Source organism: Cynocephalus volans, chromosome 4 (genome assembly GCF_027409185.1).
Source record: "Cynocephalus volans isolate mCynVol1 chromosome 4, mCynVol1.pri, whole genome shotgun sequence".
Classification (NCBI taxonomy): Eukaryota; Metazoa; Chordata; class Mammalia; order Dermoptera; family Cynocephalidae; genus Cynocephalus; species Cynocephalus volans.
The window spans coordinates 168,361,182-168,422,129 of record NC_084463.1 but is presented as its reverse complement, the minus strand read 5'-3'; the positions used below and the strand labels follow the sequence as shown (position 1 = coordinate 168,422,129).

Genomic DNA, 60,948 nt, shown 5'->3' with positions numbered 1-60,948 from the left:
GACCCCTTTGGCCGTGTCCCCGCGGGGCGGCCCCTCACCTGCGCTTGCCCACCAGGCTCTGGAGCAGCCGCTGCAGCTGCGCGGCCTCCCGCAGGCGACTGAGCTCGCTCGTGAACGTCCCGTCCGAGTGTCGCCGGGCCCTGGGGAGGGGGTGGCGGGGCCGGGGGTCAGGGCCACGCGGGGGAGCAGGTGGGCGCGGGCGCGGGGCGGCGGCTCACCTGCGGGGTGCGGAGCGCGCGGCGGAGCCCCCGAGCAGCAGCAGCAGCAGCAGCAGCAGCAGGGGCCGCGGGGCCATGGCCGGGCCGGGGCGGTGCTGAGCGCTCGCAGCCGCCGCCCGACACCCGCGCGGCCCCTTTATAGCGGCGCCCGGCGGGGGCTCGGCACCGCCCCGGCTCCGCGCAGCCCCGGCCGCGCCCCGGCTCGGGAAGGTCAGGGCCGCCCCCCCAGCTGTCGCCCGGCCCGGCCTCCCGCCCCCACCGCCGCGGTGGCGCCCCTCGGCGGGCTGGGGCGACGCCCGGGGAGGGCTCTGGGGGCGAAGAGGGACGTCCCAGCTCGACGGCGGCCGCGAGCAGGCGGCGGGGACAGGAGCGGCACGGGTGCCTGGGAAGGAGGAGGTGACCCGAGCCCCAGGCGACCCTCGAGAGGCGTGGCTGTGGGACCTGGGTGGCTTACGGCGGCTGCCGCTGCACGAGCCGCGGGGACCACCCTGATCCAGGAGCTGTGCTGTGTCCCGTGTGTCGCCGTGTGTCCCCGTGTGCGCGTGTTCACCGTTTAAGTCACACTGCTGCGCAGCCGTCACCGCCACCCACCTCCGGAGCCTTTCCACCTCCCGCACAGGAGCTCTGTCCCCACGACACGCCAAGTCCCCATTTGCCGGAGGCCAGCTCCGGTCGACTCGGGGGTCCTTGAAAGAGGGGTGAGCAGCCGGCGGAAAGAGCGAGCACAGCCGGAGACCCCGGTCCCGCGAAGCACGTTCTCACCCGCGGGCTGTCACCACTGTCGCACTGTCGCACTGTCGCAGCCGAAGCAGCCTCCAGACTGAAAACAGCACGTTCATTTGTTACGCAACACGGGGGGATCAATGTGGGCATTTTAACTACATAAACCTTTAAAATGATTAAACCAATAGTTAAACGGAAACTTTTCTTAAAATCACGTCAGTTCTCGTAAAATTAATAACCACAGCGTTCAATACACCTCGGGGGTCCGCGGGTCGTTCTGGCCATTGTCTCTGCCGAGGCCGATGAGCCCGCGGCCCGCCGTGCTTGACGTTTCCCACCGTCGCAAGTTTCTCTTCTTCTCGCCCTGTACTAACCTTGACCTTGCTACCACCAGCAAGCCTCCGTTGGTTCAACAGACCTTATATGTACTTTTAACTTTTAAGTACTACAGGAGAGAATTCTAACAATTATATTTAAAACTTATAAATCTAACAATTAAACTTATAATCAACTAAAAATTTAATGATTCTTATATTTCTAGAAGCATGAACCTATTGTTTATTTGGAAAAGGAATAAAGGATATTTGTGGGGTTTTTTTCTTTCTAGGATCCGAACCCGTGGCCTTGGTGTTATCAGCACCGCACTCTCCCGAGTGAGCCACGGGCCGGCCCACAATAAAGGATATTTGAACAGCTGTATCATGCGTGTACTTAATAGAGCGGCCGTGTGGCCCAGTGTAAAGTGTCAAAGTGCACAGCACCGTCCCTCACAAAACCAGGGGCATTCAAAATTCCATCTATGATCTTTATCTTTAGGAGGGAAAGTTGTGCATCGTATGTTTTTGTCCCAATATCTTACTAAGATGTTTTTATTTAACTTAGGACACCAATGAGTAACAGGGTTTCTACGCATTCTTTCTCATAAAGTTAATTCTTCCTATAATATCTTTTTCTATTAATTCCAACCATTCTGTTACCATTAATGTAATCCCCTGTAAACGACGTTTGCCAACTTAAGTCATATTTAGGATGTCCCCTAGGAGGGCACCAAACTTTTCCTTTTCCCATTTTATAATCCATATAACCATTTACCCAGATGGTGGGAAGAGGATGGGGATTTCTATTGTTTATTAATTTCTGCAGTAAAAACAATTGCTCGTGGCTATTCATAAGGTGTTTTTAAAACATCCGTTGGTGTAATAAATTGACTCAAAAGGGACAATTTGGAATTGTTCCATCTTCCCGGATCTTTTGTGAGATAATCTAATTTTATCAGCACCACACTCTCCTGAGTGAACCACGGGCAGGCCCCGATAATCTAATTTTATGACAACAATTGTTTGTGTGTCATTTTTTGCATCTTTTGGAAACTCAGGAAACTGCCATGCTGACCAAAACATCAAAAGAGAGGGCCGGCCCGTGGCTCACTCGGGAGAGTGAGGTGCTGATAACACCAAGGCCCCGGGTTCGGATCCCATATACGGATGGCCGGTTCGCTCACTGGCTGAGTGTGGTGCTGACAACACCAAGTCAAGGGTTAAGATCCCCTTACCGGTCATCTTTAAAAAAAAAAAAAAAAAAAAAAAAAAAACATCAAAAGAGAAAGGAAAAGCAGCCCCACTATGCGGAGGCAGAGATCCTTACAGTGAAAGCAAGTGCTGGTAGCCGGGGCCTTGCCAACTTGGACAGGGCAGCCCAAGCTATTCTTTTCAAGACCCCGCCATGGCGTGGACTGAGCCACCCATTCCCTGCCGGTCCCCCCAGCCCTGGCACCCACTTCCCATCTCCCCGAATCTGACTCCTCTGGGTAGGTTTCCCGTCACGTACAGGGAACCAGGCAGTATCTGCCCTCCGTTACCTGGCTTATCTCACCATGTCCTCAAGGTTCATCCTGGCCGTGGCCTGGGTCAGAATTTCCATTCTTTTAATTGCTGGATTATGTCCCGTTGTATGGCTAGACCACATTTGTCTGTAAATTCGTCCTTTGATGACACGTGGGTGGCTTCCACCTTTTGGCTACTGTGAGTGATGCTGCTGTGAACAGGAGTGTGTAAGTGGCTCCTTGAGACCCCGTTCTCATTCTTTTGGGGGTACAGTCAGGAGTGGAATTGCTGGTCATATAGTAATTCTGCTTTTGATACTTGGAGGAAACACCACACTTCTCCATGGCAGCTGTGGTTCTCCCCCAGCAGCGCTGCAGAGATGAGGGTTCTGATTTGCCAACGTCCTCGCCAGCACTTGTTATGTTCTGTCCACGTCCTTTGCCCATTTTCAAGCTGAGGTGTCTTTTTTGTTGTTGAGTTGTAGGAGCTCTTTACATATTCTGGATGTTACACCTTTCTCAGTCATGTCATTTATAAGTATTTTCCCCCATTCAATGGGTTTTTTTTTTTCTCACTTTCTTGGTATTGTCCTTTGATGCACAAAAGACTTGAATTTTTATCAACTCCAATGTCTGTTTTTGGTTGTCACTGTTGCTTGTGCTTTTTGTGTTATTTAAGAAACCACTGGCAAATTCAAGGTTATGAAGATTTGCCCTTAAATTTTCTTCTAAGAATTTTACAGTTTTAGGTTTTATATTTACATTTTTGATCCATGTTGAGTTAATTTTGTATATGGTGTGAGGTAGGGGTCCAATGTTATTCTTTTACCTGTGAATATCCAGCTGTCCCAGAACCATTTGTTGAGGAGACGCTTTTATCCCATTGAACAGTCTTGGAACCTTGCTGAAGATCACTTGGTCACAGTTGTACAGGTTTATATCGGGACTCTCAGTTCTATCCCATTGAGCTATATGTCTGTCCTCATGCCAGTACCACACTGTTTTGATTCCTGAAGCTTTATCATAAGTTTTTAAATTTTGAAATACTTTTGTGGGGTTTTTTGGGGGGAGTTGTGGGTTTTCTTTTCTTTTTTTTCTTTTTTAAGATTGTTTTGGTTATTTGAGGTCCTTTACAATTTCCCATAAATGTTAGAATTGGTCTTTCCATTTATGCAAAAAAAATAAATAAAAGCTGTTGGGATTTTGACAAGATTGTACCAAATTTATAGATCAATTTACCTTTACCAATTTCCCACTAAGCCCTCCATGCCATCTTCAAAAAATTAAGTCTTCCAGCCCACGAACAGTGGATCTACTTATTTAAGTCTTTAATTTCTTTCAGCAATGTTTTGTGCTTTTCAGTGTATAAGTCTTTCACTTTCTTGGTTACATTTATTTCTGCGTATCTTATTCTTTTTGATGCTATTACAAATGGAATAATTTCTTGATTTTTTTTTCAGATTGTTGTGAGTATATAGAAATGTAACTGGGGCCGAGCCCGTGGCGCACTTGGTAGAGTGCTGCGCTGGGAGCGCGGCGACGCTCCCGCCGCGGGTTCGGATCCCATATAGGACTGACCGGTGAACTCACTGGCTGAGTGCCGGTCACGAAAAAACGACAAAAAAAAAAAAAAAAAAAAAAAAAAAAAAAAAAAGAAATGTAACTGATTTTAATATGTTAATCTTATATCCTGCAACTTTGCTGAATTTGATTGTTAGGGTCTGACAGACTTTTCTTTTTTGGTAAGATTTTCTATGCATAAGATTATGTCATCTACAAATAGAAATAGTTTTACTTTTTCCTTTCTAGTTTTGGATGCCTTTTATTTCTTTTTCTTGCCTCCTTGCTTTGGCTAGAACTTCCAGAACAATATTGACTGAAAGCAGCGAAAGTGGGCATGCTTGTCTTGTTCCTGATCTTGGGGGGCAAGTGTCCAGTTTTTGCCCTTGGCTATGATGCTAGCTGTTTGTTTTTCATGCATGGTCTTTATCATGTTGAGGAAGGTTCTTTCTATTCCTAGTTTTTTGACTCTTTTCATTGGTAAAGGGGGTTTGATTTTGTCAAATGCTTTTTCTGCATTGGTCGAGAGATCATGTGGTTTTTTCCCCTCATTCTATTAATGTGGTTGGTGTATTACGTTGATTGAGATTCATCTCTTGAATCACCCTTGCATTCCTGGGATAAATCCCACTGGGTCAGGGTTTATAATCTTTTTAAAATTGATGCTGGATTCTGTTTGCTCGTATTGTGTTCAGAATTTTTGCGTCTATATTTATAAGGGATATTTGTGTGCAGTTTTCTTTCTTGTGATATTATTATTACTGAGTTTTGAGAGTTCTTTATATATTTTGTATACTAGCCATTTGCTGGATATATGACTGGCTAATACTCTTCCATCCCGTTGCAGGAAAGTTTCAGTTTTGATGAAGTCCAGCTTCTTTGATTTTTCATTGGTAGATACTGCTCTTGGTGTCATGTCCAAAAGCTCTTTGCCTAATCCCAGGTTGTAAATATTTTCTCCCATATTTTCTTCCAAAATTTTTATAGCTTTAGGTTTTACATTTAAATCTGTGTTATTTCGAGTTAGTGTTTATATAAAATGTGAGGTTTAGATCAAGGTTTTTGTCTTTTGGAGTTTTGCATGTGAATGTTCAACTATCTCAGCACTCTTTGCTGCAAAGACTGTCTTTTCTCCTTTCCACACCTTTCGCATGGTTGTGAAAAATCAGGTGGTGTGGATCTGTTTCTGGATTCTGTTCTGTTCCTCAGCTCTATGCTGTATCCCTCCATCAGTACCACACTGTCTTGATTACTCTAACTATACAGTGATTCTTAAAATCAGTTATGATTTCTCCAACTTTATTCTTTCTCAAAATTGTTTCAGCTATCCTATTTCTCTTTCCTTTTCACATAAGCTTTAAAATCAACTTGTTTATATCTATGAGAAATCCTGCTGGAATTTTGACTGTAATTACATTAAACAGTTTGGGGAGAATTGACATCTTTACTATATGGAGTCTTCCAATTCATAAACAAGGTATGCCTAACCATTTATTTAGGCTTTCTTTGGTTTATTTCATCAGTGTTTTGTAGTTTTCAGTGTAGATCTTGTACATTTTTTTGTTAGATTGATACCTAATTTTTTCACATATTTTTTTAGCAATTATAAATGGTATCGTGTTTGTAATTTTGGCTCCCAGTTGTTCATTGCTGGCATATAGAAATACAACTGGTTTTTGTGCATTGACCTTGTACCCTGCAAGCTCACTAAACTTACTTGTTAGTTCTAGGAGGTTTTTGTAGATTGCTTTGGGTTTTATGGGGACAATCATGTCATCTGTGATTAAGGACAGTTGTGCTTCTTGCTTTGTAATCTGGATGTCTTTTATTTAGGTATTTTTATTGCCTGTTTGCACTAGCTACAATGGCAATACAATGTTGAATAAAAGTTGTGAGAGCGGACATATTTGCCTTGTTTTTGATTTCAGGGATTCAGTCTCTCATCATTAAATGTGATGTTAGGTATAGGATTTTTGTTTTGTTTTGTTAATATCATGTTTAATGGACACTTAATAGTTGCATATACTTATAGGGCACAATGTGATATTTCAATACATGTATACAATGAGTAATGATCAAATCAGTGCAATTAGCATATTCATGACCTCAATCCTTTGTGCTGAAAACATTCAAAATCCTCGATAGAACATGGTGTTGGTAAAGGGTCAAGGTCAAGGGTTTGTATCCCCATACCAGCCAACAGTAAAATGATTTTTAAAAACTAAAATGCAAACAAAAAAATTCAAAATCCTCTTTACAATAAATTATTGTTAACTACAGTCACCCTGCAGTGAGCTTTATCAGGTTGAGGGAGTTCCCTTCCATTCCTAGATGCTAAAAGCTTTATCTTTTTTTCTTCTTTAAATTGTTAATATGGAGGGCTGGCTGGGTAGCCTCAGTCGGTGAGAGCATGATGCTGATAACGCCAAGGTTTCAGAGTTCGATTCCTGTGTGAGCCAGCCACCAAAAATAAATAAATAAATAGTTAATATAATGTTTTACATTGATTTAAGAATTTTCTTATTTTCAAATTAAGCAGTTAATGCTATGAATTTATAGCATTAGGTGCTTATGTTAGAAAACTAGAACGATCCCAAATAAATGGCCTTTAGAAACCAGGAAAAGAAGCACAAATTAAGCACAAAGCGAGAAGAAGAGAGGAAACAATGAAACTGAAAAAAAAAAAAAAAAAGAAAGAAAACTATACAAAAATTAATGAAACCAAAAGCTGGTTATTTGAGAAGATCAGTAAAATTAATAAACCTCTGACAAGACTGACCAAGAAAAAAAGAAAAACACAATTTACCAATATAAGGACTGAAAGAGGTGTTATCACCACAGACCTTTCAGGTATAAAAAGGATAATAAGAGAACATTATAAACAACTCCATGCCCATAAATTTGGAAACTAACATAAAACAGATGAATTCTTTGGAAGATAAACTACCAAGTTCACTCAATAGGAAGCAGATAACCTGACCGGTCCTGCATGGATTGAAGAAATTGACTTCATAGTTAAAATCTGTCCAATAGAGAAAACTCCAGGCCCAGATGTCTTCACTGGCAAATTATCCCAACACTTTAGGAAGAATTAATACCAATTCCGCACAGTCTATTCCAGAAAATGGAAGAGAAGGGAACACATCCCAACTCACCTCACAAAACAAGCACCATCCTGGTGTCAAAACCAGACAGAAACAGCATAAGAAAATAAAGACCGGTGTCTGTCACGAATACAAACACAAAAATTCTCAGCAAGTATCACCGCACTGAATCTAGCCATACGTAAAAAAGTGAGTTTAGCAGTACCTAATGATATAATGTCCACACATGAAAATTGCATTTCCACATGCTGGCAATTAACAATGGGAAACCAAAAGCATTTAAAGCTCCATTTACAACAGCACCAGAAAACACGTAATACTCAGGCATATCTTGCAAAATACGTGCAGGATCTGTGTGTTGGGAACCACAAAACACTGATGAAAACCATCAAAGAAGATCTAAAGAAGTGGAGAGATGTACATGTTCATGGATTGGAAGACTCAATATTGTTAAGATGTCAGTTTTCCCCAAATAGTTGTATAGTTTTAACACAATCCCAATCAAATTCTCAGCCGGACTTTTTTTTGTAGATGTAGATAAGCTGATTCTAAAATTTGTACACAAAGACAAAGGAACTAGAGTAGCCAGAATAATTTTGTAAAAGAACAAAGTTAGAGAACTCATACTACCGGATTTCATGACTTACTCTAAAGCTGCAGTGATCAGGACAGTGTGTTACTGCTGAAAGAGCTGAAAGAAAGTCACATAGATACTGGAACAGAACAGAGTCAAGAAATAATCCCACACAAACACGATCAATCGATTATTTATTTGTTCGTTTGTTTTTAAAGATGACCGGTAGGGGGATCTTAACCCTTGACTTGGTGTTGCCAGCGCCACACTTTCCCAAGTGAGCCACGGGCGGGCCCCAGATTAGTTGATTTTTGACAAAAGTTCAAAAGTGATTCAATGGAAAAAGCATAGTCTTTTCAAAAACAACAACAACAAAAGGACCTCCACACATACCTTATACATTAAAAAATCAACTCAACTATACTGTTAGGAGAATGAAAAGACAAGCCACAGAATGGGAACGAATATTTGCAAATCATGTGTCCGGCAACGTTTTTCCATTTCAGTGTGCAGTGGCATGTCACTGTGATTTTTCTTGTCACTTCCCTGATAGCTAATGCTGTCAAGGACCTTTCTTGTAGGCAAATTTATCATCAGGATGCCCCCTTTTGTAAGTTGCCTGTTTAAGACCTTTGCCTTGGTTAGAATTGGGTTGTCTGTCTTTTCTTGTTGATCTGACAGAGCTCTTTATATATTCTAGGTCTGCATCCTTCATCAGAGATTTACACTGATACTCGCTTTCGCGATCTGGCTTGCCTTTCCACCGTCTTAATGGCGGCCGACATCTGGGTGGCCCGAAGGGGCTCCAGCAGATTGGAGGCTGGGCTGGACTCTCCACTGGGTGCCCAGCCTAAGGTCCCAAGGCCATCCCTGCCCTGGACTTCTGCCTCATGAGAGAAGAAACTTCCTCTGCCCCAGTCACTTATGTTGTGAGTTCTCTTGCTCAAGGCTCTGAGGGAGGAAAGACCTGCCTGTCCTTACAGATCTGCACGAGAGGGATTCAGGTGCGGGTGCAACTTGTGCCTGGGGCCTCTCTGCACCTCCCTCTTGCACACACCTTCCCTTACTGCCTTGTGTGACTTTGTTCTCATGGGTGTCACTGTGATGTCTGTCTGTGTCTTCTCAGAGTCCTTGTCTTCTGTCTAATTCTCACACTGTCAACCAGGCAAGCTGGCCTCTATGTCCCCTGAGGTCTTTGAAATCAGGGTCCTTGGTTCCTGGCAACAACCCTATGCTCTGAGCCCATCCTGAATTTCCCTGCCCTCCCTGGGTGGGGGTGCCGGAAGTGAGAATGATGCCCAGGCTGCGTCCGCAGAGGGTCCTTGATGACGGCTACAGAAACTCTCAGGCCACGTGTCACCTGATTTTATTGCCCATAAAGAAAATCCTAATACTTTCTCCGTGTACTTCACGCACTTTTATAACCTGCCGGGGACTGTCCTCTCTGCCTTCTCTGGCCACCTCTTAATGTTTGGCGTGAGTCTCCATGGCAGTCTCCCCTGCGTGGCTCTGGGACCCTCCCGCCCCCGCCGCCTCCGGTGCGCCCGCGATCCTGTGTTGGCAGCTGGGGCTGTGGGCCCAGGGTGGCCCCAGACTCGGCCTGGGGAAGAAGGGAGCGCTTGGAAGGGGGCGTTCTTATCACTTTCCTCGTGTACATTTCGTGTAAGACTCGGTGAGGTCCCCACTATTTCACGGGCGAGGAATCCGAGGCTCGGAGGCGGTGGAGGGGGACGGGGGGCAGGGAGGAAGGCCCGGCCCAGCTCGAGGGGCCGCCACGCGGGTGACCCCCCACAGCGGGCCAGGCCGAGGTGGTCGCGGGGACCGAGGCCCAGAGCCTGCCGTGCGGGTGGGTGGGGTGTCGCAGGGCGTCAGGGCGACTGTGGGGCGCGCGCGATGCTGGGTCGCAGGGTGGGCCCAGGTGGGTCCGGGAGCGTCCTGGGACAAGGGACGCTCAGCGGGACGCTCAGTGGGGCGCACGCGGGGCCCGAGCGCCTCCGGGCCGGGAGCGCCAGCGCCAGTGTCTGTGCTCGCACGCCTCGCGCTCAGGTCTGGCGACCCCTCTTCCCCCGGTGGCTTCTCGGGGTGCTGACCCGCGCGTGCCCCCCGACCCTGCGCCGCGCGGAGCGATGACAGTCACGGAGCTTAATTCCCATCTGTCTGGGCCGAGCTCAAAAGTCCAAGACTGGTGGGGGAGAGGGGAGCTGGGGGAGGGGCTGCCGGGTCTGCGGGGCGGGGCTGCCGGTCTAGGGGCGGGGCTGCGGACCTGGGGGCGGGGCTGCGGGCGGGGCTGTTGGGTAGGGGCGTGTCTGCGGGCCTGTGGGCGGGGCTGCAGGTCTAGGGGCGGGGCTGCGGGGCTGTGGGCGGGGTTTCGGGCGGGGCTGTTGGGTTGGGGGCGTGTCTGCGGGCCTGGGGGCGGGGCTGCCGGCGCTGGGGGCTGTGGGGCGCGCGGCCGGCGCTGTCCGCGGTGCTCGGCGCCGGCCGGGGCCCGTGGGGCCGGTGCGCCATGGGGAACCGCAGTGCCGCGGACGCGGGCGGGCTGCTGGCTGGGCGCGGGCCGGGCGCGGCGGACCCGGGGCCGGCTGCGGGGCTGTCGGGGCCGGGCGCGGCGGCGCTGGTGGGGGGCGTGCTGCTCATCGGAGCGGTGCTCGCGGGGAACTCGCTCGTGTGCGTGAGCGTGGCCTCGGAGCGCGCCCTGCAGACGCCCACCAACTACTTCATCGTGAGCCTGGCGGCCGCCGACCTCCTGCTCGCCCTGCTCGTGCTCCCGCTGTTCGTCTACTCCGAGGTGAGCCCGCGTCCGGACCGCACGCGCACCCCTCACCTGCTCCTTCGTCCCCGGGCCCCGTCCCCGTCCCCGCCGACGACCCTTCTCCAAGCCTCCAGCCCGGGCGCGTGCAGGGGCCCCGCGCTGCTCCCCTCGGCCCGGCTCTCTCCCGCCACCTCACATCCTCCCCCTCCCGCTCTTTCCCTCCTCCCCTCCCCCTCTCCGGCTGTTTTGACATCTACTGCCCAAGAGATGCCTCTGTCCTTAGAGCCAGGGATCTCAGGAACAGGCGACTTTGCCAGCCCAGCCCAGCCCAGCCAGTCCCCAGCTAGATGCCACCCCTCAGAGGAGCCAGCTGGACAGACAGGCAGATGTAGGCTCAGCCCCTGGCTACCCCCGGGGCACAGACACGCGCATCACTGCAGCGGCCACAGCCACGCGCGACCATGCACACGCCGGTCCACAGGGCAGCGCACCCCACGGAAGGGGCCGGCAGCTGCAGCCGCTCAGCCGCCGGGAGCTGCGCGCAGGAAGCGCGGGTGGAGGGACGGGACGCCTGGGCGGGACAGCGGAGGGGCGCGGCGGGGCGGGGGCCAGAGTCCCCGCAGAGAGCCCCGGGCCCTGGAACCTCCACCCAGACCCGGTCTGGCCCTGAGTGGGTCAACCTCACTGCTCCGAGGTTTGGCCAGAGAAAAGCGGCTTAGGGCTGGGCTGGAGACACCGTTGTGTCCCGGACGGTGGGGGAAGGGTTTCTAAGGTAAACACGGTGAGTCCTGGCCGGGAGGGGCAGAGGTCAGCCGCGCAAGGACGCGCGTGGCCTCCGGTCCTCCCCAGCCGCAGGCAGACGTCACAGTGATGACTCTTAAGCTCCTAATCGTCCCGATCAGCGGGAAGGGATTTACAGTGCGGGTGGCTGTCTGCTCCTTTGTCCTTGAGAAGGGACACCCCCATGCGGGACCCTACGGGAGCACCGTGCCGAGGCCTTTATAGCTTTAAAACTCACGCGTCCTCAGGACAGTTATGATGTGGATACTTCACCACCTCATCGCACAGATGAGGAAGCAAGTGAAGTGCAACTTGTCCAAAGTCCTGCGACAGTGACAGAGTTTAACGAGACAGGCCACCTCAGCCTTGGGGCTGGGGTTCCCCGGAATCTGATGACATCGGACCTCCCCCCACACACCCCTGGGGCTGAGGACAGCGGGACGGTGGGTCGGGGCAGGGCGCGCCCAGCTGCCTCTGGCTCACGTCCGACTCCATTCCCCGCTGACACTCAGCCCCGTCCCGAGAACGTGGGGTCAGAAAGCCAGACGCCGGTGGCCGCGAGGGCTGGGGGAACCTCAGCGGGTCTTGTGTCTCTCCCTCGGGGTGGCACCCAGGTCCAGGGCGGCGTGTGGCTGCTGAGCCCCGGCCTCTGCGACGCGCTCATGGCCATGGACGTCATGCTGTGCACCGCCTCCATCTTCAACCTGTGCGCCATCAGCGTGGACAGGTGGGCCCCGCGCGACCGCGGCCGCTCTCACCGTCCCCCGCGCCCGCCGTCACCGCCCCCCGCGTCCCCGCCACCGTCCCCCGCGCCCCCGTCACCGTCCCCCGCGCCCCCGTCACCGTCTCCCGCGCCCCCCGTCACCGCCCCCCGCGCCCCCGTCACCGCCCCCCGCGTCCCCGCCACCGTCCCCCGCGCCCCCGTCACCGTCCCCCGCGCCCGCCTTCACCGCCCCCCGCGCCCCCGTCACCGCCCCCCGCGCCCCCCGTCACCGCCCCCCGCGCCCGCCTTCACCGCCCCCGCGCCCCCCGTCACCGCCCCCCGCGCCCGCCTTCACCGCCCCCGCGCCCCCCGTCACCGTCCCCCGCGCCCCCGTCACCGTCCCCCGCGCCCCCGTCACCGCCCCCCGCGCCCCCCGTCACCGCCCCCCGCGCCCGCCTTCACCGCCCCCGCGCCCGCCTTCACCGCCCCCGCGCCCCCCGTCACCGCCCCCCGCGCCCCCCGTCACCGCCCCCCGCGCCCGCCTTCACCGCCCCCGCGCCCGCCTTCACCGCCCCCGCGCCCCCGTCACCGTCCCCCGCGCCCCCGTCACCGCCCCCCGCGCCCGCCTTCACCGCCCCCCGCGCCCCCCGTCACCGTCCCCCGCGCCCGCCTTCACCGCCCCCCGCGCCCCCCGTCACCGTCCCCCGCGCCCCCGTCACCGCCCCCCGCGCCCCCGTCACCGCCCCCGCGCCCCCCGTCGCCGCCCCCCGCGCCCCCCGTCACCGTCCCCCGCGCCCGCCTTCACCGCCCCCCGCGCCCCCCGTCACCGTCCCCCGCGCCCCCGTCACCGTCCCCCGCGCCCCCGTCACCGTCCCCCGCGCCCGCCTTCACCGCCCCCGCGCCCCCGTCACCGTCCCCCGCGCCCCCGTCACCGCCCCCCGCGTCCCCGCAGGTTCGTGGCCGTGGCCGTGCCGCTGCGCTACAACCGCCAGGGCGGGGGCCATCGCCAGCTGCTGCTCATCGGCGCCACGTGGCTGCTGTCGGCGGCGGTGGCGGCGCCGGTGCTGTGCGGCCTCAACGACGTGCGCGGCCGCGACCCGGCCGTGTGCCGCCTGGAGGACCGCGACTACGTGGTCTACTCGTCCGTGTGCTCCTTCTTCCTGCCCTGCCCGCTCATGCTGCTGCTCTACTGGGCCACGTTCCGCGGCCTGCGGCGCTGGGAGACGGCCCGGCGCGCCAAGCTGCACGGCCCGGCGCCCCGTCGGCCCAGCGGCCCCGGCCCGCCGCCCCCCGACGCCGTCCAGCCCCCGGCCCCGCCGCCCCCCGACGCCGTCCAGCCCCCGGCCCCGCCGCAGGCCCGCAGGAGGAGGCGCGCCAAGATCACCGGCCGTGAGCGCAAGGCCATGAGGGTCCTGCCGGTGGTGGTCGGTGCGTCCCTGTCCCCGCGCGGACGCGGGCGGGCGGGGGCTCCCCGCGGGCAGGGCTGGGGCCTCGCGGGGCGGCCCGGCTCGGCTCACGGCGCCCGCGCCCGCGCCCGCAGGGGCCTTCCTGGTGTGCTGGACGCCCTTCTTCGTGGTGCACATCACGCGGGCGCTGTGTCCCGCCTGCTTCGTGCCCGCGCGGCTGGTCAGCGCCGTCACCTGGCTGGGCTACGTCAACAGCGCCCTCAACCCCGTCATCTACACGGTCTTCAACGCCGAGTTCCGCAGCGTCTTCCGCAAGGCCCTGCGCCCCTGCTGCTGACCCGGCCGGGGGCCGCCTGCCGCCTGCCTCGGAGCGAGGGGACCCCAGCCAGGGGAGGCGGCGGCTTCGGTTCCTCGCACGCGTGTAATTAAGCAAATTCCTTTCTCAACGCCCGCTGTGAAGGGTGCTGGGGTGGGGGGGGGAGAGGAGGGGCTTCTGCCCAGGAGGGAGCCCAGGACCCCCACGGATGCCCCTCCAGCCGCTTAACCCCTGCCTTCCCTCTGAGGAACCCAGACAGCAGACCCCTCCAGGCCGGCTGCCGGCTGCCGGAGCAGGGCGAGCGGGAGAAGCTCTGCGGAGGTCTCATCAGCTCCGTCCAGGGAGCGTCCAGAACCACAGCAGCCCTGGGCTCAGTGTCTCCTCCCCAGGAAGCAAGAGTGTGGACGACTGTCCTGCAGGGAGAGGAGACTCGCTTGCCCTGGAGGTGGGCGTGGGGGCAGTTTCCTGGGGCTGCCCAGGCCCCAATGGGAAGACAACCATGTGGGCCAGTCAGCGGCCAGGCCAGCTCCTGCCCGTCCAGGCTGTGCTGTCCCTGCAAAACCCAGCTGAGCACCCCACCACCACCATCTTGGAAGCTGGCTTGGGGTCAGAGAACAGCTTACTGCCAGCCCCTGGCCAGAAGACACCCAAAGCCCCTTGGGGAAGGGCTCGGGCGGTAGGTGGGGCAGAAGGCAGCTCCCTAAGGGAGCTCAGGTCCACAGGGCGCTTAGCCAACCTCTGGCCAGGTTTGCCCGAGTGGCCAGGCCCAGGGGTTGGGAGCAGGAAGGAGGTGCCCAGGTCCAAAGCCAGACAGAGTGACCCAAGCTGCCCCTGTGCTGGGGCTGCTCAGCTGCCCAACCCCAGCACAGCCCCCTGACCTTGGGAGAGGAGGGGGCGTCTCTTGAGCCCCTCCATCCCAGGATAGCACCCTGGACAGCAGCGCCAGGTCACAGGAGAAATGCAGGGCCTTGCGCCCTACAGTCCTGCTGGCAAGAGCTTTCCTGTGTCAGCTGCGCAAGGTGCCAAGCCCTCTTCTGCACAGAGGAATGATAGGCTGTGAGTTCTATGGTTATTCCATGCAGAAAGGGGGCTGCCCCCAGCGCCACCAAGCTGCTGTTACCCCTCCCCTGTCTGGGTGCTCATGCCCTCCTCCTCATGGCCTCAGCCACCACCTCCTACAGGAAGCCTCCCCTGACCACCTCCCGGGACCAGCCTGAGCCCTGTCACCTCCTCAAGGAGAGTCTTACCCACAGGGAACCACCCGAGTCATAGTGGGTTCCTGTCTGTCTTCCCACTGGACTGGGACTGGACAAGGGACACAAGTCCCCAGGCCCACACAGGGTCTGACACCCTATGAGAGTTGGAGTAGGGGCTCCCCTGAGCTTTGCCCTGGGTGACTGGAGGCACCCCAAATGTGCCGGGCCCTTGCTGAGCACCGTGGAAAAGCTCCACAGACCCAGATGAGCCGCACAAGCCCTTGGAGATGGGACTCACACTGGGGGGCTCCGGAGACTGCCACAAACCCTTGGGGCCCATGAGTCCCGCCATCTGGAAATGACCCAAGCAAACCTGCAGTCCTCAGGCTTCATTTTAAAGAAGAGGAGAAAAGTAAGTTGTCCCCACAATTCCAAGAAACACCCCCACCCCATTCCTGCAGAGCTTGGTCCTGGGAGGCCGGATGGTGTCCACTGCTCTTGGGTTGGGGTGGTCATGGTGACTCTCGCTACGGCGTGGGCACTCTGGCCTCTCCCTGCAGGCTGTACTGCCATCAGCAGCAACCTTGGCATTTTCAGGGCTGGGCAATTCTCTTTGAGGTGCAGGTCCCTTTGCCAGCCCCCCTTTGGTCCTTACTTTCCTGCCACCTTTATGCTGGCAGATCCCAGGGCGGCAGGCCCAGCCCTGCTGCAGCCAGAACAGTGCCCCAGGAACCTCACCGAGTCCTCTCCATGGCCCAGCTGTCTGGATAGGGCTGAGCACTGAGCAAGTCCCCACAGAAGCAGAAGCCTCCTCTGCCACCGCCATGTGCACCCTGTCTCAGAGGAAGGACGATGCATGGTGAGGGACAGCGTCTAGCAGGTACGTGGTCTTCTCTGGCCTCTGTTTTTCTGTGAAGCGGCACCAGCATCATCAGGCTCACCAGCCAGACGGGAAGATGAAACAGGCGTTTGTGAAATGCCAGCAGGACGGTGTGGCCCTGGGAGGGCAGGGACTTTACAAATCCTTGTTGAACTAAGTAAAAGAGAGCCAGTTCAAACCAGCTGAGGCACAGTGGGACTTGGGCAGAAATAAACCAGGTCCCCACAGAACCGGGGGCACCTCCTGGGCTCCCCAGCTCACGCCCTCTTCCCATCAGGGATTTTGGTCGCCCCTGAAGCTCGTCTGCCTTCTGGAGCAGGAGAGGGTGCAGGGCGAGGGGAATTTTCTCACACCCAGTGGTGTGAACTTGGCAGACACTCTCACCTCACAGAAACAGTGCTTTAGGAGCGAGCGTCTGAATCACTTAAAGTTTGTAAATTCGTCCTGACACTTGGCGGGCGCTGCCAAGCTCACTCCAGCGCCCACGGCGTGTCCCGCCTGTGTCCGACATCGCTGAACCTGCGCCTTCTCCCCCTGGTGCAGAGGAGCCTCTGAACCTCCTGACAGCAGGAACACACTGACCCTCCTCCATCCTACTCCTGGGGGACAGCAGCCGGCAGGGCCCAGGCAATGAGAAAGGACTGAGTGGACAGAAATGAAGAGACCATGCGGACTCTGCCTTGTGGAAGCCCTGGGTACCGGCCACCCGAGCACAAGATGAGCTGCCTCTGGGGCCTCCCAGCCCACTCACTGGGGACAGTCTGGGCACAGGAAGGGCCTGTGAGCTCAGCAGAGAACGTCGGAAGGGGCTGCGGAGGCCTAGCCTCACCTCTGAGTGCCTCAAAGTTCTCCTGAGAACTGTTCCTTTTGGGGTTACAAATAGGCTCTCATCACATGCTGGCCAGAAATGGCAGCAGCAGATGCCCTGAGGCTCTCACGCCTGGGGCAGCTGCAGCTCCTGGCATGGCAGAAAGCCCTCCTGCCTGCACCATGAGGATAAAACAGAATGCCCCGCGAAGACTTGTCTGAGAACCACTTGGGCGCTTTGGGATGTTGAAGCTGGAATTGCCATCCAGGTGCGGACAGAGAGACTATTTACAACTTTACTGACAGACACGACATGTATGTACAGGCGTCAGACATAACACGTATGTACATGTGTCACTGCACAGGGCGCACCTGTGGGCAAGACTGGATGCTCATGATCCAAGGGATAGAAAAGAGCACCGAGAGGGCGGGCGGCCCCGGCTGGCGTCTCTCTGGCCGGCATCTCCCTGGCCGCTGCAGGGCGGCCCGTCCTTACGAGGCCACTAGCCTTGCTCTGGGTTTCCAGGGGGGAGGAGTCCATGTCCAAGGGCACAGTTCAGGAGTTTGTTAGTAATGTAGCCGGCAAGTCTCTCCACCTTCCCGCAATGCCACTTCTCCTCCATGTCCCCCCACAAAGTGTCCAAGGGGGTCTTCGACCTGCAACAGCCTCAGGGCAGTGCAGAGGCCTGGCTCCCACTGTGGCCGGCGCGGCCCCTCACACAGTGACTTTCTCTATCACGCTGTCAGCAACGTGCACTTCGTCCGCCTGGACGGTGACAGCTGCTGACTGGCCACACATGTGCTGGTGGTCTTTCCAATCCTGAAATGAAAGACACACCCGTGTTAGCAGGAGGGCTGGCAGGGATGCTGCCACCTCATTACACAGCAAGGAGCACCCACAGCAGGGCCTGGGTGGGATCCCCAAGGCAGTCCCTGGGGTCCTGCACCCCACGAGGCTGCAGCCCTGTGTGAGCTGCAAGTGGTGGGTGCTGCAAGAGTGTTCCCGCCTCCTGGTGGTTTCTGCTCCTAATCCAGCACACACTGCCTCCGGCCCCCCGACATTCAGGGTTAAGGGATTAAATCAAAAAGCAGAGGACAAACCAGCATGAGCATAAAAACAGACTCCAGAATATGTTTGTACTACCTGACGCAGTTGTTTTGCTGTTAGGAATTTTAAAAAAGTAATAATCACACATGCAGAAAAACATTTGCATACAATTTTGGTGTCCTCAGTGTTATTGTGACTGCAAAGATGAGAAAGCAAAACTGGATGCAGCCCGTGTCTGTGCGGGGGCTTGGTGGCTGTGGCGCAAGAGGGAGACTCCAGCCCTGTCCCCACCCTCCACACCCCAGTGTGAGGGCAGCTGCTGCCGCTGGCTTTACAGAGGAGAACACGGGGCCAACACCAGGGTGGGCCTGACTCCACGTGAGGCTGAGCCACCTCCTGGCACAAAACAGGGCTCTGGAGGAGGCTGAATGGGGTAGGAATACAGGATGACGTCACTGTTAGATGTAACCCTGTACACATGGGGTTTGGTAAAGATGATATAACACATATGTGCACACACACACAAAGGAACAGGAACAGATATGTCCAAACGGTAATGGCTTATTCCCTGGATGACAGAACTCCAGCTGATAATCGTCAAGCTGTCCTAGGTTTTCCTTCCTAAATCTTCTGTGACAAGCATGCCTTATTTTTCTAATAAAAATGAAAAATTGAAATCATAATTATATCAAAAGAATAAAATTTTAATCTGAAGACAGACTATAACTCTACAGTTCTGAAGTGCGCATCAGCAAACTGCCGATGGGGTGAGGGTCAAGTGCAGGTGCCGCCCTCCCGTCACCTCCACAGCCTCCACGCTGGGCTGTGCTCGGCCCATGGGTGACCAGTCGCAGCCTCTGCCCAGACTCTGGCAGGAGCTGCCCCCACTCAGCTGCTGCTCTGGACGCCTCTCCCCGGACACGAGTGCGCCCCTGCAGGGGGTTCTCACAGACGGAGGGAGAAGGCCAAGCCAGGACCAACTCAGCAAGAGAGAAGCTTCTGTCAAGTTCTTTGAGCAAAACGGCAAATGCCTGAGGTCGACTTTCACAGTCTTTCTTTGTTCGGGTGCCGGGCGGTCTGGGGGTCTGCACCCTCGACTTTGGTGTTACAAGGCGTGCTCTAAACAACTGAGCCAACTGGCCAGCCCAACTTTTACAATCTTAAATTCTGAGTTTTATAAAAATGCTTACATCATCATTAACTGAAAAACCAGAATTAAAAATTAGTCTTTTAGTTTTTGAAAAATGGAAGGAAACTAGCTAAATTCATAGAAAACTAACAGTGAAAACACCAGAAACAGCCATGACAAAACCCAGTATCACACATTTAAAAACAGTGACTAAGAACTCCAGGGGAGAAACGGTCCAAATCTGACTTAAAATGCCACAGGACTCATAGGTGAAAAGCATGACATCTGGGGCTTGCTTTAAAATAGCCTCAACCCAAAGTCACAAGAGAGTGAACCAGGGCGGGTGCTGAACACAGCCAGCCCTGGACGAGGGGCGGGGACTTTCTCAGACTATCTTAGTTCTGTGCACTTTCGAATTTTCCATAGCTAAAGGTTAGGAGAAAGACCTGGCGCCACGGTGGGAAAGTAGACGCGGCCCAGGCAGTCCTGGGAGCAGATGTCCATCAGCTGACGAATGGGTAAACACACCGGGTCCATCGCACAGAGGAACCTTGACAGCCATGAAGAGGAATGAAGCTCTGATACATGCCGCAATGTGGAGGGACCTTGAACATGTGGCAAGTGAAAGCCGCCAGCCACGAGAGACCATGTCCTGGAAGTTCATGATACGTGAAAAGTCCAGAAAAGGCAAATCTAGGAGACAGCAAGCAGATGCGTGGTGGCCAGAGGCTTGGGGTGGGGGATGGGAGTTACTGTAAAGGGGCACAGGAATTTTTTGGGGTGACGGAAAATTCTAAAACTGAATCGTGATGTCTGCACGACACTGTAAGTTTACCAAAAATCATACCTCAACAAAGATGTAAAGTGCACACACACCCTCCTCACATGGGCTTGGAAAGAAAACATGCTCTGTGCAAGTCAGAAGCAGAAACAGGTCAGAGCTGTGTGCGACCTGTGAGGTCAGTGGTGTCAACTGCCTTTCCCAGGGCTTTCAGTAGCACAGAGGATGGTTAGGGATGTCGGACGGGACCACAAGACGTAGGTCAGCACTTACCGTTCACCCTGCGCAGCCTGGGCTGTCTTTTTAGACCTGTCTAGTGCTCATTCTACTGCAATATGAGAAACACAGTTTTGAACCTGACTTTATGTCAATTTAAACAGAACTAGAGTGTTCGTCTTCATCCACACTGCACGTCAGCAGACAAACTTCACACGATCAACGTAAGAAACAGAGTCTTTGCCAACGAGATTATACCTGGCGGTTACCCTGCCTGAGCCCTAAGTGAGGTGCGAGCCCGTAGATCACGTTCAGAAGAGACGCTCCCGGGCTGAAAGGACTCTACCAAGACACAAGCCCACGGACCCTTCCTGTGAAGGTTCACGCTCCAGTGCCCGCCTCCAGATCGACAGCCAGCCCACGGCAGCTCGCCTCCCTGGGGAGTACACGCTTTCAGCTCTTCGTCCAGCAGCCCTCGGCACATGTCGCAGCGTCCCAAAGTGGAGAGAAACAACCCCGGATGCTCTTTTCTCAGGGCAAAAGCTTGTTAATGAAACTTCTGGGGAAAAACACATTTCTGCTTCTATTTCCTCAGTCTCGAGTACCCTGGGGAGGAGCTGGAGCTTCGGGGAACGTGGTCTTGCTTCTCCAGGATGCACTTGCGGGGACAGGACAGTGCCGGGGGCCCTGTAGCGTGAGGACATTTCTTTTCCTCGTTGTCTTGTCTCCTCCCCGTGTCTCTGTGAGACCCTCTCTGAGGCGTGTGCAGACCCTGGTGGGGCATGCACCCACACCCCACATAGACTGGGCCTTCATGACCGCCCACCCCATCTCCTTCAGACACGTGGACTTCTCGTAAGGACTTCTGTTAAGAATGGAGCAGTGCTTCAGAATGCCACCAAGGCACAAGCCCCCTGCCCGGGGGAGGTCTATCCCCAGCTACAGCTGAGCCCTGTAGAGGAAGCCAGGGCCTGTTCATGGCCAGACTTGCCTTCTTATTCATCCTCCCAAGACAGTGTGGAGAGCTTCAAATATGCACACAGTAGAGACAATAACATGGCGGGACATGAGTCCCACTGTCAGCACTGCCACAGCAGACCGACCACACTCCTGGCCACCAAGGAACAGACTGTCCCTGAGAAGTCGCCCTTCAGGTTTCCTGTCTAGTGGTTAGAACTTGCATGGGGAGGAAGCTGAGGGAGGGGCCGAATCGATCCGCGGCCACGACTCAGCAGCCGTCCGCCGCTCTCAGACAGGCTGCCGAGGGATCCCTGCCTCCCGCCCTCTGTGACACCAGACCTCTCAAAGCAAAGAGCACGCTGGATGAAAAAAGGATAGGGTAAGTCGTTATCTTTTAAAACATGTGTCCTTTGGAAAAATACTATGTAAATAACAGGAGACACTGCTATGGGTGTCTGTGGATAAGTCACAAGACCAAGGTCTGAAATCCCTCCTGCAAGCCCCAGTCCACAGAAGTCGGTCCAGTGTCTGCCACATGAAGACTTCCCTCAGCACAGACACACAGGACTGACAGACACGGCCTCTGCTCTCAGGACATGCTGTTCTTACAGCTCTAAAAGTAACTGGTGGGGAAAGATGTCTAGCATCCTGCAGAAAGAGTCACCCGATCCAGGATGCTGAGGGACAGAAACAGCACGTCAAGAGCAATCCCTGGGGTGAGTGGCCCCCGCAGCCCAGGACGGGCACCTCACAGGGACACCGCCTCGGGATGCTCCCTAGGATACTGGGGACTGACAGCTTCACAGGAAGATTTGTCCTTGTTAACTAAAAGTAATAAGACAACTAAGTGTCCAAAGTACCCTGAGTGAGGGTAGAAAAAGTTGTGGAAACCTCAAGCAGCATCTGCTGGTCTAGAAGACACTCTCTTTCATTTCCTCAGAACCAGTGGCTGAAAAATGGAAACAGAAACTGAAAACAGTCCTCTCCCAAAGCTCTGTGATGAGGAGTCCTGGCTGGGACACACTGACTGTGGCAAGGTCAAAGGTCACCGTCCCCTCAGAACACCCAGCTGCTGCCCACGGGGCCTCACACAGGAGCATGACCTGGCCACGGCACACACACACACACACACACACACACACACACACGCACGTGTGACTTCTTCAGTGTCCTAAAGGAGCCGGCACGGAGCTTGCGACATGAGGAGGCCACCCCTGCCCCGACCCCCTGGAGGAGCAGGATGAATGGGGGAGCGAGGAACGTGGGGGAAGGAGGCCTCAGCTTCTGCACAGCCCAGGGGCGGAGCACACCCGGCAGCAGGGAGGGGATGGCAGAGGGCACCCGGGGACCCACAGCTGAGGGATGCTACCTTGCGCTGGCAGAACGTGGAGCAGTAGTTGACCTTGTGGCAGCCTGTGCACTCGCTCATGGCCTCCCGGCCGCAGTTGATGCAGGACTGCTGCAAGAGGGACACAAGACACTGGTCAGTGGCACAGAAGGTGCCAACTCCGAGAAACAGCCACCCTGAGACTCGAGGGGACAGAGAAATGCAGGTGCACATGGGATACAGCGGTCTCCCACTGGATACTAAAGCTTACTCCCCACATCCCCAGCACGGCCCAGAACATGTGTCCCCGTCACATCCAGAACCAGCTCCTCCCCCTGGTCTCAATGTGGTCTGTCCTACACTCCAGACTCCACAGAATTTCATCTCAGCTGAGTCAGTTCAGAAAACCAAACTTAGGAGTGACGTGATCCTCAGTACTCGGTAACGCTGGCCTTCCAGACCTGGGGCACGCAGGCCGGTCAGAGCAGGCTCAGCTGTGCCACCCGGAGCCACGGCGCAGTGATGGTCAGCGAGTCCGTAACTGCCCCTGCGGCCCCCCATCCTACACTCGTACCCACCTTTCTGAGCTAGTTTATGTGGTCTATTGAAGTGATACGACACACCAGTCATTTTGTGTACTTCTCCCTTAAACTGCGTTATTGGTTTTTCTTTTTAAACAACTGAGGTACTGCACATAGATAAACTTGTCAGTGATTAGTTTTTGTGGCATGAGTAATTAAGGTGTTTGACGATCGTGAGCTCCACTGTCCATAAACATCCCCGAGGTGGAGATGATCACCAGGTCCAGACAGGGCTGCAGCAGGCTGGGGGGCCTCAGAGCCCATGACCCCCGTGCCGCCAAGAACATCCCCTTCACGGACCACGGGGTATGGGGGGTTCTGCTAGCAGCACAGTGGGCAGAGTCTGCTGTGACCAGCACACAAAATGCGTCAAACACTCCTGTTTATAATACTATTTAATCCCAACTTCAACACTGTTTTTCTTGTATGTGCAAAACACAGCAAACTACCTCCAGGTCTCTGTTCTGAATTCCAACTCGCTTCCTTGCAGAATGCCGTCTTTACTACGACTAACATTAAAAAAAAAAAAGTACCACGCAGAGAATCTCCTCCAGGGACAGCAAAGACTTTGCAGCTCTCACCCTGTCCAGAGTAGACAAGGTCGTGCAGCAAGCGGCTCCTCGCATGGCCCTGCCTGGTGGGACTCAGCTCAGCCAGACCCCAGTCCAGCCCAGTTGGACCTTCTGGATGGCCCCAGCCCCAGCCCTGCAGACTAGAGGCCGCAGTGGGAACGGCAGCTGAACACGCCGAGCCCACTCGCCTCATGAGCCAAGTCACCATCCTGGGGAGCGGCCCCACCCCTGACAGTCCCTGCAGACCACACTCCCCAGAAAGGACCTCCACTATCCGCGCTCCCGGCCCAGTTCTGGAATGCAGCAAGCATTCGATCTGCGCCCCTGAAGTGCACGGACAGCTGGCCACGAGGAAGGCACGGCAAGACGCAGGACCTCGTGGCTCGGGCCCTCCTGCTGCAGCAAGCACGCCACCACTGGGCTGTCCTCAGTGAGCCCTTCTTTCCACATTTACATCCACATTTACTCCTGTATTCACATATATATTATTTTGTTCATTGAAACATAATTGATTATAAATATTTGTGGGGTACAGAGCTGACTATCAGTACTTGTGTACAATATGTGATGGCAAATCTCAGTGTACTCTTGGAAAAATTATTTTTTTAATTAAAGATAACCTTTTAGGAAGGCCAGAAGGGGCCTGTGGTACTGAATTAGAGTCAGACACATTAGCATAAACTTGTGTTTACTTAATGCCTAGATACAGACAGACAGAGGCAGCCATAGATCTGTCTGAACATAAGCATCCATAACCTGAGCCTAGAGGCCTCAACGCCCCAACCGTCATGAGCACACCCAGTGTGGATCTTGGTCTCTAAGACCATTCTCCAGTGCAGGACCCAGGGCTGACTCCAGGGCTGGGGCAGGGAACATACAGGCGAGCCTGGAGGGTCCTGTCATGCCAGGAAGTCAGGAAGCGCCCAGACGTACATGCGCAAGGCTGGGGGAAGGTCAGCAGGACCCGGGAGCCAGCTGGACAGAGTGACAGTCTGCACACAAAACAGCAGTGCTGGATCATGGCCCAGAGCACAGAACACAAATGAGCCGTCCTGATACGAACAAGCCATTGGATAAATAAATGGGGGGCAGGAGACAAATCTCCCATAAGATTTCCAAAACTTTACCTAGATCCTCCCCTGTCCAAGAGGACCCTCCGTCACCATGGATGCACTCAGAAACTAACTCTCTTGACCCAGGTGAGGAAGGTCCAGGTTACCTGTGATGTCATCTGGGTGTGAGGGACCCCACCAGGATGTGGTGAGGTAGGATACGGTCCTCCTCCCAAAAGCTGCCATCCTGTCTCACCACGAGAGAACATCATACCAGCCCAGGTTGGAGCATCTGACACACTACCCGGACAGTCCCCAGAACTGCAGGTCACGGGAAACAAGGAGAGGCTGAGCAACCGTCACTGGCAGAGGGCACTGGGGAGACACCACTCAGACGCCACACGGTGCCCTGGACAGGGTCCTGGAGCAGGAAGAGGACACCGACAACAAAACCACAATGAGGTCTGGGTTTGCAGGGAGGCCCGGTGGTGGCTCCTCAGGCGTGGCAATTGTGCCCTGGCGTGAGGGGCAGAGGAGAACCTCTGTACTGACTTTGCAACTTTCTGTAAACCCAACATTATCCCAAAATAGGTTTATTTTAAAAACCACCTTTCATCATCCCAGGAGAGTTTGTGTTTACTGCAGAAGGTTAGCCTAAAATGCCATGTCTATGCTGCAGGGAAGGCCTCTACAGGCCTGTTTGTGCTTTCCAGAAACCTACGGAAGATCACAGGACTAAAGCAAAGCAGTTTTTCACAGATGGGCCTCAGATGACACATGACAGACTGTCACGGCAGCACCTCAGTGGAGGGAACACATGCTGGCCCCATGGGGCGTGGGGTCAGCGCAGGAGCAGGGACGTGAGGCCCCACGCAGCTGGCTGCTGAGCAATTCGGAACACTGGCATGTTCAGTCTCTGGACAGCAGGTGGGCAAGGGCAGGAGGACCACCAGCCGACACCCTGTCTGGGATCCCAGCTTGCAAGCCGGCCACCCCCGCAGGCAGCAGAAACCAGAGGGGACTGTCCACGTGCACAGCACATAGCATAGTACACGTCACGACAGCCATGCAACAGCTGTATGCCTGGAACCACCTGGGAGAAGAGCCTGAGGCATCACACGCGCTGTTCTCATTGTTATTGTTTTAAAATTACACAAACTGTGTATTACATACAGGTAACAACAAAGCGGCTGCTCCAGAAAGAACCAGCCAAGAATAATAAGACCACAGAAGCACCTATAAAATGCCCCTTAATTCTTTCACTATCAAGGAGTAAATTTAATATCATGTTTGTTTTCCTGTCTACAAATAAACCAAAGTCTGACTTGAAAACGTAGGCACGCACGGGTGGGCACCAGGCTGTGGTGGGAGGCAGCTCAGCTGCCAAGAAAACCAACCGTCTTGAAAAGGAATCTGACCCTCTGGTCTCTGACTTCCATGCTTTGCAACAGCTGAGTGATGTCTTGGAGGACCACCCAGCACTCACCAGTCTGCAAGAACTGCCTGAAGCCCATCTGGCCTTCTGTCCTCTGGAGTGCGTGTGGTGGCCCTGCTTCTGTCTGGAATCCCTCTGAGGCTTCTGGTCACTGCACAACCTGCATCCTGGCCTCTACCCACCCCTGCGTGACCTGCCACAGGGCAGGGGCTGCTGCCCCACAGGACGACGGGAAGCAGAGGCCCCAAAGGAAAGCAGGGCACCATCTGCGTCCAAGAGAATCTCCTCCTGGAAGACAACTCCCAGGAACGTGAATGTGTTGAATGCATGCTGAGTCTGGTCAACGTTGGTATTTCGAAAGCATGCTTTCTTTCTTTGTGCGGTCTGGTGAAGTGGACAGAGAGTCACGAAACAAACACCACAGCCTGAGCTTTGGGTGAGGCTCAGGCCAAACCAGCTCCAGCATCTAACAGCTGTGAGGCCTCAGGCAAGGCCCCGAGACCTTGAGCCCCAGTTTTCCCATCTGTTAAGAGCATTTAGGGTGTCCATAAGTGTGTGTATGTGTGTGCCTGTATCTGTGCATGTGTGTCTGTGTGTGCCCATGTCTGCTCATGTATGTCGGTACCTGTGCATGTGTTTCTGCGTGCCTGTGTCTGTGCCTATGACCTGCGTGTGCCTGTCTGTGCATGTGTGTTTGCACATGTGCATGCACGCAAGGGTGTCTGTGTGCACGCAAGTGACACCCCCACTCACTGAGTTGCAGGGATGCATGAACGAGATAGAGACAAACAGTCCACAGGGTACTCAGAAACACCCCAAAGCCCAAACAGAAGTGTCTGGAGACGTCCAGTCAACATGGGCCTCCAGGGGCTGCTCTGACCACTCACGTCCTCCCGGTGGGTCTGGCGAGCTGCGGTGCTATGACAATGGCCCTCCACAGGCTGTCTGCAGCCCCTTAAATGCTGTCCGCGGAGGTGCCAGCACTGCAGCACAGGGGCAGGACTGATGTGACTCTGGCTGGTAAACCTGCTAAGCTGCACACAGCAAACAGGAAGGATTAGAGGGTCTCAGTGTCCATGTGGGTTTTCAATGGGCCAATAATGCACCGGGTCCCCAGGTCTATACTTGCTCTGCTGATAAGCCCCACTGTGCTTGCTGAAATAACCGGCTGTGATGCTGCTGCAGCAGAAACAACAGACGCTACTCCCCAGAGTGCCCCGGGGTGAGGCCAGTGTGGAGCTGCAGGGAGGGTCGTGTATCTTCCGGGCATTTTCCTCACAGCTGATTCAGGTGCTGCGAACACTGTGAGAGCCTCCCTCGAGAGGGGCTGCGCATCGTCACCGTCCATGTCCATGGATGATTCTGGCTGCCCGAGCCCCATGCTCCCGGCCCCACCCAGCTGCAGGCATGAGTGCTGAGGGTTAGTGTTCAGCCTCAGGGTTCAGAGCTGCGACAGTTCTGTTTAGGCAGCAGCACGTGCCTTGTCTAAATACGAGGGAAATGCAAATTAGACAGCATTGTTTTCTGAGGGTCAAGCCCTAGAGGAAGCAATTGAAATAAGAGGAAACCTCAAAGTATCAGTGGGTTTATCTGAAAGCTGAACCGAATGCATAAGTAGATCAAAGGATTAGTCTAACAGCACCTTTTTGCACTGGGGCCAGAGTTGTCGTTTCTATGAAACCACCGTAGAACAGATCACTGAGGCAGCACCAGAGAAGATTAAACCCACAAGCCCACTGGACTGAAGGCTGATAGGAGGGCCGGGTCTGGCTGGTCAAGGTAAGGAGGGACAAGGCACAGCCTTAAGAACTCTTGAGATTCCAGAGCCCACACCTGCCCCGATTGGCACTGCCTCCTCCCCATCCCAGGTCCTGCCCCATAGTCCTCCCTTCCCACCACACAAGCCCCAATGGCACGGCCTGCTAAAGGCCCCTTCGTAGAGTCCAGGGGCAGCGTTTCTGGGCCATCCTAGTGCCTGGGCAGGTGCTCCAAAGAGCTCCCTGGGGGAACCTGGGGACAGGCAGCTGCACAGACTACGCCACAGTTGGCTCAGAGTTCCCTGAGATGACACTAGCTCCCCTGCTAGAGGTCAGCCTGGCTTTGGGACCCAACTTTGATAAAGCACAGGGTGACTCTCCTGTCGTGGTCTGGCTGGGCCAGTCTGGCTCACAGAACATTAGGTTCACACTGCAGAAAAAGAAAGGGAAAGCCCTTATTATCAGAACCGCTGTGTTGGGGCCGGCCCTTGGCTCACTGGGTGAGCGTGGTGCTGACAACACCAAGCAAGGGTTACGATCCCCTTACCAGTCATCTTTAAAAAAAAGAAAAAAAAAATCCCTGTGCCTGAATTTCAAGGAAATGTCATGGGAACAAGGAGAGTCCCTCCCGGCACGCCACTTTGGGCACCTGCAGCTCTAGCGTGGGGCGCGTGGCATCCGTCTGCCCCCTGGGGTCCCTACGTCCCATCTAGACTCAGCACAGAGCCGCTGCCAGGCTTTCCAGGAGTGGGCAACATCGTGAGGTGTCTGAACTCCTACGTTCCTCTTCCTCCTGTGCACTTCTGTGCTATGCTACGCTCAACTCTTAGACAGGAAGTGAAGACCAGAGAAAGGCGGAAAGAGTGCAAGGAAATGCAGACAGGCCAGAGCATCAGGGGGCAGGCCCGCACAGAGTGGCCGGCCTCAGGCCAGGGGCTGCGGCAGCTGGCCCAAGACCCTCTGGCCACTTTGCTGGCTTCTGCTGGACACTGTACCCTTGACGGCCAAGGGCATTTGCTCTTCTGCCTTGTTTAATCTCTGCAGAACTAATTACATACACATGAATGCAAATTTTCCATGATTAGAATTGGCAAAAATTCCCTTAATAGTTAATAGTTTCAGCTGGACTAAATTTGATTTTTTAAAAATTCCAAACATGAGTAACAGGTCAAAGCTGGCGGTCTCGGGCCCTCTGTCCCTCTGCAGCGAGGTGTGTGCGACTCTCATGGGAGCTTGCAAGTGAGGCTCTGTCAACCTTCTCTCTTATTCCTCCACCCCCGATGTGAAAAGGGTCCCAACAGGATCATTCCATTCAAAGACAGTGAGCAGTGTTTGCTTTTCAAACTCTGACTTTCTCCCCACATTATACACAGACAGAAGTTGTACTTCAAATGACATCATAACGGCATAAAAACGTCTTGCTGTTCTCCAGTGGCAAGGGCTCAGGGAGTGGGAATTCATGTTAATTCTACCGACATTCAGACACTCATATTACACTGCATCTCTCAGCAGAGCGCCAGCAGGGCTTTGAACAGGTGAAAAGAGAGCACGCGCCCTCCATCACAAGCCACCCTCCCGCCGCACCCCTCGTCACGCCAACATCCCCCAGACTCCGCAAGGCTGCCTCATGGCTGTCAGCATGTTGGAGGGATATGTGTGCAGAGGCCCCTCCTTTTGGGACTTATGCGTCCATGCCCCAGGAGATCCCTGGAGGGCAGACTCTCCAAGGAGCCACCATTTCACAAGAACCCAGCAGCTATGCTCCTATCCGGGTGCCGTGGTCACCATGTTGCCACAACTGTCAGAGCGATCATCACCTTTGCTGGAAAGGCCAGAGGTGCACAGCACCAAGTGTGCCGCGACTGTGAACTGGGCATCCCCGAAGCGCAGGGCAGCCACAAGTGCCTTCCACACCTCTAACCATGTCCACCAGCCAAGCAGCACCGGAGGGTGGACACCACACCCAGTGCCCCGAGCCTGACTCGGGAGCAGCCACCACCTGGAGGCCCCACCTGTGGCCAGCAGGTTGCTGGTTCTGTTGTTCTAACACCAGATGGGCCAAGGCTGAAGTTCACACCATCAGCCTCCAGTGCTCAAGAGGAACCTGATGGTCTCCTCTAGACTGCAATGCTCATGAAACCCCATACAGTCTCAAGACGCACCAAGACCAGCCTGAGCAAACAGCAGGCTTTGATCTTTCTTCTCCTGCAGCTCCTCGGCAGTGATTCCTGCAACTGTCTGTCCGCTGGACTCTGCCTGCCACTCTATGCAAAGAGGACATGGCTCTGTCTGCTAGCATGGCTTCCCTAAGGTCAGAGCTCGGTTATTTAGGAAATCTCAAGGAAACAAATAGCAGAACATTTCTGCCACTGCCTTAGACAGAAAGAGCCTGAGTAAGTTCCAGATGTTCAACAGGTACACACAACACAATAACGCCTCAGCATTACTTAAATCCCTAATATTTTTGCCTTGTAAGAAATTAATTTATCTCTATTTCCAATTGTTTAGAACTAGATTTTTTTCATAAATTATAAAAGTTTGATTACGCCACAACAAAAAAAAAGAAAGAAAATGACACTAAGTGTGTCCGCACCGCACAAGTGGCATCTCCGCCATGTGGATGCTGCGTGAAGACGGAGGCCACTCACCAGGCTCCCTCCAGGTCACATACTCGGCTGTTGGGTGGTGGTGATTAGAACAACAGGTCTCATGTACGGCCTGGGAGAAAGGGAAGCCCGGCCACGGCACATGGCGTTCCAGACACTCTCAAAAGCACAGGATGATGAAATGCGACGGTGCTTTCAGAGGTGCGAGGAGTGAGCCTCTCTAGCTAAAAGGCTTAGCGTTCTTCCACCAAACAGGGGATTTTAAGGATAAAGGGATTTCATGCCACATTTCCTTCTTAGAAATACCTAAAATTACAAATAAAATCCAAAGCCCGGCCTTTCAGGGTGGGGACATCAGCCAGCCCAGCAGCACCAGGCATTCTGGCCGACCTGATGGACACAGCTGTCCACACCCTGTGCACTGGATCAGGAGGTGCCAGACTAAACAGGAGAAAGGGGCCAGGAGGGCTCTCCACCCAGGGCGAGGACATGACACCTCAGCAGGAGGCTCTGGTCGTTTTAGCTGGAGCTGCCCTGCGGGAGACCACCAAGCAGGCAAATCATGTCACTGCAGGAGGAGAGCAAGACGACGACATAAAAAGTGTGTAACAAACAGTGACGGGACATCCTCCACGTTGGGTGAAAACTAACTGACAGATGCAGGAAGCTAGGCTGAGCAAGCCTGTTTTTACTTCTGTTTTGACATTAGGACATCTGGGGCTGGGCTGGCCCTGGACGGACAGCCCCTCCTTTGGTCAGCCAGTTCCTCAAGAGAGAAAACTCCTCTCCTGCCAGCTCACCTTTCAGTGCAAACCAACCCATCCAGAGCTCACACACCCACCTACCTCCTTTACTCCCGGCCACTATGCACCTGTCATCACCCCAGACACAGACAGCAGACAACCAGTGACGGCCCCTGCACCCAGAGCCCGCCAAAGACACTCACACCGGCCAGACCTGAGCCTTCCCACAGAAGCCACAGTGGAGGCCTATGCCCACGTTAGCCCTCTCTCCCTCTGCCTCCCGACCAGCCTGGCGCTCCCCTGTGGCCCGTATGGCGGCCCTGCCCTCCATTTCTTGGGGCCTCTTCCTTTATGACAGTCATTTCCGTATCTGTTGTGTAACCACACCAGATTAAGCAAATCCTGGGTTTTCTATTTTTTGCCCTTAAGCTTTTGTTTTCCATAAATTTCAGCAGTGAGTATGTATCAGTATGGCTTGTACTTTTTTTAAAAGATTTTTTTGGATAGCTGGCCACTACGGGACCCAAGCCTGTGACATCATGGTGTTGTACGGACCTGCTCTAACCAACCGAGCTGACCGGCCAGCCCAAGAGCATTTTTAGATTATCTGTCTTCAGGCATAGAGAAACACTTTTCTTCCTTGACGACAAGTTAATCACATATTAAGATACCAGTTAGAAAGCTAAGAACCTGAAAAGCACTTCTTTCCTCTGGTCTATAAGAAGTAAGAATAAATGAAAGAGAAAGTTTCTTATATAGATTTGGTGGGAAAAAAATCATTTTGACATTTGTTTACAAACCAAAGCCCACATTTCCCGTAACTGAAAAAGCTGACGTTAGCAAACTCATCACTGCCTACTGCAGCCTCAAGCCCCTCCACAAAGGGCCCTCTGCCTGTGCCGAGCAGAACACCCCCACCCCTCATTTCTCATCCTCAGTCCCTTGCAATGCGCAGTTTCTCATGCTGGGTTTAAGCTATGAGAAGTGACATACGACCACAACCTACTCCCCAGCGATTTATCTTTGGCATATGAATGTTGGCCCCACTGGGCCCTGTATTCCCTACAGCAATCTAAAGACCACGTACAGGGCCGGCCCGTGGCTCACTCGGGAGAGTGCGGTGCTGATAACACCAAGGCCCCGGGTTCGGATCCCATATACGGATGGCCGGTTTGCTCACTGGCTGAGTGTGGTGCTGACAACACCAAATCAAGGGTTAAGATCCCCTTACCGGTCATCTTTTAAAAAAAAAAATAAAAAAAAAAATAAAAAAATAAAAAAAAAAAAAAAATAAAGACCACGTACAAAAAGAAGCCCAAGGGATGCAAGGGACTTTCACTTGTCCTGTGGTGAGAGGAAGCTGAAAGACAACGTTGCGGACGCAGAATCCAACTTCTCAAGAATGTGCTGGAAGCCGGGTGTGGAATACCCAGGACATTTCCCTCAGTGGCGCGATATGACAGCAGATGGAAAGAGCCCAAATACCAGGACAAGGTGGAGCCTTCACAAAGACACCCAAGTGACGCTTTCCAAATTTAACATACAAGACACATGTCACTATGTGAAAACAACCTGAAAATTTAAATAATATCTATAAAAGGTGAGTGTTCAAAAATAGTGGCTGGTGTATACGAATTTTTTTCCCTTTGAAATAAACCAATCTTATTTACAATAAATAAAAACACCTTCTGCAGTGAAAGTTTGTCATTTCACATTGCCTTGACACCTGTTTTGAATACAAGCTGGACTTTCCCACACCAGAAGCAGGGCTCAGCCACCTCGACACAGTCCCCAGTTCCTCACCTCCTCCCAGTTCCTCAATGTGGTCGATCCAAACACCTGACTTAGACAGCCGCCTCCTGGTGACCACCTCCCTTAGGGACAGCGAGGTGCAGCCCGCTGGACGGGTCCTGCTGACCCCACACCCCTCATGGATGGCACAGATAGGCTGCAACGACCACCTCTCAGCCCAGCGTGACCTCGTGGAGATCGTGCCTGCCTGCTCTAAACCCACCAGTAGAAACTCCTCTCGGGAAGCCTGCTTGGACAGCATCCTGGACCCACTAAGGCATTGGCCCCCATGCCCCCCCACGTGCTCCCTGACCTCCATGTGCAGCCTCTGGGAGTGCCGTGTGCCCCAGGACCTGGTAAAGTCTACTTCCACCTGTGTCTCTCCTGGCTGTCGGAGGAGTGCCGTCCATCTTAAAGATCAGGACACCACTCACCAGCTATCACTTCTCTATGAGAAAAGCTTCGTTTGTGAATGATTTCCCAGAAAGGAGGGCAGTGGCTTTACAAGTAATGCAGACATCCCACACCAGCCGCAGAGCCAGTGAGGGCATGGGAGGAGCACGCGGTAGCTTCCCGGTCCCTGTGCTCGTACCTACATACCTCTTTCCGCTCAGCGTCAGCCTGAAGTTTGGCCTGGGTCATGGCAGCTTCTCGGTAGGAGCTGGCCTGTTTGACTTGTTCAAACACTGTCTTCAGTTGCTGCGCCGTATTGAGCAGAGAATTGACCATCTCTTCCAGGTACAACCAGTTCCGCTGTTCTGACATGTCCAGCCCGTTGACCACCGTGGGGGACACAGCTTTGGTGGGTGTGGAGGGTGGGACGGCCAGGGCAGGCAGGGAGGTCAGCACTAGAATGTTTGGAAAGCAAAATAAAGCAGGAATTAACACATGTCCTAGCTTCAAAAAGGCCTCCATTGAAAACTCTCATCAAGTGTGAGAAAGCAGGGGATAAGGTGATAAACAGGCATAAGTTGCTGCCAGGCATCTTCCTAACACACCCCAGAAACGGAAAGACATTCTGTCCCATCCCAGCTCCACACTTTAAAAGTCCTAACACGGTCACCAAAAAGCACCTGCTGAGGCCTAACCACACCAGACACAAGGCTGAAAGCTGCGTGTTCACAAGTGAGACACACAGACCCCAGGCGAAACATCACCAGGTGCAGGGCGGCCACCAAACACTTATAGAATCAGCCACAAAGACACACCAGGAGGGACGTGGCCCCAGGTCAAATCTAAACAGGAAAGTAGACAGAGGATTCAGGCCTCCTGCCTTCACATCTGCCCATGCAGAAAGTCCTCCTGGATGTGCGGCCACACGCAGGGGGATCTGTTCATAGTAATGGCAGTCAGGTATCTCTCAGCTAGAGAAAAAAGTTACAGAAGTGGAAAGAGAGGGAACCAGAGCGAGCCCTGTGGTTTTGTACTAGAACTAGACTCTGCTGGGAGCTGGTGGCTTTCTACACATGCAGAGAGATCCAGATCACAGATGAACACGTGTGTGCACGTATGTGTGAGGACACACACTCCTTCCCTACCTCTACCCACTGGGAGGGCCTGGTGCACAGATGACTCAGTGTCACCTCTCGCCCTCAGGAAACAAGCCCTGATATGTAGCACTTGCCCATTTCTTGGTGTAAGTTCTTCCATTAAGGCCCTTTTCAAGCTCCCATTGGACATGGGCTGAGACAGACACGGTCAACGCAGAAGCTGGGAACAGATGGCCCCAGCCCACTGCGACCAGGGCCAGAAACGCCGTTGCCACTAAGATGGCCAGACTCCAGGAGGAACAGAAACCTGAGATAAGCTGCAAGTGTCTGGCTATGCTGAGAGCAGTGGGCGGTCAGAGCTACCACTGGCCACGTCTGGGGCAACTTGAGCAGGAGCAGTGACCACAGCCCTGAGTGACATAGGAAACGCTCAGTCCACACTCACAAGGCACGGCAAGCGTTGACGAGGAAGCACAGGTCTCCGCAGCCTCCCCTTATCTCCCACAGGCACCTACTGACCAGAGGCAAAGGGCGGTGTCACAGTGTAGAGCTTTGGCCAGCACCACCCCGGCCAGGGGTCAGGCCAAATTCAGCAGGGAGAGGACAGAAGAACTCATGTGTCACGAGGGCCATGAGCAGCCCCATCCCCACATCTGTGCCCAACTGACAGACATACCACCCGAGTTCATGGGCCAACACTGCAAATCCAAGGGGAGGGAGTTCCTTAAACAACGCTCCTGTGACCTCCAAAATCGTCAAGGGTGTGAAGGCTGAGCCTGAGGGAGACTAAAGAGACACAAAATGACTGGAGACTCCGAATGGCAGGATGAGTCCCTGTTCACTTCCTGATTTTGACGGTGTCCTTATGTTTGAGAAGAACGCACTAAAGCACCCCAGGCAGTGTCGGCAGCGCACTCTCAAACAGCTCGGGGAGAAGCTCCTCGTGCTATAGCTGCACTTTTTGTACACCCAAGGGCCTCCTGCCAGCTGAGTGCCTTGCAGAGCAGCGCACGAGCCCCTGAGGACAGCCCTGGCCAGGACAGGACAGCGCCCCCACCCCCCAGCAGAGATTCACTAAGGTCTTGGGAAAACACAGTGCGGGGCCTGGCTGAGATGTCACCCTGAGGCCCCAGGGACTGCAGATGAAGGTGGGGTTTAGAGAGGGAGGTAGAACCTGAGGTGGGCTTTGAGGATGGAAGAATTTAAACAGGCAAAAGGCAGAATGTGAAACAGCAAATGTGAATATGGCGGAGCCCTCAGAACCTGTGGACAAGTGTCATGCCGCACTGTCAGCACCAGCACAAGCGTGAGGATCGCAGATGTCCACCACAGGGCAAGGCTCAGTCAGCAACTTACTGATCGTGTGCGCCCTTTACGAAAGCCTGAGGACATGGAGATGTACCCAACGTGTAGTTAGGGCTGGACAGCCGGTTCGGTTAGTTACAGCTGGTGCTGATAACACCAGGGCCAAGGGCTTGGATCCCCGTACTGGCAACAACAAGCACAGCTAACTGAAAAGCCAGAGCCAAGATGCAGGGACAGAGCCACGTCCCTTTTGAGATTTAGGCTGCATGTGATGCACACATTGGGACTTTCATTCTTTCACCACTGAGTGCCCTGGGCCAACTCCAGCGAGACCAACACCCTGCTGTGGGGTAGGGTCCATCTGATGGGGAGACAGACTGTAAATGCGCTCTTCCCCAGGAGGGCCTGGCAGCACATGCCTCAGGCTTTGCAGGCCATTCAGTCCCCTTGGGAGTAGTCTGCTGTTGTAACAAAAGCAGCCACCCGCAACACACAGATCAATGGGCACGGCCCTGTTCCAATAAAACTTTATTTACAAACACGTGCAGTGGGCCATACTTTGTCAGTCCCTGATCTAGTGCGTAAGCAGGAAAACAAACAAACAAACCAAAATAAACCCTAATTTCACTTAAAAATTCTTTCATTAAAAGCAGTTCTATAGACAATAACCCATATGTGCATGCACTCTTTCAAACTTACCTATTTTGGGGTGTGATGTTGGCAGCGCAGCTTCTGGAAATGGTGCAATCTGGCAGCCGTCCTGGTAGCTGGGGTAGTGAGGCTCGGGGTGGCCGACCCTGCAGGGAGGCTGCACACCAGCCTCCTGCACTGTTGAGAGAAAAGTGATCAGACAGTCTTGGGATCCAGATTTGGCACCATAGATTTTAAATCTAACTTTCATTCAGTACAGCAGCTTCTCACCACATGTGGCTATTGAGGCCCTGAAATATGGTGAATCTGAATTGTTGACATGGTAGGAACTAGGATATTGTGGGCAAAATAGAATATACTACAAAAATTAATTCTGCCTGTTCCATTCACTTCCCTGACGTGCCCCTAGAACACAACTACACAGACGGCTCAGATTCTGCCGTAGCCTGAAGCAGGACTCAGCAAACCGGAAGCATTTCCAGCTTTGCCGGTCACATGGTCTGTCACAGATAATCACCTCCCACCCCCAAACCAGCCACACTTCCCTGACAGCACCCGCACTGCCCCCACCAATGCACGCCCCTATTCAAGGTCCCGCCCAAGGTGCCAGGCAGCCTGCAAAGCCCGTGCAGCAGTGACCAATGTAACAGTCAGCATCAGGCAGGGGCTGAGAAAACTCACCCGTGGCTCCCGCAAAGACGTCACCCTGGGCCGGGCTCTCCGATATGACAGCGGTGGCCTCCACAGTGGACGCACGGTCAAAGGTCAGTGCCCCAGAGGTAGTGATCTGTCCCGAGGGGGTCACGGTGACTGGAAAGGCAGAAGCGCACGTTAGGCAAAATGGCCAGGTGCACGCAGGCCCGGAGCTTGCCTGAGCTGGCTGCAGGCACCGCTCCCTGCGAGGGCACAGGGTCCAGAAAGACCACAGTACTCGTCCCCAAACACGCAGAAGGAAATGCAGGAAAGCCGCAATGGGGTGTCTGTGGGTAGAAGAGCAGGCAGGACAGGATGGCAGACCCACCACCGTTACTGCAGTGTGAGTCACGAGCCACGTGAACGTGCTGCCTGGCAGAAGATGAAAGTAAAAGAACACTAAAAATAACAAAAAATACTCTGCAGTTTGAACTAAGAAAAAGACTCGGCCAAGTTGAAGATAAAAACGGCCTGTGTGCCCACAGCATTTCTGCTGCTCCCGCCTGCCTGGCGACTGGCCACGAGATGCTGCCTCTACCAGACGCGCCCCCACTGCCCACTCACGGACTCGGGTGAGTGAGCCACAGGTGCTCTCGAGAGGCATGTTCCACAGATGCATAACATTCCGAAGTGTGTTGCCTGACAAAGGCCACCGCTACACCGCAGCCTCCTGTCACTACCTCTCCCCACCCCTGCATCTTTTCCATCCATTTTGTGGTTTGAAAAAAAGCCAGGTCTTTTTCTCCACTCCCCAAATCCCCCCTTCCCAGACAACAGTGCCAGTTTTACACATAACAGGAGAGTTCTCTGAAAGCTGCTAAAACTAAAAATGAAAGGAATCTTAATTAGGAAGGTGTGAATACCAACGACCTCTCTGAAGAAGCCCGGGAGGCTGGGCCAACCAGTAAATACCCGCCATATCCCCAGCTACAAGGGCTTCAGCAGCCCCTGCCCCCCATCAGAAGCACTTACTGGGCACTTGCTAAGGAGATGTCACTGAGTGGGTGCCGCCACCCGGCAGGTGCTCGGCACCAGCATGCCCCAGTCTCGGGGGACGGAAGGCAGAGCTGAGCACAGGGCCCCTCCCTGCCCGGGAGCCCGGTCAGGAGAGGAAGGCGCAGGTGGGCATCGCACCCTCCCGGCCCTACCATGCGCACTTGAGAAACGAAAACCACAGTCCAGCGTGACCAGTGGGGATCCCTCTCAGCATGAAGCCTTTTACCAACACTCACAGGTGGCAGCAGCTGTCGCTGGAAGCAGCGTGATGTTCTTCGAGGGGTCCTTCTTCACGGGGGCTGTGGGCACTTCGTTCTCCTTCTTGCGCCTTTTGTAAGGCACGAAGAGCCTGACTGGACCACTCTGGGGGAGAAAGGCAAGGTCGGACAGAGGGCCACGTGCTTTCTACTCATTAAATGACAGCGCTTTCTTCTGCCTGTACAAGTCACACGGTGAGACTGCGTCCAATGGGAAGCTCGCTCAGAAGTCCCACCCTCCTCAGGCCCCAATTCCTTACAACGACAGGAAGGACACTTTCAGAGAGCTCAAGAATAACAGTGCCACAGAACAAGATGAGCACCACCAATGCAGCAGAGCTTCAGGGACTGCTAGACAGAAAACGGACGGGGACCAGAGACAGGAACGAAAGAGGCTCAGCCTCGAGCGAGAGGGGAACGACCTGGCGGACGGGGCAGGCACTGAGCACAGCTGGTGAGACAGAAAAGCTGAACCGACCAGCAACCACAGAGAGGGCTGCAGGAATCATGAGACTCCCCTGTGGAAAAAGCCCCAGGCTCAGAGGGCCGCCGGGGACCCACCCCTCCTGCGGCACACTGCTCACCCCGGCACGGCGGCCCACCCCACCCTCGCAGCCAGCACCACACTCGGGCACCTGACACAGGCTCACACCGGTTCTCCCACCAGCTCAAATCTGTTGAGCCGCTCGTGGGTTTCTCGTTCTACTTTTCAATCCCAGAATTCCACTTAATTCTGTTTTATAACTTCTATCTTTTTCGTTTTGTTCCCGTTTTTTGGCCGCTGGCCTGTAGGAGATCCAAACCCCTGTCGTGGGTGTTGTCAGCACTAACCTGCTGAGCTGACTGGCCAGCCCGTCACTTCAGGAGAGTCTGTCGCCACATCTTCCGTCAATTCTTTTCATTTAGTTTTTAAGGCTGGTCAAGTGAAGTGCTGGGATTGGAGAAGGCAGAAGGAAGCCCGAGGGTGGCCGTGGCCAACCTGCTGTGGACGCCACAGCACCCAGGCCCAACACTCCACGGATTCTTCAGTTCTCTGGACATTTTCATGCCGTCCACTTTGAAGCCTTTTTCTATTAAACCCAGTATCTGGGCCCTCTCACAAGCAGACTCTGTTGTCTGCTTTTTTCTTGTGCATGGTTCACACCTTCCTGTTTCGTGGCATGTCTTACAATATTTGCTGACAACCAAACAGTCCAGGTGACACGGTATTGCAGCGAGTGAGCACTGATCCCCTCTCTGGGGCTCGGCTGCATGACTTTACTGAGGTCCCCTTCCCCTGTGGTGCACAGCCTCGGTCCCAGCAGGGCTCATGGCTGCAGCCATCTCCTTCCTTGACTCCTTGGCCTCGCTGTCCAGCTGTTGCCTTGGTTGGTACAGCCAGCTGTTGGGCCCCACTGTTCTCGACAATGCCCTGACATGAAAATTTCTCTACTTCTGAGCCAATTAAATGAGGGCTTCTTTACAGAGGTGGCTTTGGAGGCAAATCTAGGAGGCCTGTTCTGGCTCAGGTGGGTTCTTCTGTGCCGTCACTCTCCAGTGACCTGGCAGGCCACCAGCCAGCTCGAGGCTCTGATGAACTGCCAGCCTCCTCTTTGTTCCTTGCCTGGCCTGGCCAGGCAGTCGCCTCTGCTCCTCCCAGCTGGCCTTCCTGAGCACGGGGCCTCCACCATTGGTGTGAGCTGGGTGAGGGCACCTGAGCACAGCCCCTGCCCTCTAGGAGGCTGTGCGAAGGCAGCCTGTGTCACACTCACCCAGAAGCTATTGCAGCTCAGAGCTGGGGTGGGAAATGCTGGCAGCCGGCCCCTCCAGGGAGACACCATAGTCCTTGACTGGGAGCTGAGGATAGGAGAGCCTGAGCTCTGGGCCAAAGCCCCCCAGAAGCACCACTCCTTCACAGTGGGAGAGAAGGGAGGCAGGGAGCAGGCTGTTTCAAATGCTTCGACTTCCCTGCTCTTCCCGAGACTTGGTGCATCTGTTGGAAGGATGTTTCTTCATTTGTCGTATGCCCCAGGACAAGTTCCAGAGACCTCAGTGGTTGGTTGTTCAAAATTTTCACCAGTTACCACCAAAATTTTCATCCGAGGGATGTTGTCCCTCGGAATCCACGGGGGATTGGTTCCACCCCCCCACTGTGGATACCAGAATCCGTGGATGCTCAGGTCCCTGATATAAAATGGCGTAAGATTTGCATGGAACCTATGCATATCCTCCATACACTTTAAACCATTTAGATTACTTACAATACCTAATATGAACGGTTTTCAGAAAGTTCATGGAAGGACTCATATTATCTTTTTTAATTCCACTTTTCCGCGAACGTTTTGAAGCGCCCTCATACAATGTAAGTGCGATGGAAGTAGCTGTTCTGTATTTTTCATTTGCATTATTTCTTCTTGTTGCGTTGTTTTTGACCATTGTCATTTTTTGGTGGCTGGCTGGGAGGGGATTATCAGCATCACACTCTCCCAAGTGAGCTAACTGGCCAGCCCATGTTATTTTTTATTGGGCTTTTTTTTCTCTTTCCCTCATATTTTCAACCTGCAGTTCGCTGAATCTGCAGATGTGGAACTCACAGATGCTGAAGGCTGACTGTGTTTCTCTGCAGAGCAGGTCCATGGAGCTCCCACTCCATTCAAGAAATAGAAGCCAGAAGTTTAAAAATCTGATGGAGCCCAGCTTATCAATTTTGTTTCATGGACTGTGCTTTAGTTTCATGTCTATGAACCCCTAGCTTTAACCCTAGATCATGTAGATCTCCCCATGTGTTTCTTCTAAAAATGTTATAGTTTTACCTTTACATTGAGATCTATGATCCCTTTTGAATTCATTATTGTATAAAGCGTGAAGTCTAAGTCAAAGTTTACTTCTTTACCTACGAATGTCCGATTGTTCTAACACCATTTGTTGAAAAGCCTATTGTCAGTCTACATTGGTCTGCTCTTGTCTGTTCCTGAGATCTCTGGTCTCTCCCTCTGCCAATGCCACACTGTCTTGATTCCTGCAGCAATACAGTAAGTCTTGAAACCTTGTAGTGTGGCTCCACCAATTCTAGGCTTCTTTTTCCAAACTCTTTTGGCTATTTTATTTCATTTGCCTTTCCACATAAATTTTAGAATCGGCTTGTCTGTATCCACAAAGAATCCTGCTGGGATATTGATAGCAATTGTGTTAAACCTATAGATCAATTTAGGGGAAATTAACATCTTTAATATGCTGTCTTCCTATCCATGGACATAGTATGCCTCTTGAAGAATTTAGGCCTTGTCTGATTTCTTTCATCAGCATTTTCTAGTTTCAGTATACAAATCCTGTGCATGTTTTATCAGACTTACCCCTAAGTATTTCAGTGTTCAGGAGCAACTGTAAATGATTCCACCATGTATTCTAAACCTCCTAGAGGAGCTAATCCCCTCTCACTGCTCTTTACCCCTGCAAGATCTGAGAGTCTCACCTAGTTTTTCCAAATAAACTTTAAAATTATTTTATTTTCACAAAATTGGTTTTTCCACTAGAATCATACTAAATCTATACATGAACTAGACAATTTTGGAATATTTAGTGTTTCACCCTAAGAACATGGTCTTTCCAAATAAATTTTCTTTCTTTTCTTCCAGTAATTAACCAGAGTAATAATCAAATTAAAATTAGGAGATCTCATTAAATAGCTTCTAAATTAATTTTAAGATATTTTAAGATAATAATATTCAACATTAAGGAAAGTTAAAATGAAAAGGTATGTTCATACATTACAAATTAGAATTAGTATCACACTTTTGAAAGCTATACAGAAATCAATGAAAATGATTTTGTCTTTTAAGCAGTTAATAATTTAGGATAAGGGAGTATCTCAAAAGACATTAAAAGCTCTGTACGTGAACAGGTTTAGTGTAGAATTTTTATAACGTAATGTTAAAAAACACAGAATACAAAATGGCACATACACATCTGTTACAGCCATTAAAGAAAGTGTTTGTGTTTGGTTTGGGCATTAAGATGGTGATGTTATCGGAGCTTTCTGTTACTTAAGAAAGTCTCCTTTATGTTCTTTGAGCAGCCACTCAGGGACCAAGCACGTGCCCAGTCAAAGCATCGGGAACCCCAGGGATGTGCCAGGGACACAGAGACGACAGCCCCAGGAGAGGCGAGGACAGTATCTCTGCAGGGCAGAGGGCCACAGTGCTCACTCAGCTGCCCTCACTCAGCCGAGCTTGTCTGGCTTCCTGGCAACTTACCAAAGTCATGTCATCACAACAGGCGGCACAGGTGCAAGAGGCAGCATGCGGGTTTAAAATCCCATCCTGAAACATGACAAGTACCACGATGCATTAGAAAGCCAGCCCTTAAATGTCGGTCATTCAATACTAGAAGATTTCAAATAAAAGATCAAAATTCTGAGAAATAGAACACAGTAATTACCACAACCCTCTCTTCCTTGCAGTGTTATCACTGGTGGCAGGACCTACCTCTTTCCTTATAGGAAGTGGAAGACTCTACAGGCGTTGTCATTAACAACACCCAAGGAGCTAAACTGGATAGGAATTAGAAGTCCTGTTTCCTGATGAGTGAACTGGAGTAGAGAGAAGGCCGGTGTCTTTCAAGTCGCATGTGCTCAAACAGAAGCTATGATCCAGACTTCTACTATTTCTTTTTTTTTTTTTTCATGGCTGGCCAGTACAGGGACCTGAACCCTTGACCTTGGTGTTATCCACACCATGCTGTAACCAACCGGGCTAACCAGCCGGCCAATTTTATCTTTTACGTATTTGACATTCCCCTTTTCTGTGCTTGTTCCATGCCGCACGCACACTTCACACCAATCCCATGGGGTCATCAACCCTGTCATCCCCGTCTGAAATATCAGGGAGGGAACTGAAAGACAGAGAAGGAAGGAACTGCCCGAGTCCCACAGCTGGTGAGTGCACGGTTTGCCCCGTGTCCTGTGTTCTGCCCACCGGCTGGTGCCTCAGAGTGCCCTGGCTCAGATCCTTCTGAGTTCAGCATGTGTGCCACCTCTGAGCTCTATGCTGAGGCTCAGGGACAGTGTGCATCTCCGCACCTGGATGAGGCACTGAAGGGGCCTGCCTGCGTAGCGGATGCTCCTCTTCCAGTCTTTGCTGCTGGCTCTGCCAGCCATGGCTTCGAACTCGGTCGGGCTGTACCAGTTCTCCCCCTGCTTGATGCACCGCCCCCGGCCTCCTGAAACGAGGGCAGCAATCTCAGGGAACCTAGCTGGCCCGCCCGCCCCAGGCCAGGCCTCTCTCCCACCTCCCTCTCCTTTTCTGCCTCCCTCTGGCTCCTCCCTGGCTGCACAAACACCAGAGCCCCCCTCCTGGCCTGTGTGAACTAACCCACTCCCAGGCTTGCCCTGACAGCTGCCGGGACAAATCTCCACCAGGAACCCACATTGCAGGTTGTGCCTCTGACCGCCTATTTGACCTCTCCACTCCCTGCCCACATTCACTGCAAGCCCAGCCATGTCCCACAGAAGCATCAGCCGCTTACAGAGTCCACAGGTCCCAAGCTGACCAGCAACTTGGGGACCTTGGGGAAGGAGTTCTAGGCGTGCCTCCCCCATCCCGTGGTTTCTCAATTTACCCCCTAAGTTGTTCTCATGCCTGCCCCACCTGGTGTCTCTCCACTGCCTTGGCTCCAGTTCCCAGTGGCTGACACACGCAACTTCTGTCTCCTAGTTTTATGTGCCATTATAGTCTCCCCTGGCCCCGCGTTTATCGTGGGGGAACAACACCTTCCAATCCAAAGCAGCAGTGGCCGCGGGGCGGGCCCAGTGCCACCCTCACCTGAGCCAAGCCTGCTCTTGTACAGGGTGCCACTGATGTTCCGGCACCGCACGGGCAGCTCACTGTCGTACACAGACGGGTCCCAGTTATACTTGGTTCCACTTTTGTCTTGGCCAGAAGCAGGAGGAGTTGGAGGAGACTGAGGACCTTGGGCAAAGAAAGACCATGAAGATGAGAGGTGCTGTGACATGCCTAGAGACGCATAAAATGCCCAGCTCACTGCTAACAGCACCTTCTCCCAGGGTTCACGGACAGCCCCTTCAACTGTGGGAACTCTTTTCCTCAGTCTGGAAAATTCCACTTTTTCTACTTCAATGTAATATTTGATATTCCAAATTCACCACATAAATAAGTAAATAACTACCCAGAATGAATCCCAGACACTCTCAGACATGTTCTGCTGCAGGCCTGGGGAACAGGCATCATGGATACCTGGGGTGAGGGGGGCTGCTGGGCCCTTCAGGCCAGTGGTCTCCACGATGCTCCCGTCTGTGTGGACAACAATCAGCGTGGCTTTTTCGGTGTTCAGGCTGTCCCCAATCTGAAGGGCTGTCCTGCCAGACTAGAAGAAAGAAGGCCTCCGTAAGTCACCTCCGAGGACAGGACATGGCCCTACAGCAAGGCTCCTGCCATTTACCACAAGAAGGGGATGACCACCCAGGCACCCATGTCTCCTCCAAAGATGTCTCTAAAAGACTTGAAAACAAAGCCAAGAACAAGAAAAGGCAGCGCCAGGGCCTGCGTGGCCTGAGCGCAGTGCCCGCAGTCACTTGTCAAAGCAAAAGAACAAACGTGCTCAGTAAAGGCCCTACAGGCAGGAGACACCCTGACACCTGAGCAGCTCCCACAAGGGCACAGGTCTTAGGGAGGGTCTCCAAAAGACCACATCAATACTCACAGCCAAGGCCTACTGCAGGACTCCCCTCTCCTGCCATGTCCCATCCAGAGCTCTTCACAGACAGCCAGTGGAGACCAGGACCTCATAAACCACATTTCCATGTTGGCTGAATGCTGCGTGACCACTGCTCACTTCCTCAGTGCCAGCCCCGGAACTTGCCTTGCCAGCTGCACAGACCCCTCACAAATGGCCAGAGACCCTGCTCCCACCCATCCTTGCTGGAGCTTGGGCCCCACCTCGGCCACGTCGTCCAGAGAACTCTGGGCCTCAAGGCTCTGTTCAGACAGCTAACAGGCAAACTAGAGATGCAGAGGAACCCATCCAACTCCAGCACTCTGGGACGCTCTCATGTTTTCATGCTAAGAGCATAAAACCGAGGCAAACTGAGAAGAAAACCTCTTCTTGCACCTGAAAACATCACCTTCAAATCAGGGGACTTGAGGGGAAGTTGATCATGGAATGAGAGGCCCCCCAACATGCATGCACCTAGCCCTGGGTTCCTCAGAAGAGTGTCTGTGCTGTTGTGAGTGACTAAAGGTCTGAAGCTCCCTCCTACACAAAGGGACTGTTGGGTAAAGAATCACAGTGTTTTTCTCATGAAAAGAAGTGGTAATACATAGGTATTTGAGAACTTTTACTTGTCAGTTTCCACACAGGACATACTAGGCTCTGGATCCTCCTTGTCTGGATGAAAAGGCCAGCCCTGCCCTCAGAGCCAGTGCTAAGCACTGTCCCCAGCCCCCCAGCACCAGCACGTTCTGGGCACATGCAGAGCCTCGGGCATCAGTCCCTCCCAGAAAATGAGAAGGAACACAGACTGCCGCCAGGAAGGAGAGCTGACTGGAAGCACCGGTTGGACTGCGAGCACTCTGACCACCCATCGGACATAAACCAAGTTTCTTACCGCTGTGCTGCCACTACTGTAACCGAGAGTGAGGGCTCTTGCTATTCTAATAACGACAACTTTGCCTCCAGACCCACAGTGTCCCAGGTGCGCGATCGGGGCTGAAAAGACTGCTGCGGCCTGGCCGTGCTCCCAGGGCAGCCCCCTTCTGGAGGCTGCACCCACCCCCGGCACCTGCCACCTGCTGACAATGCTGTCTGCCTTGGCTAGCCAGACTGTGCCCAGAATCACCGAAGGCCTCAGATACGAAATAGCCCGATGCAACATAGTCACAAAAGGGCTCTGGATGTGGCACGAACAGTATTTGAGGAACAACTGGTTTTCAGTAGCTTGTCTTAAGAGGATGGCAGCAACACACGCACAATGAACACGGGGAGAAGGGCTGTAAATGCCAAGAGAAGGGACACTGGGGGGATTCTTCCCAAGTGTCCGTGGGGCTATACGAACAGAAAGAGCAGCCGGAACCAGACAGGAAGCTGGGAGTTCCCACCCCTCGGGCGCAGGCAGGCGTGTCACCCTGACCGCACTGCTCGGCAGGCTCTTCCCAGTGCTCCCACGCTACCCCTTCACAGAAGCCACACTTACTACACACTTTCCCTTGTCAGAGAAGTCAAGTGAGGAAAAGACCCCTCGGTTCAAATCAGAAGTCTTCACCTGGCCTTCCAAGGCTCTAATTCCTCACACGGCAGCACAGCCCTGACGCTCCCGAGAGCAGAGTGAGTCGCATGCGCACCTTTGTGGCTTGGGAACAGAGCAGACCCTCACACTGCAGGCTGAACCCTAGGAGGGTCTCGGGGACGGGAGTCACCCACCTGGGGGCAATGTAGAGAAGCCCAAGGTGCCCAGTGTGGTGCTGGCCACACTGGGGCTACAACCCTCAGTGCAGCTTACCAGAACGTGTCCTGAGATAGACGCCGCGTTCGCCACTGACGTCGTGAAGACATTGTCCGCAGAGGACCCCACATTGGCCACCGTTACCGTGGTCACCTCTGCAACAGAAGGAACCTACCTTAATGCATGATAAAAGCCAGACCACTCACAAGCAGCCTCCCACGGGTGCCTCAAACAAAGCCGTTTCAACAGTGAAAGTCTTAACAGTTTTATAAAAAATGCTCAAGCAACATTTCTAAGTCCATAGTCTAAATCATCTCGTTCTTCTAGGAAAAAGAGAGGAAATCTATCCTTCCCCAACAAAGCCACTTACTCACAGCAAAACCCACCCACGACAAGCCCGCCCCCCACACCCTGAGCCAGCCATGGCTCTGCCAAACCACCTTTTGGCTTCTTCCTCCTTTTGCAAAGAGCTGCAAAGCCTACGGATCAGACGAGCCCCACACCCAGCTAGATTCCTGCTGTCTGGCCAACACAGAGCATGCTCCAGTCTTGCTTCTTCTCTTCCCTCCTGGGTCCTCAATGGCCGCGGTTTAGGCCACCACTGTTGGGTGACCGCAGCCTCATGCTCACTATCCCAGCCCTGGTCTCTGATGCTTTCCCCAGCTCTTCTTCCTCCACAAAAGCATGTCCAACCTGCCTGTGCCCCTCAGTGCCACCCGTGTCACCCCTACAGCATGGAATGTTGCCCCTCAGCATGCAGACAGGCCTTTCCAGCAGCGACTGCACCCAGGATGGGCTCCAGGAAGGGCTGCTGCACCCCACCTCCTGCTGCCTGTTACCCCAGATAGGCCACAAAGCCCCGGCCACCAATGCCCTTCACACCTCCCTCCAACCTCTGCCAAGCCTTTCCCTGATGCTCCTGGGCTGGACAAGTGCCCTGTCACCCAGCATTCTAGATTGTCCTGTGCCCAGTGCTGTCTCTGGCATAGGAAGGGGCTCAAAAGATACTGGCTAATTAGTCTTGCCCACACCATTAACCAGCACTCACTGAACTGCACTGAAAGCTCCTGTTCACCTGTCTGTCTCCCAGGCCACCAGGAGCGCAGCTGGCTCACCCTTGCCTCTCAGCCAGCACTGACACAGCAAGGCCCAGCAGGGTGGGCCAGGCTGCTCACACTGAAAGCATATGTCTGAACACAGAGCCTAAAGACAGCTCAAGCAGCATCTGCTCAAAGGCGGCCTCTGGTGGGCAGCTTGTCCTGCTGAGTTACCTAAACCTGGAAATTACCTGACTTCAGTACGTCATAATAAAAATTCTGACATGCTTTAACACATCAAAACACAACTAAAAGATTTTGCAGGAAAAATGCATGTCAACATGTTTCTCTGACGTCATGGCGGGTGGCATCACATTTCTTTTCTGCGTTCAGAGAGCACATGCAGAAAGACAAAGCCCGAGGTACGACTTCATGGCCCCAAACCCCAATGTCAAACCAGAGTTCAGCAATGAAAACTGGACCTCAAAGAGCCATAAGGCCCCCCCTCACTTTTGTGAGCAGCTCAACAGACCACTAGCCAGAGGCACACAGCTGGGGCAGAACCCAGACTGCTGGCCCCTTCACCCAGGCCCAGTGGGTCTGCAAAAACACCCAGAGCAACTACACAACAGCTCTGATGTGCCCAGTTCCAAAACCTGCAAAGCTCCCAGTGGGCAAAGTGCCTCACAATGCTCCTCCTAGAGTCTGAACACTCAATCCCAAGTGTTCCTGGAACACTCAGTAGCTCGACCTGGGAAGAGGGTACAAAGCGTGAGAAAGTCTCTACCATCCAGTCACACGTGAGCTGGGACACAGGATGGCTGCAGGGTGGCAGTCTGGGGAGGCAACACCTTTAAAGGGCTTTTGCGGGCATGGCCAGATGCCTCGTGTGTTATGAAACCTGAGAATGAGAACACTGTATGGGCAGCACAACCAATGACGTGGGCTGACAACCCATGGCTGCAAGGATCCACCGAGGAAAAGGCAACAGGAAAAGAGGGCAGACTGGGAGGGAAGCCTGCACAGGTGTGTCCCGGGTCCACAGTGCGATGCGGGCCCTTCCTGCCACCACAAAGCCACGCTGACCTCTGATGTTCCCGGCTCTGGAAGGCTGCTAGCCCTTGCAGGCTGAGGACTCTCTTGCTCCTCAGCGCTCAAGTCATACCTGACCTGGCCCTTGCACTTGGGGCTTTCTGGGTGACCAAACATGCCCACCGCCCTCAGGCTCCTCCCAGACAGGATGGACAGAGGAGAAGACAGGAGAGGACAGAAAAGGCAGGAGGCAGGTGTTGAGAAGGTTGCAGAAGAGGCAAAGAGTGACGAGCAGGAGGGGGGCGGTGCTGGCACAAGAAGGGAGTTAGGAGTAAATGTGTAGAGGGTAGGGCAAAGCTGGTATGGAAGGGGTGGGGGAAGGGGCATGCACAGGTCACAGCGATGACGTGCAGGGCAGGTGAGGGGTGAACTGGTGGCATGAGGCAGGTACGTGTGGCAAGTGTGGGGGGCAGGTGCGGGGCAGGTGCAGAGCAGATGGGGATGGGCAGGTGCGTGGCAGGTGCACTGCAGGTGACGGGGGAACCGGTGGTGCAGGGCAGGGGGGTGTGGCCAGTGTGTGGGGTAGGTAGGGACGGGCAGGTGCGGGACAGGTATGGGGCAGGTGCAGTGCAGTTGAGGGGCGAACCGGTAGCGCAGGGCAGGGGTGTGTGGCAAGTGTGCGGGGCAGGTGCGGGGCAGGTGCGGGGCAGGTGGGGGCCGGCAGATGCAGGGCAGGTGCAGTGCAGGTGAGGGGCGAATCGGTGACGCAGACAGTGTGTGTGGCAAGAGTGCGGGACAGGTGGAGCCGGGCAGGTGCGCGGCAGGTGCAAGGCAGACGCAAGGCAGGTGGGAGGCGAACTGGTGGCGCGGGCAGTGCCAGTGGCAAGTGTGCAGGGCAGGTGGAGCCAGGCAGGTGCAGAGCAGGTTGCGGGCGAAACGGTGGCGCGGACAGTGCGTGTGGCAGGGGCAGGTGGGGCGGGGCCGGTGCGCGGAGAGGCGCGAGGCCGGTGGGCGCACTTGCCTGCGAAGGCGGCGGCGGCGGCGGCCTCTTCAGGGCTGGGCAGGGCGTCGGCTCCCATGTCCATGTGCCCGGGCTCGGCCGCCATCACCGCCACGGCCGTGACCCGCCGCGTCTCGCGCTCCGCCTCCGAGTCCGCGTCCTCCTCCGAGTCCTCGTCCCGGCCCAGCACCGGCTCCTCCGCCTCGCCTCCCGCCGCGGCCGCGGCCGCCGCCGCCACAGCGGCCGCGGCCGCCACCGCCGCCGCCTCGGCCAGGCCCAGCTGCTTGGCCGCCGAGTCCGAGTCCTCCATCCGGACTCCGCCGAGCCCGCCCGAGGCGCCGGGCTCCGGGCCCGAAGCGGGGCCCGAAGAGGCCGGCCGAGCCGGGCCGAGAGTCTGGAGGCGAGGAGGCCCGAAGGTGCCCGAAGCCAGAAGCCGAGTCAGCCCGAACGGGCCCGAGGCCGCAGGAGCGCCTCCGAGCGGCTCGGCCGCAGCCCCGCGCCCCGTCGCGGAGGCCGAGGCGGCTGCGGTGTCCGGCCGACAGGGCCGACCGGCTCCGGGAAGACTCTCGCCAGCCTCCGACGCAGTTGAGCCCGCGCAGACGGCCTCGTCGCCGGCGGGAGCCGGGTCGGCCCGAGGCGGAGCCGAGCTCGGCCGAGCGCCCCCGAGCCCGAGCCCTTCCGAGCCCCGGCCTCCGCCTCCTCTGGTCCGAAGGCGCCCGAGTGCTGTCGGACCCGCCGCTCGGGCCCCGCCGCGGCTCGGACGTCCGCCCCCGGCACGCGGCGCGGTCGGGCCCCTTCGGCAGCAGGAGCGGAAATGGCCGAAGGCGCGCGCGGCGCGGGCCCGAGAGGCTGCCGGGATCGCGGCGGACCCGGCGGGCGGGGCGGCAAGATGGCGGCGCGGCGAGGTGAGCGCCGGGGAGCCCCGGGGAGCTGACGGGGCCGGCCCGCGTCTCCGCCCGGCTCGGAGGCTCCCGTTAGTCCGCGGGAGGCTCCCCGGGCTGTAGTACCCGGGCCCGGACTGCCCAGCGGGAGGAGGTCGGACAGCTGGCCGCACGTGGCGCGCACGGCAGGCTTGTCACCCACCCCGCCTGCGACCCGCTCTCATTGCCTGGGTACCACGTTCGTGAAAAAAAGGAAGGCGCGGGGGTGGGAGAGGGCTCTGCAGCGTGCGGTGCTCTCCGGGCGCCCAGGGCCCGGGGGCGGCTCCGGCCCCGACTGTCGCGCCGACCCTGTCCCCTCTGACGGGGCAGGCCTGCAGCAGTGCGGAGCGGCGTCGGTCCCTGCTGTCCCGCGCCCTGCGCAGAGCATTCCGCATCCCGACCCTGTCTGTGCGCGTCCCCTGGTAGTCGGGGTTTCTGTGCACACGCCTGTCTGTCACCTCGGGGGAACGTCTGCGCTCTCCTAGTCTGCATTTAACGTCTGGGTGACACAGTGTGACTATAGTAAATCATTGACTAAGAAGTGTTAGTCCTGAAAGCTGAGGCTGCATCCAGTGTCAGAAGGAGCTCGCAGAGATCTGAAATTGTCACAACTGCATACCTGAGCACAGCCGTCCTTCATATTAATTATTTAAAGGCTATATCGCTAAAGGTTTTTATGCAGCATTTTCCCCTCTGCCCCACAATTTCAGTCTATAACAATGGGCAACTAGTAGATACATTTGAAATGTTCACAAAGCTAACCTTTAAGAGAAGGATCAGGAGGGAGGAAAACCCCAATTAACATGGAATTGACCTGAGTAATGGCAGGTGTCTGGGTAGTCTAGTTCAGCCTGGAGAAGAAGAGAGCGGGTTTAAGAGCATGCCCGTAAGGCGGTGCCACTGCTCGCCCCACTCCTGGCTTCTTGCTCTTGGCACAAAGCCCAGTTCGGAGTCTCTGTGACTAATGTCCTGTGTTTACCAGTTTAAGACTCTTGCCCTGTGAGATTCCACAAACTCTGGCAGTGAGGGCCCCAAATCTGCCCAATAAGTTGTGGGATCACCCACAAAAACTCACCAAGGCCAAGAGCTTCTTTCTTTCCCACCCTGGGACTAAAGAGGAAAGGAACAGAGAAGGTGGGTTCCGGTTGCTGTCCTACTGGCTGCCCAGCAATATAGCTCAAGCCTCCCCTTACAGGAGGTTTTTGACAAATTCTAAATTTTTATTGGTGAGTATGCACATGCAGAGACATGCACATATCATAAATGTGCAACTAGCATGAGCCTCTCTCCAGACAGGAAATCTAACCCAGGCTATGTTCGATCCCAGGATGAGTCAGAGGGATCTTCCATGCAAAAACCCGGAAAACATGCCAGTAGTAGGGTGAGAAGAGCTTCAAGAGATTGCACAATGAAAGAACACTAGACAGCTGGTTTAGAACATTCTTATTTTTGGAGTGATATTTGGGGCAATAAATAAAATGCCAGAGGAAAGCAGATGTCTATTTATGAAAAAAGGTATAACCCAAATCAGAAAAGATTTTTATCTAACTACATATGTCTGGCAAATATTCAGAAACCACAAAAGACGAGAAAAGCTGCCATTTGGTTACATTTTGGGGACGTTTCTGTCTCTCAGATGTAGCGTGTAGGATCTGGCCCTGGGAGTAGACCAAGCTTCAGTCTAGCTCCGCTGTACCCCAGGCACACGCTGTCTCCAGCCTAGGTCTGAAAGGCAGAAATTGTCATATCCTCCTCGAAGGGACGGATATAGAGGTGATGGAGCAGTAATAGCCACAGGCCCACAATAAATGTTCCCTGTTTTCTGTAAATGTGAAATCAAAGGAGAATAAAACAGAGATGGTTCCTACCAAGGTGGAGCTGGGCTTGGGAAAGCATCCTGGTGGGACTCAGCCTCACTGATGGACCCTTTCTCATTCCAGGGAGAGGTTCCTCCACGGTGGTATCCTTCTGCGGCACCCCCCACTCGCCAGCCGGCCTCAGAGGGCCAAGTTGCTGGACCAGTGCAGTCAGCGCTGGGCCCACTTTTGTTCCTTTACACCCCACCCCTACCTTTTCCATAAGCTCTGATTAGTAATTCCACTTTTAAGAGGGAGGGGTGTTCCCTGACAGATTTAGAGAGTTGGTCTAACTTCCTCTAAGGGGGGCATGCAGGCTCCATCACCCACCTGCCCAGCCCCTTCCCGCCACAGGCGCACCCAGGAAGCTGCCGAACTAGCTAAGCGCTGAGCTCCACCTGCCGCCCACCGGCCACGGAGGCAGCAAGATGAAAACCCTTCACTTTGGATGGCCATAGACTCATTTTAGTGTAAACAAACATGGTGTGTACAGAGCTCAGGAAATCACTAGTGGGTATTTAACTGCCCCCAAACAGAGAGAAATGTATTTTTTCTGAAGGAAATGAGAAAGTCATTTTTTTCTCTCTAACTCATAATGGGGGCCACCATGGTCAGGGTGACATCACCCAGGAGCACTGGCATGTGGAAGCCGTCCTCCTGCCAGTCCTGCCTGCAGTCACTCAAACCCTGCTCTGTCGGGGATGGGAGGAAGGGTCCCAGCCTCACCCTCATGCCCCCTGGGGGCCCTGCCAGCTCACATGACCACATCAGGAACAAAGGTCGAGATGGAAGCCCCAGATGGGCAGGAGCCAGTGGCCAGTTCTCCATGGCCACCTGTGCGTGCCCATCTGCCAGAGCCTAAGCTGGATCTGCATGTTTGCAGCTACCGAGCAGATGGCAGACCAGCCCCTCTTGCTTGGCCACCTGGGTAGGGGCCCACAAGCCCACTGAGCTAGAGGATCCTTAACCACTTAGCAGCTCTCGTCGGTTCCTCTTCAAATGCTGTTTTACCTCAGTGGGACGTACTACGCCCTGTATTTCCTCGCCACGCTCCTGATGATTATTTATAAAAGTAAGTCACGAACGGAAGGCTTGCTGAAGAGTTGCTGCTGCCGCCTCAAGTAACTCGCGTCTGGTCTGTGCCGTGTTCTCTAGGTCAAGTGTTCAGCTACCCTTGCAACCACCTGCTCCTCGACCTGACGCTGCTGTTTCTGATGGCAATTCTGGAAGCAGTTCGGTTATACTTGGGTGAGTTGACTCAAAACTGCAAAGTACTGGTGATAACAGAGTTGCTATCTTAAGTGTTCTGAACCTTTAAATATTAGCCATTTTGTAATATGGTTATTGGAGACATTTTTATCCACACTGCTCAGCCAGTTGCTTGGCAGGTGTTGCCTGACAGTGTCATTAAGTATTAATCGTTTATTCAGAAACTTTGTCCCAGAGACAGACAACTGGTGGCACCCTCGGGAGAGACACTTCTAGTTTGGAAGCATAGCCCCTGGCCACTAGGTAACATGGGAAACCCAGCCTAGCCATCAAACCTGGAGCTCCAAACTGTTCCCCAGCACCCCGTCCTTCCAGTTGGCCTCAGCCACCTGCAGAGAAGACATGGCAAGTTCTGTCAGGTGCCCCCAGTCCAGCTCCGGGAGCCCCAAATTTGTGACCACTTCACGTGCCCTCTCTTAGCCAACTCCTTTCTTTAACCACACAGTTCATTCAAGGTCATGTTCTTGCACAAGACTCAAGGAGAACAGAAATAAAACGTGGAAAACCCCTTTCCCAGAGCTGCCTGCTGTGAGCAGCGAGGGTCCAGGCCTGCAGTCCTGGCCCTTCCCGCTCCTATGCTCACGGTCACAGGCGCATGCACGCAGCACATCTGTTTCTCCTGTAGAGTGGCACTGTGCTTGTTGCCCTGCCACTGGGGATGTGGCAGCGGCACTTCCAGGGCACCTTGCACCTGCTGGGCTCTGGTCTAAGACCCCTTGGGACACACACGCCCCTTGTGATACCTGATGTACGGTGAGGAAACCGAGGCACACATGGAGGTTGGGCCCCTGCCCTTGCTCTTGTTATCAGACCTCGGACTCCACTGGGTGGGTGTAAGCGAGTTTCCTCAGCCGTCAATCTTACGCAGAGGGGCTCAGGCCGCCGTGCCTGCACACCCGCGGTGCTGGAGCTTGGGCAGCCTGCCCCAGGAGGGTGCACATGCTGCACTTGGACAGAGACTTGGTTCTTGGCCAGCCCTTCAAGGGGCCTTGGGCCTGCCTTGCCCCGTAGGGGCTGTTAGGGCCCCAAGGACATGTCACACTGCAGGCTCTCAGGGCTCCTGGGGCAGCTGGGGGCAACTGGGGCTTGGCACTTTCCATTTGTTTGTCAAACATGTAGTTTTGTTTTTTATGAGTATCTGTGAAATTTTCCAGAACTGGCCTTAACCCAGAGTGAAATATTTTTGGAAGTTTTAACAAAATCCCTTCAGTCCCACTTGGAATTAGGAAAGGTGGCAGATACTCTTAGGATTGTTTTACATACCAGACTGTCCCCAACCAGCACAGCTGACCCAGACTGAGATCCAGCCATGTGCTCCACTGCAGAGGCTTCTCTCAGGGAGGAGCGCACCCCACCCTGCCCTTTGCTCTCTGGCACTTCCAAGTCCCAGGTGGTGGCCGCGGTGGGCTGTGTGCTGGAGGATCGTGGCTGCAATGAGCTCATATTGGTCCTCAGCAGCCACCCTCCCCGGGCACCACAGGCCATGGATCCTGGGTGGGTGGTGGGTCCCAGCATGCCCTGCAGCCCCCACCTCACTCACCATGTTTGTTCGGTCCTCCAGGCACAAAGGGAAACCTGACAGAGGCCGAGGTACCTCTGGCTGCCAGCCTGGCTCTCACTGTGGGCAGCATCCTCCTTTCTGTGCACTTCCTGCTCTGGCAGACTCTGGTGCTGTGGGCAGACTCGGCCCTCAGCGCCACGCTCCTGGCACTCCACAGCCTGGAGGCTGTCCTGCAGGTGGTCGCCATTGCCTCCTTCGTCAGGTAGACATGGCCCAGGACAGCCCCACGCAGGGCCCAGCCTCCACTGTCACCTCCCCCACTGCAGAATGGGAAGGCGTTTGTCCTAACTGATTTGCCACAGATGGTTTCGGATGGTTTACAGATCTGTTTTGGCAGGGGTGGGGGGCTAGGAATGAGGACAGAACAAACTGCTTGGGGCCCAGGTGTTGGGAACAGCCGCAGGGTGGGGCGGGGGCATCCACATAGGCCTGTCAGTGGGGACCTGGTATCGGCCTGGCCGGCCCTGACCCCTAGGCTGAGAGGGAAGATAAAGCCCTTCAGAAAGGAGCTTCCAGCAGTCACACCAGCCAGCAGGCAGCCCAGCAGCTCCACGCCGTCACCACCCCCAGAGAATCGGCTTCCTGGCAGTTTCTGCAGGAACGTAGGCCACCAGTTAGTCCCCATGGGAGCCAGTCAGGACCCACATGTTTTCTGTTCTATCGCCCACTTGTTGCATGGCATTTCTTGGCATCCCACACCGTCCACACTGGTCCTGATTCATGTTTCGAGAGCCCAGTCCGCTCTTGCCAGGCCCTGCACCAGGATGGGACATCTGTGCCCTCAAGAAGGTGCTCTCCTGAGGGGCCAGAGCTGCAACAGGGGTGGGCGCTGTGTGCCGGGTGCCTCTCAGTGCCCCTTGGATCCTGGCTCAGGGTCAGGCAGGCCCTGGAGGAAATGGTGTGCACTAATTTCCAGAAGAGTAAATGCAAACCAGCCGGCTCTAGTGTGTGGGGTGTTTTCACCTCAGCCACAGTCCTTGGAGAACAGATTCAGTTAAAACTTGAGTAACATTTGTGCTTAGTGCTAAACAAATTCTATCTTGTGATTTTTTTTCCCATTCACAGATTTGCTGTAAGTGCTCCCTAAAGTGTCTGTGCTGATGCTTTACAATAGGTTTCTGTCACTTGTTTCTGTTGTGCATTTTCTGTGTTTGGAATAGCATGTTCAAATACCTAGATATCTTCTCTTCACTGTATTTTATTTAATAAAGAAGTGTGTATATCTCCACGAATTTCTCCTAATCATGGCCACCCACCTCCCCCAGGGTTCTTCTTCAGTACAAAGGAGCATGCCCCCCCCCCCCCCCGCAGGCTGCGTCACCCAACCCGGGCCTGCCGCCATCCTCCAAGTGCCTCAGCAGGAGCAGCAGCCACGGAGCACCCTCGGTGGCCTCTTCTCGTGGGAGTGAGTGGGAACTCCAGTTGCTCCTTGGATGACTTCTTTGACCTGCGGCCCCTGGAGCCCACTGCAGGACAACCTTGAGAACCTGCTTTCCAGCTACTTGTGCCTGAGCCGCAGACCCCCATGCCAGTATGGGAAGGGCCTGGTGCTCCAGAGCACTTCGGGCCGCTCCCTCGCCAGCATCCCTGTAGCCCTGGGCACTCACCGCCTGGACTTGGGGAGGGTGGTCTGGTGCTCTCACTGCCTGGGGACATGGCTAGCCTGCCCTGCAGACCTGGGGGGAAGCCTGCTGCCCTCACACTTTATAGATCTGAACCACGCACCTTTGACAACCCGATCTCGCTGGCTGCACAAAGGTGGTGGTCACCTGTTCCATAGGGGACACCGTGGCTCCAGGCAGCCAGAGGGACACAGCAGCCACTTCTGACCCACCCGAGCTCAGTACTCACGATCTGATCGATGAGCACAATTTTAGGAATGGAGAGGTACCCCCCAGCCATGCACCCCTGCGATGCATGTTTCCCACTCTGCGCAGTCCCTGCTGTGCCTCCAGGAAGGGCGAGGTCTCAGGTGTGTGTGCCTTCCCCTCCCCACAAGGCTAAGCGCTGGTTCGGGGCACAGCTATGGGCTGAGCAGGATCTGCAGGTTTTGTGAAATCGCACACAAAGGCCATAAACCAGGAAGCCAGGCCTTGCCCAGGCCTGGAGCAGGTGCTGGGCCAGTTCCTGCCACCCCTCCAGCAAGCTCACGGGTGCGCCAGAGTACAGGCGGGGCTGGTGGCCTTGCTGCAGGAAAGGGCAGTGGGGGCAGAGCACCTTCCTCCCCAGCAGCCCCCAGCAAGTGCTCCATGCCAGCCCAGGGCAAACACACCAGTGGCCCTGCCCTTCTGGGACCACGGCCCTGTGACCCCTGCCTCACAGACAGCACCCATTTCCGCTGCCCCCACCTCAGGTACAACAGGCGAGGAATTTAGGTCCCTGCCTGGGGGTGCCCGGCCATGGCCCAGGCCTGCTCTCTGCCCCCTCCTCCACCTCCTGCTCACTTACCAGACAATGTCACCTGCACTGTCTGTCTGCTGTGCGCTGGCCGTGTTCTGAGAGGTCAGAGCAGCTGGGGTGGGCAGGGGTCAGGAGGAGGGCAGAACCAGATGGCCTGATGCATGCAGCCTAAGGAGGGGCCCGCTGCAAGGAGAGGGCTACCCAGAGACAGCACACAGGGACAGCCGAGGCCACAGGGGCCCCCACCCTCCCACCTGACACCCCATTCCTCAGGGGGTGGCCAGGCTGGGCTGGGTGTCCAGAGGACGAGGGGGCTTTGGAAGCTCCTGGCGTGCGCAGGAGGGAGTCCCCCATCTGGGGAGCTCCGGGCCAGGGGCCGACTGCTCACATCCACGCACAGACTGAAGCCTCTGCCCAGCGTTCCTGGGAACAGATGGAGCAGCTGACGAGGGGGGGCCCCTGACCTCCCCAGAGCCGGTTCCTGGGGCACCAACCAGGGCTGCCCCTGCCGGGATGGCCCGTGCAAGGACGAGCTCGGGGCCCCACCCTGCGCGTCCAGGGCCCGAGGCGGGTGTGGGGGGCCCCCGGGGCGGACCCGCTGCGGGCGGAGCTGGGGCCGGGCCGGCGGGGCGGGGCGTCCGGGGCCCCCCGCCCCCCGCCCCTCGCGGGCCCGCCCGCCCTTGGTGACTCTGAACCTGTCGCTCAGGTTCCTCCTATCCCGGGCCCGCCCCGGCCCGGCCCCGCCGAGCGTCCCGCCGACCGCGGGAGACCGAGCGCTGCGGCCGAGGCGCCAACAGACGTGCGGACGGACGGACGGACGGACGGCCGCCTGGGGGACGCGCGGCGCAGCAGGTGAGCGCTGCGGCGGGGAGCTCACCCGCCCGGGCCTCGGTTTCCCCAGGTGGCGATGGGACCCCGGGCTCTGGGCCGGGGCTCCGGGGCCGGGCGCGGGACGCGGGGCCGCTGCCTCCCCTGGAGCCAGGCCGAGGACCGGGGCCGCTGCGCCCCGCCTGCCCTGTCGGTCCCGGGCGGCGGGGTCTGTGGAATATTTTTAAGGCAGGGGTCCATGACTCACCCGCTCCGGCCGGCCCTCTCCCAGCCCTGGGGCTTCGAGAGGTGGTGAGGGGGTGCTCCCACCCCCGGGGACAGGCTGTGGCCTCCTGAGGACCTGACCCTGGAGATGTGCGCAGCTTGCAGACTCTCTGTAGGTCACAGCTCAGGAGGCACTTCCTGGGAGTCCGAGCCCAGAAGGAAATCCAGGGCCAGGCAGGCATCAGGCTGGTGAGAGGGAGGCCGGGGGTGGGGCTGCAGGAGCCCTGCTCGGGCCAGATCCCGCAGGTGGGCTGGTAGAGGCCTAGGGCCTCCGACCTGCAGCCGTCCAGGTTCCCAGTCCCTGTGCCAGGCTGGCCGGGGCTGCCCCTTTGCATGGGGTGTCCCTGGTGACAGGGCAGACCACCTCTGTCCCCACCCCTGTGTGCAGCCCTGCCCCCTCCGAGGTCCCACCCTGTGCCCAGGTCTGTCCTGGGCCCTGCCTAGAACCCACACCTTGTGGGCCCAGCCCTTTTTGGCCCTCTCTGCCTGCCTTGGTCTCCCCAAGCGCACCTACCCCCTCCCCACTGCAGCTTCCCAGGTTTATCCCTCCCTGCTACGGGGACAGGGACGGGGCTTTCCCCCAGACCACAGCTCCCAGACCAGGTCACAACCAGAGCCTGAGGGGGTCTCCCCAATTCAGGGCCCCACCCAGCTCCCACAAGGGCAGCCAAGAGTCCTGTGACTAAGCTGTGCCTCACCGAGGTCACTCAGTGTGTGGAGGTGGAATTTGCACTAGGAGCCAGTCTCTCTGCCCTGCCTGCCCTGCTGGGGCCTCTTCCCCCGGCACTGCCCCATGACCCGCTGAACAACCAGGCGCCAAGCTCAGACCTCCCTTCACACCCAGAAAATGACCTCAGTAAAACCAAAGTGCAGGGCTGACCCATGGCTCACTCAGGAGAGTGTGGTGCTGATAACACCAAGGCCACGGGTTCAGATCCCTATTTAGGGATGGCTGGTTAGCTCACTTTGGAGAGTGTGGTGCTGACAACACCAAGTCAAGCGTTAAGATCCCCTTACCAGTCATCTTTAAAAAAAAAAAAAAAAAGTGCAGCTAGTGCCTTCAAAGCCCTTGGATGCCTGGGTCAGGCAGCCCAACCCCATGGCCCAGTGGTTACATAGTGTCCTGCCCCAGTCTGCTGAAAAGCCCCCGTGGGAGTGGCCTCCCAAGGGCCTGCAGGTGGCCCCTTCCACAGGCACTCCATGACCCAGATGCCTGTGCCTGAACACCCCCTGCCTGGCCCCTGCCTGGGCCTGAGGCCCCCACCCTGCCCCAGGTGGCTGAAGGCCACAGTGTTTTTAGCCTAGGCTTCTCCAAGGGGAAGGGCCACGTGTCACAACCTGCGTGTGTCTGTGTGTGCCCGCAGGCCTGGGTCTGCAAGGACAGGTTTGTGTTTCGCCCAGGTGTGTGTGTACCTGGGTACACGTGCTGGCACCCTTGGCTGAGCCCGCCAGGAATCCCATTAAGCAAACACTCAGACTCACCCACTGAGGTCACAAACATTCCACACATTCTCCATGGATAGATGGACTGAGGGATCTGGCCAGGCTCCTCTGGGGAGCTAGGACCCGTGGTGGCATGTGGAAGGGGTGGCAGCAGTGGCCATGCCCCTCACGCCTCCCAGGAGCCCTCCATCTAGGCAGGAGCTGGTCAAACCAGAAAGTCTTTGGGTGCCTCAGGCCTGCTCCCTCTCCCTCCATACTAGCAGACCTGGCTGGTGACCCCCACCCTGGCAGACCCAGACACTGAAGCCTCAGCAGGAAGGCCTTGCTGGTGACATTTGGCAGGAGGCAGACTGGGTGGATCCAGAGCCCCATGGATTCCCCTTGGGGAGCTGGCCGCAGAGCCACAGGACAGCCAGGATGCCTGTCCACCTGCCCTTCCAGGGACATGGGGCAGCCCAGCACTGGAGGTCCCCATGGGACAAAGCCTGCACTGAACAAGTCAGCCTGGCCCAGGGGCACTAAGCTCTCACCCTCACTCCAGGGAAGGTACCAGGGTCCAGACCAAATCAGACACTGTCCACTCCAGCAGCCAGGCCTCAGGTTCTCCACAATGCAGCTGGGGAGAGATGAGGGCTGGGGCCAGAGAAAGTCTCTAGGGATTCTGCCCCAGGAGAGG

The 60,948-nt window shown here is 55.0% G+C and overlaps 4 protein-coding genes across 7 annotated transcripts in view; 3 read left to right on the top strand and 1 right to left on the bottom strand.

The window, feature by feature from the left end:
* Positions 1-10,504: 10,504 nt before the first annotated feature.
* DRD4 (dopamine receptor D4) lies at positions 10,505-13,976 on the top strand. The gene is made up of 4 exons (XM_063095989.1): positions 10,505-10,786; positions 12,145-12,257; positions 13,186-13,661; positions 13,774-13,976. The coding sequence occupies exons 1-4, from the start codon at positions 10,505-10,507 to the stop codon at positions 13,974-13,976; spliced, it is 1,074 nt and encodes a 357-aa protein (XP_062952059.1).
* Positions 13,977-17,086: 3,110 nt separating this feature from the next.
* On the bottom strand, positions 17,087-50,524 carry DEAF1 (DEAF1 transcription factor). Of its 2 annotated transcripts, XM_063093702.1 has the most exons (12): positions 49,753-50,524; positions 46,720-46,817; positions 44,459-44,588; positions 44,027-44,173; positions 43,285-43,424; positions 42,461-42,526; positions 38,208-38,334; positions 36,964-37,092; positions 36,331-36,459; positions 33,437-33,684; positions 22,342-22,431; positions 17,087-17,658 (listed from the first exon to the last, which is right to left on the bottom strand). In XM_063093702.1, exons 1-12 carry the CDS (start codon positions 50,039-50,041, stop codon positions 17,554-17,556), a joined length of 1,698 nt encoding a protein of 565 aa, XP_062949772.1. In that variant the 5' UTR covers positions 50,042-50,524; the 3' UTR covers positions 17,087-17,553. The 2 variants fall into 2 exon arrangements, with proteins under 2 accessions (XP_062949772.1, XP_062949773.1); XM_063093703.1 differs by lacking the exon at positions 46,720-46,817 and having other exon boundaries at positions 17,090-17,658; positions 49,753-49,817.
* On the top strand, positions 50,503-55,602 carry TMEM80 (transmembrane protein 80). 3 transcript variants are annotated; one of them, XM_063093704.1, is made up of 5 exons: positions 50,503-50,636; positions 52,592-52,611; positions 53,486-53,579; positions 53,663-53,755; positions 55,338-55,602. In XM_063093704.1, exons 1-5 carry the CDS (start codon positions 50,546-50,548, stop codon positions 55,541-55,543), a joined length of 504 nt encoding a protein of 167 aa, XP_062949774.1. In that variant the 5' UTR covers positions 50,503-50,545; the 3' UTR covers positions 55,544-55,602. The 3 variants fall into 3 exon arrangements, with proteins under 3 accessions (XP_062949774.1, XP_062949775.1, XP_062949776.1); XM_063093706.1 differs by lacking the exon at positions 50,503-50,636 and adding an exon at positions 50,814-50,843; XM_063093705.1 differs by lacking the exons at positions 52,592-52,611; positions 53,486-53,579.
* Positions 55,603-58,518: 2,916 nt separating this feature from the next.
* EPS8L2 (EPS8 signaling adaptor L2) overlaps positions 58,519-60,948 on the top strand; it is a 16,997-nt gene continuing 14,567 nt past the window's right edge. The window contains exon 1 of the mRNA XM_063093715.1: positions 58,519-58,589. The gene's annotated coding sequence lies outside the window, so the exon portion shown is untranslated. The remainder of the gene's footprint in view (positions 58,590-60,948) is intronic.

Bases quoted from the DNA above. Each gene is read 5' to 3' on its own strand.
- TMEM80 (XM_063093704.1), top strand. From the start codon at position 50,546: ATGGCCGAAGGCGCGCGCGGCGCGGGCCCGAGAGGCTGCCGGGATCGC. The intron at 50,637-52,591 runs GTGAGCGCCGGG...TTCTCATTCCAG, and splicing joins CAAGATGGCGGCGCGGCGAG to GGAGAGGTTCCTCCACGGTG. The intron at 52,612-53,485 runs GTATCCTTCTGC...ACCACTTAGCAG, and splicing joins GGAGAGGTTCCTCCACGGTG to CTCTCGTCGGTTCCTCTTCA.
- DRD4 (XM_063095989.1), top strand. From the start codon at position 10,505: ATGGGGAACCGCAGTGCCGCGGACGCGGGCGGGCTGCTGGCTGGGCGC. The intron at 10,787-12,144 runs GTGAGCCCGCGT...GGTGGCACCCAG, and splicing joins CGCTGTTCGTCTACTCCGAG to GTCCAGGGCGGCGTGTGGCT. The intron at 12,258-13,185 runs GTGGGCCCCGCG...GCGTCCCCGCAG, and splicing joins TGCGCCATCAGCGTGGACAG to GTTCGTGGCCGTGGCCGTGC.
- DEAF1 (XM_063093702.1), bottom strand. From the start codon at position 50,041: ATGGAGGACTCGGACTCGGCGGCCAAGCAGCTGGGCCTGGCCGAGGCG. The intron at 44,589-46,719 runs GTAAGCTGCACT...TCTTTCTTCTAG, and splicing joins CTATCTCAGGACACGTTCTG to TCTGGCAGGACAGCCCTTCA. The intron at 42,527-43,284 runs GTGCGGAGATGC...GTCATGTTTCAG, and splicing joins CCCTTCAGTGCCTCATCCAG to GATGGGATTTTAAACCCGCA.